Source organism: Brassica napus, chromosome C3 (genome assembly GCF_020379485.1).
Source record: "Brassica napus cultivar Da-Ae chromosome C3, Da-Ae, whole genome shotgun sequence".
NCBI classification, from domain to species: Eukaryota; Viridiplantae; Streptophyta; class Magnoliopsida; order Brassicales; family Brassicaceae; genus Brassica; species Brassica napus.
The window spans coordinates 53,116,058-53,188,146 of record NC_063446.1 but is presented as its reverse complement, the minus strand read 5'-3'; the positions used below and the strand labels follow the sequence as shown (position 1 = coordinate 53,188,146).

At 43.1% G+C, this 72,089-nt stretch overlaps 1 protein-coding gene across 1 annotated transcript; it reads right to left on the bottom strand.

Moving 5' to 3' along the window:
- Positions 1–31,116: 31,116 nt before the first annotated feature.
- Positions 31,117–37,893, bottom strand: LOC125583582. Its single transcript, XM_048750764.1, has 2 exons — positions 34,688–37,893; positions 31,117–33,321 (listed from the first exon to the last, which is right to left on the bottom strand). The coding sequence occupies exon 2, from the start codon at positions 32,703–32,705 to the stop codon at positions 31,485–31,487; it is 1,221 nt and encodes a 406-aa protein (XP_048606721.1). The 5' UTR covers positions 32,706–33,321; positions 34,688–37,893; the 3' UTR covers positions 31,117–31,484.
- Positions 37,894–72,089: the final 34,196 nt, after the last annotated feature.

Genomic DNA, 72,089 nt, shown 5'->3' with positions numbered 1-72,089 from the left:
ATAGGACACTGTTTAAGAGACATAACCTTCCCAACTTCCCGAATACTTTCGACGATGTTTTTTAGACGGAACATTAGTGTCGTATCCACGGACCCAAAGACTGAGTTACGGAAACTTTGGACGAAGATGCATGGTTATGGGATGGGACCGGGTTCAGAATGGTCCACGAAGAATTGGCCGCGCTCGCCGGGCGAGCCGATCCGTGGCACAATCGAGCTCGCCGGCGAGCCGACCGGCAACACGGTCATTATTTTTGGGCGAGCTGGCCCGTGTCACGGCCGAGCTCGCCGGCGAGTCGACCGCAACACGGCCGAGCTCGCCGGCGAGTCGACCGCAACACGGCCGAGCTCGCCGGCGAGTCGACCGGTGACACTGCCGTGCTCGCTGGGCGAGCTGGCTCGTGTCGCGGCCGAGCTCGCCGGCGAGTCGACCGACAACACGGCCGTGCTCGCCGGGCGAGCTGGCCCGTGTCCCGGCCGAGCTCGCCGGCTACTTGACCGGCAACACGGCCATGCTCACCGGGCGAGCTGGCTTGTGTCGCGGCCGAGCTCGCCGGGCGATCCATTTCGGCCGTTCGTTTTCTCGGCTTTTCTAAGGACTTTCGGACATCGATTCCGTCGTGACCTATTTTGACCCCAACAGTTAGCCCCCCAGCTAGCTAGGATCCGTGGACCTGGGTGTTAGGTCCTAGCTTGCGGTATGGTCTGTTCTAGGTGGAATTTAGACGTAATCGTTTCTCGAAAGATCGAAGGTGAATAGTAAAAAAGAAAAAAAGTTGTATAAGTAAGGGAAGTAAGTTTTTCAAATTCTTTACTCACTTCTTCCCTAAAGAAAAGATTTCTCCAAGATAGAATTTTTTTCTCCAAGATCTCTCTTTGCTCAAAGAAAATGTCTTCAAGAAAAGGATCTTCAAAGAGGAATTCTTCCTCTCACTCATCTTCGGGTGACTCTTCTACCAATGAGGTGATCGCCCCGAAAGAAGAGTTCGAAGTTGAGGAAGAAGCAAATGATGCGTACTACAAAGCTCTTTGCGGCTCGCCTCCGCCTTCGCAAGACATTCTGATTCCTAAGAGGCACGTGTGGACGCCAAACGCACCCCTTACACCGAGCATGGTTTCTCCCGACTACCTCACGACTCTCAGGGACTTTTACCAGATCCCAAGTGGAGTCGTATTTCGGATCCCGAGTGGCAACGAGAGTGCGAAGAACCCTCCGGAAGGTTTCTTTACTTGCTACGAGGCCTTCCTGGTGTATTGCCGTTTGTGGTTTCCGATCCCTGGTACCATCGTCCGCGCGCTTTGGGCTTTCGATCAGCCAGCTAAGCGTTCCGGCCTTGCAGCATTGGCTCGGCGTGTTGATCTTGAGTTACGAGCTAGGAATGGACCTTAACCCTGGCGACTTCGAGGGATTTTGGTTTACGAGAGGAACGGGGATCAATGGCTCATACCGCATGGTGCCAAAGAAGGGTATGGCTATAATTCAGGGGCACACTTCACATCCTAAGGCATGGTTCGAGTGCTTTTTCTTTGTCCGGATAGATGGAGAGTCTGTCGAGGAGAGCTACCTCCACCTATTCCGTCGGGAGTGGAATTTCACCCATGGTAATACGAAAAGCTATATTTTTCGTTTTGATACCTTGAAAACATGCGAAGATGATTTTTTTATTATCTTGCAGTGAACAAGATCCTTCCGCCAACTCCTGCCGATCTTTTTGCCAAGCGAGATCTTCTCCGCAGCAGGCCGTTCTTCTGGAATTCCTTTACCGTCGAGCGGATTCAAAGCGCGGTGGAGCTCCATCGATCTCGAGCCGTCTCTCAGCCTCTGGACGTTCCGTATGGCATAGAACCAGTCATTGCTGTCTTGCCTGCCTAGAGGCAGAGAATCAGGTCTCAGAAAGGCAAGGGAGTTGCCTCCGAGAACGTCTTGGGAAACCTTCCGCTGCCAGAATGGAACCCTGGTTTCTCCCCAGGGGAAAGGAGTGGAACCAGCGAGGTTCCCCTTCCCAGCGACTTTTTTGTCGACCTGCCTCCCGGTTTTACTACTCATAAGTCGCTGGACGAAGAGTCGAGGAGGAAAATAGTCGCCGAAGGCTCCAGCTTAATCAACGAGGTTTATCCTTTGAACTTTGATCTAAATTATATATATATGTATATATATATATTTTGTTTCTCTTTCCGATCTTAAGTTCGTGCAGGGGATGAGGGTGTTCAAAGCGGCGCTCGACGGAAGTTTCCGGGAGTCACGTATCTCTCACTTCAAAGCCGAGGAGGCTGAAAGAGAACCCTTTCAGTTTCGGAAGGAGGTCGAAGAACAGAGCCGGAGACAGGCTGAGCTCCATTCTCGGGCCCTTGTCCATGCGGAGAGGAGAGGAAAGAGAGCGATTGTTGCCGAAATGAAGCGGAGGGCTGCTTTTTTTGCCACCGAATTCGAGAGGTTTAAGGATGCTCAAAAATTCGTGGGCGATTTTCGCGAGTGCCGTGGCTCGGTTGCTACCCTCTACGAGTCGCAGAATGAGGACTTCTCTTTTTCTGCTGAGGTCGCCGAGATGTCGGGGCTTATGAACGGGTATGCCCATGCCGAATCCTTGGTTCCTCCGATCGAAGGAAGGGTCCGACAGCTTGGGGACTCCATCGAGGTCTCGGAGGACACGGCGGAAGCAGGAATCGGTGTCGGTGATGAAGGTGCCGAAGTCGCGAATGGAGAGGTGGATCAGCCCGTGAGCTCGTTCGGGATCTCCATGTCCGGGTTCCTCGACTTCGAGGTTTAAGGATTGTTGGGATTATTTCCCTTAGTTTTATTTCGAGGTTTGATGTATCTAGGCCGAGTGTGGCCGTATTTGATTTATGTGTGTTATGGTCTTGCGAGGCTATGTGAACTATGTGTTTTAGACCGGCCGTTTGGTGGCTTTGGGTTCTAGCCGTTTTTTGCGGCTTCTATATATATGATGAATGATTGACATTCTGTGCGTTTTAGTTTATTCTTCTGCCAAGTGTGAGGGAAAGATACGAGTAGTCACTTCATATCTTAACTCCTAGTTTATCATCTTGTTCGTTTGCTCTTACTGAACGAGGGCGTTCGGAAACGTTTAGGAGTTTCGAGAAGTTTCGTGAGCGTATTGGATATAGACGATGGGACATGTTTTTAAGATCTCGTATCATGTCTTGAGATGATAGTGGACCAGTCGGACTGGGTTTAGGGCAAGACCTAGTTTTACTTTCGGCTCTAAGGCTGTGCGACGACTGATCGGCTCTCGTTTTGCCTGTGGGCGATTTCCACCTTGTTCTTTTCGATTTAAAGTCCGCGACTTGGCGCCGGCTTATATGACTTGTATGGAACGAACCGAGCACTCTCCAGAGACCGTCTGGAGTGCTGACCAAAATTTCGGATTTCTTGTATAGCGCGCTATGGTATCCTCGTCGGATGTAAGAGAACCTTTACTTTTACGAAAGGTTAGTCTACGAGTTCTTTTTTGAGAACGTTTTGGGTTTGTCCGTCGGGGCCAATCGACGGGCAATTTTTAGAGTCGCGGACGGACCGTGTGTTTGGATAATATCTCTCAAAAATATTTACGACGTCTCGCTTTTTCCGAAAGGTATATCCTTTGTAGTGAGAAAGTTACGATCTTCGTTTTTAGAGAAGATGTATATGGTCTTGCTTGACCATTGATACACAGTGATTGTTGTTTAAGTTAGTTCCCATCCAAGGACTGCTTGAAAGGTATGCGTGTTTGGAGACCCTTGTCTTGGGTGTTTCTCAGGTTAATCTCCGATTGTTGTGGCTTATTGCAAGTGAATCGGGAGACCGTAATAAAATGAGTTTTATTGGAAAAGTTTCGAAAATATCGAGTACATGTGTGGATATTCCAAACTTTGTGGGAGTATACGAGTATACGTACCCACTTCCCCCCCCCCTTTTGGAGAGGGGGATAGCTGAACTTGTCAATAGGACAAAGCTTTCCAACAGCTAAAACGTTACCTGGCCACTCCTCCCGTCCTCGCAAAACCAGTAGATGGAGAACCCTTGTTCCTGTACATCGCAGTCTCCACAACAGCGGTAAGCGGCGTTTTGATTAGAGAGGAACGCGGTGAGCAAAAACCAATCTTCTACATAAGCAAAACGTTACTGGGTGCTGAGACCCGGTATCCCCTGATGGAGAAACTAGAATTCGCAGTTGTGACATCAGCAAGGAAACTCTGGCCGTACTTTCAGTCGCATACCATAACAATCCTCACCGCCTTCCCCCTGCGAACGATCTTGCACAGTCCGAGTCAGTCAGGACGACACGCAAAATGGGCAATCGAACTAAGCGAGTACGATGTGGAGTACCGCCCAAGAACCTGCGCAAAATCTCAAGTACTAGCGGACTTCTTGGTAGAATTTCCCACGGGGGATATGACAAACACGGAACCGGACTCAACCTGGATCCCTCACATCGACGGATCATCGTCCAAACAAGGATTCGCGATCGGAATCCGGCTCACGTCTCCGACCGGCGAAATTTTGGAACAGTCGTTCCGATTGGAATTCCATGTGTCAAAAAACGAGGCCGAATATGAAGCACTCGTCGCAGGATTACGATTAGCCCATGGGTTTACGATCCGCAACATTCACGGTTACTGTGACTCTCAGTTAGTCGCAAATCAGTACAGCGGAGAATACGAAGCAAGGGATGAAAGAATGGATGCATATCTAAAACTCATTCAAGACCTCTCCCGAGACTTCAACTACTTCGCCCTCACTAGGATTCCTCGCTCGGAAAACACTCAGGCGGATGCCTTGGCCGCACTCGTATCAAGTTCGGATTCTGGATTAAGACAAGTAATCCCCGTCGAGTTCATCGAACACCCAAGCATCGGGCCACCAATGGTCGCCAATCTGAATTGAGCACAAATCGAAAATGCGGAGGAAGTGGAAGACCCACCAGAAGAAAAATTGGATCAGTCGGAATACGGCTGCAACAGCCCATGGCTAGAGCCAATCCGAGCATACATAATCAACGGAACGCTTCCCACTGAGAAATGGGCGGCCCGCAAAATCAAGACCCAGGCCGCGCGATATGTAACGGTAGAAGGAGAAATCTACAAATGGAGATTCTCCGGCCCGCTCATGACCTGCGCCGAAGGCGAAAAAGCAAGAAGAGTAATGGAGGAGGTTCATTCCGGATCATGTGGGAACCACTTCGGCGGAAGATCTCTCGCCGTAAAAATAAAACGCCATGGTTATTACTGGCCAACTATGATCAAAAACTGCGAGAAGTTCGCACGGAAGTGCAAAAAATGCCAAAGGCACGCGCCGACAATCCATCAACCCGCGGAAGTCCTCTCGTCCATCTCGTCTCCGTATCCCTTCATGCGATGGTCCATGGATATCGTCGGGCCATTCCATAACTCGAGGCAGAAACGCTTCCTCCTGGTCCTCACGGATTTCTTCTCAAAGTGGGTAGATGCAGATTCCTATGCAAGTATCAAAGACGTACAAGTCGAGAACTTCGTATGGAAGAACATCATCACCAGACACGGGGTCCCTTACGAATTCGTGACAGACAACGGATCTCAGTTCATCTCTACCCGATTCGAAGCATTCTGCGAGAAGTGGAAGATACGACTGACCAAGTCGACTCCCAGATATCCGCAGTGCAATGGCCAGACAGAGACCATCAACAAAACCGTCCTCGACGGGTTAAAAAAGCGCTTAGAAGCCAAAAAGGGGCGATGGGCAGAAGAGCTCAAAGGAGTTCTTTGGTCGCATCGTACGACCCCGAGACGGGCTACGGGTGAAACCCCATTCGCCCTCGTTTACGGAACGGAATGTATGATCCCCGCGGAAGTAGAATTTCCCAGAGTACGGAGAAGATTCCTCCCCGAACGAGAAGATCTTAACAGCGCAATGCTGCTGGACAAACTCGATCTTATTAACGAGCGGCGAGATCAAGCTCTCATACGAATCCAAAATTACCAGCACGCCGCCGCAAAATACTACAACTCAAACGTTCACCATCGCAGGTTCAAAGTAGGCGACCTGGTCCTTCGCAAAGTCTTCCAAAACACTGCCGAACATAACGCAGGAAAACTAGGAAGGTCCATACAAGGTAGTCCGACCAGGATCATACCAAATCGCAAACATGCAGAACGTCAAGATCCAAAGAAACTGGAACGCGATGCATCTTAAGAAATACTACCACTAGATGGCTTGATCCCCAAAAATAGGGTACGTAGGCAGCTCGTCCAGCGAGTTCCCCCCATCTTAAAAACGGGGGGGGGGGGGGGGGGGGGGATGGGTACGTATACTCGTATACTCCCACAACTTTCAAAAAGTTGATCATTTCAAAACTTTTTACACAAAAAAAAACGCGACGCTACAATCGCTAAGCCCACTATCCGACAAACGGCTAGAACGGCGGTCCAGAACGCCTAAATCAGCTATCACGCTAAAACCAACAAACCCACGAATGCTCACAAAAAAAAAAGCATCATTGGTAAAAGGCCCGCAAGAAAAACGCGGCTCAAAACAAAAAAGATTAACTTCTGGCGCTGTGAGAAGTCGCAACACGGTTGAAGTTACAGTCTTTCCAAACACTTATGGAAACAACACTCTTGTTTCCAAAATCAACATATCTCTAACGGTGAAATGCCTTTAAAATGGCATCGCTTCTTTGTTGCTGATCACAACAAACGAACCCTAACGTCCTAAACAGACACTAGCCGCCCTCGAAAGGATAGGCTCTCTTACATCCGACAAGGATACCATAGCGCGCTATACAAGAAAATCCAAAATTTTGGCCAGCACCTCCAAACGGCCTTTGGAAGTAGCTCGATTCATACTAAGACAAGTCATATAAGCCGATAGCACTTCGCGGACTTTATATCGGTACGAATCAGGTAGAAATAGCAAACATGCAAAACGAAAGCCGACTTGTCATCGCATAGCCTTAGTCCGAAAGTGAACCTAGGTCTTGCCCTAAACCCAGTCTTGCTGGATCCTGACATCTCAAAGGCATAATATTGACGTCCCGATATGAGATCCCAAAACTTGTCTCTTCACTTAAGTCTATACGTTTTCACGAGTCCTCGCACAAAGCAAAAGCTGCGCGCTCAACAGACTATGGATACGGTGATCGTCCGGGGGCAAGGAACGAGACGACAACTGACTCCTTCGCCCTCTAACTTCGATAAACCCGGAGTTCTCTCGATTTATAATAAGCCGAAAAGGTTTTATACATTGAGCCAAGCATTATACAAAAAGCCCTAACAAGGGCAGGGATTCAAAGCCACCAACGGCCAGTCCCAAAACATGCAAACTGTGGCCTCACAAACAGGCCAAAACAAAAAATAAAAAAAATTCCCGAAAGGATCATTACCCTAAGCACTCCTCGGAGCACTACCTTCATCCTCAACCTCACAGCCATCACCTCCCTCGGCCGCTTCGTCGTTTCCTCTCCCGCTCGCAACATCTCCACCTTCTTCAGCCGCGGGGCCTTGCCCCTCGGTCTCTCCCGAACACGGCGTGAGGGTGCACTCGAACTGCAGCTGAGAGAGGATCGAGTCGAAGTCCCCGTCGGAAGCCTTCAACTCCTCCTTGCGAGACAACAGCCTGGCTTCTTCGGAGTCCAGAGTCGGAACCATGTCGCCTTTAAGCAGGTGGATCTCGTTCAGGCTTCCCTCGACGCTCGCCAGAGCCAGGTCCTTCTCATGGACTGCCATGAGGGAATCAAACAGAACAGCCATCCTCGTCAGGCGAGCATGAAAATCATCCCTCGAAATAACAGTCCTCGACTCTTCTCAGTTCTGAATTTCACGCTGGAGACGACGGACTTTGGAAGCCTTGCTCTTCTTCTCTTTCTTCAGCATGAACAATGCGCTCGCCGACTTTCCGAGTTCCCGCTCGAGATCGCTGACCCGAACCTCCAGCTGAGAGAGCTCAGCAGCACGAGCAGCTTCGGTAGATTTCAACGCGGCCTAGGCTTGTTTCAATGCCTCTCGCGTTTCAGCCAGGCCCCTTGTCGAACGCTCTATCTCTGATCCGCAGTCGCTGAGCATCCCGTCAATCAGGGTTACAAACTATACATGAAATAAGGGTCAGGATAATTGTAGAAAAGGTTGCTTATGCTGAAAATAGTCAAAACAAAACTTGGCACGATGTTGCGACAAAGGTCCCGAGGGCTCCCCTTCCGCGCCAGCGGTGCATCTCCTCTTCTTGACGGTCTCGGTCGCAGCGCGAGTCCTCTTGCGACTTTTGGTCAAAGGAGCATAACTGGACGCGGGAAGCCCTAGGACGATCTCCTTCCTATCCAAAGGTGGAGGCATCAACTCCGTTGCCTTCTCCTCCTTAGAAGCTGGGACTGGTGTGGTCGAAGAGCCCGAGGGTTGAGCCGAGCCCTCCGGAACTTGAACAGGAACCATGGCCGATTCTGCGAGGGGCATGGTATCACCAGGGGACTTGTTTCCTCCAGCCGAGGTCGACATCGCAGGCGAAGAAAGGATAGCTGGCACCTCAGGCTGAATCTGACCCCCTTCCTTCTCGGCACTGCGTCTGGACAGTCTCTCTTTGAAAGAAAGAAACCCGGCGATGAAGGTTTGGGTAGCTTCATGCATGGCCGGAGTCGGAAGTGCCGAGTTGGCCTCACCCATCTCGACGTCGGAGCTTTTCTTTTCACTTGGGGAGGAAGACATTCTTGATAGGTAATTTGAAGAAAAGAGAATGTGAGAGAAAGAGATGTGTGAAGAATGAGGAGTGGTGAGTTACTACTTATAAGGATATGAGGGTGACGAGGATTTCCGCAATAAATATTCTTAACCAAAGATTTCGATTTCTAATTCACATCATTCGCCCGGAAAATCGTCTCCGAGTCTTACGGGCTGCGGGGCTAACTGTTGGGGTCAAAAACAGTTATTTCGAAATCAATGGCTATGATTATTTCTTATTCACGGATTTCTCGCAAAACATTCACTGGAAGAAAGATTGGAAGTGAACGAACGAGCGAATCCTGCACAAAAGCCACTCGCCGGAGAGCTGAACCATCACGCGGGTCAGCTCGCCGACGAGCTCAACCATCACGTCGGACAGCTCACCGGCGAGCTGAACCAACATGTGGTTATACTCGCCCGGCGAGCACAACCATCACGCCGGTCAGCTCGCCGGCGAGTTCAGCCGTCACGTGAGTCGGCTCGCCCGGCGAGCTAGACCTGATCCCGGCCTGTCCGACTTACTTCGACTCCCGTATCATCTGTATAGCTGTGATATCCGACCTTCGGGACCATATACTTCTCGTTTCGTTTTGATTAAAGTTATTCTCGAAGTTTTATGACTAAAACCGAGAAATCGTATAAACGCCAAAAGGCCTAAGAACGGTCCGCAAGGATCCAAACTGGTCTAGAGACCCATCTACGCTCTCAGAAGGGATTCGAACCCATAAAAGTTATGACGGTTTGTCCTAACTCGCAGAAATACGATAAATGCTAAGTTTCCAAAAAGATAGATGTAAAGATTCGAGGATAACTGTCAAGATCGACAAAAAATGGAATATTCCAAAAGAGATAGACTTGGGCCCAGAGGCGAAGGATGGGCCACCGACCTAGAGCGACTATATAAGGAGAGCAGGAGCAGAAGAAAAGGGGATCTGAGAATTTAGACTTAGAGAACTCTTGCTACCTTAGAGAACTTAGGCCTTAGGTGGTTAGACTAGCACGACAAGGCTTAGGATGTCTTGGCCGCCTCTTGTCCTGTTGTTCCGATAGTTAGCATATCTCTACTCCTCTCGGAGAAATCTTGTATTCATACTATTCAATAAAACGCCTCTGAGCGATTATCTATCTTTTTATCGTTCCAAAGTGATTACGCAGAGAATTCAGACCTTCAAGGAAAAACGGGTTCACTCTGTTTTCCTCCATTATTATTTATTATAATTGACAGTGCAAATTTTGGTTCCCACCCGGCCCTTGCTGATAGTCCCGCCCATGTGCTGATCCTTTCCGCCTTGGACACAGCCAGCTCGGATGCATCTGGACAGGAGCCGAACGGTCACTTTTACTAGTCTTCTTTATTTTCCGTGCCTTGACCAGATCTAGTCAAGTTTATATTTTCTATGTCTTGTTTTCCTACATTTCTATTTAATGTCTTTGACTACAGAACTCTATAAGTATGTAATCCCTTCTATTGAATAAGATAATCGATTTTGTCTAAAGCTTTTGAGTTAAACTCTTTGTTCTTTGTTTAGAACTTGTCTTGTTTCTTGGTGAGTCATATCCAAGCAAACATCTCTCAAACTCGTTGGTCTTGTAAGTCATATCAAGCAACGGTTCGAGATTCTTCTTTGGGTGGACTTGTGAGTCATATCAAGCACCAGCTGAAGTCGGGAATATCAGAGGCTTTTCCGCAACCTTCGTGCGACCCTTCAATCCATTCAGTTCTCCATCCGGAGTTCATATCCAAATCTGACCCAGTCGAGTGAGCCGATCTTAGGGTCCTTTAGTTACTGTAGCACTCACTGTTCATTGAAACTTTTTTTTAGATAATTGGTTTTATTATCTATGTATTACTGACTTTTTGTGTTTTATTTATATTAGGTAAAAGAAAATAGATACGAGGAAGATGAGTTTGCACGATGATCGACGATGGCTGCATATCATCGATTGACAGAGCATCACTAGCATCGATCGATCGCCACTTAACTTTGTCAATTGACAGAGCTTCAAGAGTATTGATTGCCACTTAATTGTGTTGGTCGACACTCCCATCAAAATCAGGTATACCGTTTTTCCTTGTTAGATACTGTCCTTATGATTTATGACTGTATGACACTGGAGATAGTGTTGTTTAAGTCTGGGGGAGGTTCTACTAATATTGTGTTTTTGTTAGCTATTTATAAAAAAAGAAAAAAAGAAAGAGATCCGAGTAGACGATTCCTCAGCACATCGACCAATGAGACCAGCTAGATATCGATCTACGGCACTTCAGATCCAACGATCGATTGTCTCTTCATTGTGTGTATTGATTGCTCTAGCCATCGACCGATGAGACCATGTCGACATGAATCGACAACACTTCATCAACAACGATCGATTTTCACTTCATTGTGTCGATTGACACTGACATCATCGAGAAGGTTATCGTTCTTACTTGTTAAATTGTGTACTTATGTTTATGTTATCACCATAACTCCGACTGAATTTACACTGGGGACTGTGTAGTTTAAGTCTGGGGGGAAGTTTACCGATATTATTTTATTTCATAAGTCTTATTAAAATGTTTTCAAGAAAAAAAGAAGTTTTTATTGAGTCAAGAAGGGGATAATGAACTTATTGATTTTGCTTATTATCTAACCACACCATTCTAGACTTACTAGTTGCATATAGCACTAAAGATACCAAAGATGATCAAAATGTCGACTATGTTACACTTGCTGAGAATGTTTGAAGGAACCAAAGCTGACCTCCAACCAAATTGAGCTCAACTCTGCTTGTCTTGGGGCTAGGTATACATGGGATCGGATTCTTCAAACAAGTCTGGAAGGTAAAACCTTGTATAGATTTATCACCCTCTCTCTCCCTATTTCAAAATTTAGATTAAAAAAAAAGAAAGAAAAAAACAAAAAAATAAAAATAAAATAATAATAATAATAATAATAATAATAATAATAATAATAATAATAATAATAACTTGGTGGCTACAACCATTAAGGCTTGATTCATAAGAATTCTATAGGTAAAGGATTAGAACATGACTTGGTGGATATAACCATTAAGGCTTGATTCACAAATAATCATAGGATATAGGTCAAAAAGAAGTGAACATGATTTGGTGGCCAAAACCATTATAGCTTGATTCATGGAAGCCTGTCCAATCTTGGTCAATGATCTTGCAATATAAACAGACTCTGACTAAGAGAGAAATTAGTAGAGAGAGAGGAAAACAACTCGTATTAACTGCAGGTCCAGATACTTGTTTGAGCATCCTTGCATCCTGTGATCGATACTCCCAAGGTAAAGCCTACACTTTTATTTATGCAAGAATTGAGGTTGGTAGAAGGGATTGTTAGACATGATTTGCTAAGTTGTTGACTAGGTGAATTTGGTTGCTAGACTAGGATATGGTATAATGTGCTTCTGAGATTATGATTTCTTAAGGTGATGATTCTGAGTTTTAAAATCTTTGAGTCCCTGCTGTTTTCAAACCTCTTTCAGAGAAACTGCTTGTATGTTTTGCTTGAGGACAAGCAAAAGGGTAAGTCTGAGGGAGTTGATAGGCCATGGATTTTACCCATTTTAAGCCATGGTTTATAATTGTTTTAATATATATTTACTACTATATAGAGTCTATTTAGAGTGTTTACAGGTTCAAGGACGATTTGGAGGAAAGTGGTGATTTTGGTGTCTTTTGGAACCTTTTTGAGTGCAGAGTGCACAGATGTGTCAGATGTTTAGCTATTGATGGAGACCTTCCCACCGTTAGATTGAGTCCATCCTTTGACACAAGATATATATTTGAGTTAAATTTCCAATGCCACCGGTTGGAGGTCAATCAGCATCCTATAGCAGAAGTAATGCCCGTTTTACTGAAGAATGATAGTCTTCCTCGCGAGAGGAAGCTGTCGAGGAGATGAAAGACTGTCTATCGACGGTGGACCCTTGCCATCGATCGACGGTGATGCCAGAACATGGGCCAAGCATATTTCAAGACCGACTGAAGCCCAGAAGCCACACAAAGTTACCAAAATATCCATGGACGACCACAAACCCTATTTATGTATTTCTAAGCCATTGTTGACGGCTACAAGTTTTATATTCATTGTTTTCTCTTAGTTAGGAGAGAAGCGAGGAAATCCTCCAGAGTCCTCCTAGAACTCCATTGGCTTTGGTTTTTATATATAATGCAATTTTATATCTATTCATCTTTGATTTATGTGACAAACTTCATGCTTGAATAGATCCACATGTTAGGTTTATGGTTCAAATAGGTTATGAGGGATTAGCCCCAACTATAGATTGCTAAGTTGTGATATTCATCATTAGGATTTTCATTAATGCATGTCTCTAGATTTGCTACCTAGAACTTTCCCTAGGAGTTGTAGACATAGGAGATAGCTTGCATCTCACCCTGAATCCATCCTAATTGAGCTAAGATTTCTAGAGTAAGGCGAGAGCTGATCTAGGAAACTTAGTGAGCATATTCAACCCGCACGTTAAAGCTTGACCAAACGCGTCGATCGATATTCCAATCGAATCATCGGTCGACGTTTCAACAAGTGTATCGATCGATATTCCTATAGAATCATCGATCGACACTGGTCAATAGACAGACCGAGAAAACGAGATCCTAATGGTTTGTTTATAAGTGTTAAGCTCTATAATATCATGCATACAACTTGCTAGGCATCTCTTGGATTATAATCATGATTGCCTGAATAGTAACCCTAAGTCAAGCAAACCATCCTTCCACCAAACAACTCTCGGTTCCATAAGAACAACTACCTTGTTCACCCCTGAAATTTACTGCATTAATAAACTATTAGCCTATCTTAATTGTATAACTATTAGATATTTTGGCTGCCCTATCTCCCTGTGAATTCGATCCCTAAGTACTACAACTCGACTTCTTATTTGAGAGAGTATAAATTACTCCTTAAAGTAATTTGAGTGATATCAATATACTACCGAAAAGAAATGAAGCAACAATAGGTAATGCACAAAATCTACCTAGAAAAGAATACTTAATTAAAAATTATGGTGAGCTAAGTATTTCTCAGCACTTGATGCAAAGTCAGGATATTAGCAAATCCGGCTCCATGAGAATACTAAACCATTAACGGCGTTTACATGCCCACCTCAAAAACACTTTGAGTGGAATGTATTACCGTTTGGGTTAAAACAAGCCCCATGAATATTTCAACAATATATGGATAAAAATTTAACCGGATAGGAAGAACTCTACTCAACATATATAGATGATATAATAATATTTACAAAATATAATGAAAGAGACCATCTCAGAAAAGTATATAAAATACTAGAAAGATGTAAAGACAAAAGGTTTAGTATTAAGCCAAAAGAAATCTCAAATACTTAAACAAAAATTGAATTCTTAGGGTTAGAAATAAATAGCAACGAAACAATTGTCGCACAACAACACATACTTGAAAAAATAAATCAATTTCCTAACCATCTACAGGATAGAAAGCAAATACAACGCTTTCTTGGAAATCTAAACTATTTGGCTGATCAAGGATTTTTTAAAAATCTTGCAAAACAAAGAAAATCTTTACAACAAAAAATATCTGAAAAAAATCCTTGGAAATGGACCGAAGAAGATAGCGAGGTTGTTGTAAAACTAAAAGAAATGTGTAATAAATTACCTGAATTATATAATCCAAGTGATGATGATATACTCATCGTCTCTACTGACGCATGCGTAACACATTGGGGAGCCACTTTAACAGTGTTATGTGGTAAAAAGTCAGAAACAATTGAAAGAATAAAAGAATTAATAACTCAAAAAACTTCCTTGAAACAAGAGAAACTAATAAAATATAGTAGCGGTACTTTCACTAATACTCAACAAAAATACCCGATACATGAATTAGAAACATTAGCAGCTATAAAAACATTTAAAAATGGCAGATTGATTTAAGACCAATCACGTTTTATCTAAGAACTGATTCAAAATACTTGATCGGATTTCAAAACTATAACATAAAGGCAAACTATAATCAAGGAAGCCTAATAAGATGGTAGATACAAATATCACAATACTCATATGTACCAGTATATATAAAAGGATAATTAAATTCAATTGCTGATTCACTAACAAGGGAATCCATAGATGGAAACCCAAAATAAACAATTATATTTATCAATAGGAGAATTGATAAACTATCATTAATAATTATCTATCAATGATAAATTTATCAATTACTATTTGATAAATACTCTCGATATAGAGATTATATCATATAAAATAATCAGCCATAAGACGCACAAATCATTCCAATTTTAGGAAACCATGGAGGCAGCAATAAAAACTTTGGAGAATCAACTCAAGCAGAAGAAAGAAAACCTAAAGAAGCTCCAAGACGAAGTAAATTCACTCGAATCAGTCATCAAAAACCTAAAATTAAAAAACCAAAAAACCAAACCCAAAACACTGAAACTATAATCCTACCAGAAAGTCCACCAAAAAGCCCAGTCACTAAAAAACCCCACAAATTCTATGTCATCTTCAATGGACCAATGAAGGGAATCTATGACGAATGGCATAAAGTAGCCCAATTTATAACAGGCAAAAACGTTATTCACCAGAGCTACTCAACAATCGACGAAGCCAAGCGAGCCCTAGAAGAATCAAGCAAAAAAAAAAAAAAATCAATTGAAAATTCATTCAAAGATCGCTTACTTCTTGGCGGGGGAAGAAATATGCAACCAACGATTAAAATGACACCCATTGGAAAAATCCCAACCATCACAACAATTACTGGAACAAAAGAGGTACAAAATCAAATAAAACCTACACTTGAAAAATTTCTCAAAAATTTCGATGAAATAAATACCTACCCAGAGAATACCAAATACAAACACATTTAACCAAAAAACCATCAAGGCTTAGGAAAAAAAGCTATTGTCCTACCTGAAGCGAGCCCAATAACCACCATAAATCTACATAGTTTTGGACTTATCGAAACACTCTATATCCAAAACCTTGAGCAACAACTCAAATATTTTCCCCAAGGCCTAAAAACAGTCGTTGCCCGGTGTTTCACCAGATATGCAAAAAATAAAAGAAGTATTCATGCAATACTACAGCAATTACCCGGAGTTCCAAATAACAGAAACATGAGAATCAAGAGTCAGCTGTTCAACATCGAAGGTAATTATTATGGGAATAAGCAATGGACAATATCCAACAAAGGAAGACCCAACAAACATTGAATACACCAGCGAAGATAGGATTCGAGTAGATGCCGAGTTAACAATCAGAATGCCCAGAAAAATTCTCTACCTAAGTAACAACCACCGCCTTAATTATAAAAGTGATTCGACGCTACTACTCACCAGTGCAACTGAAGAAACGACAATTAAAGAAGAAACAAGCCCTTTTGTTTTCAGAATATGGGACAATACCTTCATCAAATGCCCAAGATATCATTATCTAATGTGTGAGCTACTTAGGAAAACACAGTTCAAAGTTAAGCTTGGAGAACCACAGGCAAGCGCAATCTGCGGAACCAGAGACGAAGGACCAGAAGATGAAGTGATTGAAGAGACTGAGGAACCAATAATTGAAGAATCAATCAACAAAATGTAGACATCTGACAAGAATCACGTGAAAAAATGTAAACCTAATATAGCTACCTACATAAATAAAGTGTAAAATAAGATTCCACACACTCTCTTTGTAAGAGTGGACAATAATGAGCCACGGGTCTATCTTTATTCTATAAAATAGTCCTGTCCTTATCTCATATGTAGTATAAATAGGTGTGTAAACCTCGCTTGTAAAGGGCAGAGTTAAATAAAAATCGAACAAGTTTCTTTATAAGAGTTGAGAAAACTTTTCTCTGAAAAGCTCTAACTGTTGAAGGCTTAAACCTTCTGAATAACAGTTTCACTTTACAAAACTCATAAACACAAATTAAAAACACCCGAGAATCAAAGAAGTTCAGTCAAATTCGGGCAACCATTACAACCAACAAAAATTCAACTATATCTCATTCCAGGTATGCCCGATAATGAAGAAAATCAGAACATAGTACAAAATAACTTATTAGATTACATTAGTAGTATCGATACAAAATATTTCTTTGAAAAAGATATATTAATCTAGGGATCAAAAATCAAAAACCTTGAAAAGGAGGCAAAAATAACATTAAAAAAATGATCAAGATGTACATAGAAATAGATTATCAGAAATACTAAAAAGAAAAAAATGTATTATACTTCAGAAAATTCATACGAGAATTTTCCTTACCAATTGAATCAACTCGCGGTGAATTCACATTACCAATATTTTCGTCTGAAGCCATAAACGGAAAGATAAGTAAAATGAAACCAAGTCATCAAGAAAAAATATCGTATATACACATAGGAAAAATCCAAATAATAGTAAGGTCAAGATTTAAAAAGAACATCGATTCCCCAATTAGACTAGTAGTAACTGACATAAGAATTCAAGACAAAAATGATAAAATAATCAGAATAGAAGATAGCAATTTAAAACACTCAGTTGTTAAATTTAACGTGGTCTGTCAATACGGTATCCCATTAACAACAAAAAACCTTAACAATTCAATCGGATTTATCTACGTTTTTCAAAGACATGATAATATGGAAGACAGAGATCATCCGCTATCAATTACATATGCTGTTGGATACACCTTATCCTCATCCGCACATAGTATTGAATTTGTAAACAAGAATGATATCTATCTTGAAAAACAACTACTGTTAAGTTTATACCAAATAAAAATATGAGCGATCAAATAAATAGGACATATACTCCACAGTTAAAAATTTTAGAACCTAGCTCTAATGCATCAAGAATAGCTAGAAACAGAACCATCAACGAAAGAAGAAAATCAATTAGTAGTTCATATGAGTTACAACAAATTAATCATAAACTAAATAAATTAGATCGATCTATAGCAACACTAGATAATAAACTATGAAAAAGCAAAGTCAGAATTATAAGAAAAAAGTAGGGAAAAAATTGGTATCATAGCCACCAAAACCCAAAAAAGAAAATAATAAAATTGAAAAAATTAATGAACAGAAATGAGGACATATAAAATGATTATGTGGAGTTGTAAATAAAAATAAAGGACGAGCATTAGAATACTCAGATGAGGAAGGAAAGTTAATAAACAAAAAAAATTGAAGAAATCAAAATAATAGAAAGTCTGATAAATTTATAAAAATGGACGAATTTATAGATCAAACTATCGAATATCACCCATAATTATACTCTATACCAGGAATACCTTATAAAGAAAAACAAATGTACCCTTAGAAATAAATACGATGGAAAGCATTGAATATACGATGGGAGCAAACATAAGAGAAGATCATAAAATGAGTCATTCGTTGAGGATAATATGTGGAATACTAAATAATCAAACCAAAATAATCGGTAACATATCAATAAACCAAGTTAAAATAAATAGAAAAGTGCAAGAAAAATTAGATAAAATTACAGATTCAATTGAACATATTGAAAAAATACAAAAAAATATTTCTGAAATAAAAAATAATATAAAGATACTAGATGAACTTGACAAATTACAAGGACTGGATGACGTATTAATAACAGTAAAAAACCTAACAGAAACCATTAATAAATTAACTGAAAAATAATGGCAGAAAAACTTGGAGATCAAATAAAATAATACTAGAAAAAATACAAAAAATAGAAGAAAAATAGGATAACGATTTAGAACAACTAAAACAACAGAATAAAGAACTTGAAGAAAAAATAAAAAAAATACAAATAATTAAACAATAAGCAATTAGAAGAAATAAGAGAATTAAACGAGAAAATAAAAGACTTAGAAAATAATTTCGGAAAAAGAATAAAAGAATTTAACGATGGACAAACGACAAATATAATAAGAATTAGACGATAAAAAAACCCAGAATAGTTTATTGCTTCTTAGCAGGTTTCCAGCAGGGCAGAGCATAGATGACTCTTCCTTTCCAGCACTCAAACATCCAGTGGTTGTCATTGTCGATTACAAAATCTTTGTGGTAACGTTCTCTGATTAACTCCTTTCCTTCCTTCACAATCTGTTTGTTTAGTTTCGCTGTTTTAAACCCGGCTCTTAATATCCTAACCTGCCATTGTTTATAGGTCTCAGGCCTCGCAAACCGCTCGGGCCCTTCACTGGCGATAACACTCATGGCATCCCTTATGTTATGATTAACTCCCTCTCCACCAGGGTCCTGTTGGATCAATAAAGCCCAGTGGCTTTGTTCATAAGTGAAAAGAAATGAACATGGGTTTCATTTAATGAAAAGCCCAAATTTAGTAATAAAGAAGAATGAGTTTGTCCCACATCGGGGAATATTAACATTAGAGGGATGTATATATATGTCCTTATGTTATGAGCGTTGATACGGCTCAGTAGGAGTGTTAAAACGTACCCTTGCGCGCACTGCCTCGGCCGGAAGACGGCATGGGTCTTGGGTCAGGGCCGGAGGCCCAATAAAATGATTTTTGGACCAAGTTAAGTTTAACGTTTTGCCATTTCATTTTTTAAAAAAAAACAGCATGACATTTGTTTGTAAACGACGTGTAGTTCGTCTAAAATATGACACGAATTTTATCTGTTCGAAATGGATCAGAACGAGTCAATAAGAGAGGTACTTGCGGAGAAAGCTGCTCAACGTTCCACTCCGAGATCTCTGAGAGATTTTTGGAAAACCTTTGCAACAGTTTTGGAAAACCGCTCCTCGTCTCCTCTTTAAATATCGACTCTCCTCCTCCATTTCTTACTACTTTTCGTATCGAAACCAACAACAAAAAATCCTATAGCGTAAGTCCTAAAATCTGAGAGTGTTTCGTAGAGTTTATATTTTGATAGGGCGTTCACGAGTGAAGCGTGATCGTCTGCAATGGTTGTACCCTGGGACTCAATATTCGTACAGTCCCGTCTCACTAACGGAGAGAATATTTAGAGTTAATGAAATATATTATATCTTGACTCCATGTCCCTTTGCGAATACGATTTCTTATCGTTCTTGTATTCGTTTTTACAATCGTCAATTTCCTTAACATCGTTTTATTATATCGCTTATGTCAGTCCAGTTTTCCGGCGTCTACAATCTTAACTCTAAATCGCTCTAATCGGTTGAAAAACGATTAATAAAAACAGATTCTATAAACGGGTTTGCGATTTGCTTATAGCATGCGAAACGTTTTAGATACATTATTATTCAAAACGTTCTATACATGAATCGTTTCATAACCGCTTTTTAAGCGAGTTTGTGAAACATTCTAAGTCTACACAACACGATTTCTGCGAACGCTTTTAAGCGAGTTTGCAAAACATTTTTTCAGACTTATATCGATATAATTTAGTTCAAACACCAAAAGTGAAAATCGATTTTAGACTATTATTTTTTGCTTAAAAATAATATGTTATTTGTTGATTGGAGTACTAATCCGTTTTCATGTTTTCTATACAGGGAAACAATGACAAATGATAACAACACCCCCATTGACACCACAAATATCATTCAGACTCCACTAAACGTTGCAGCAACTGATGCAACTGGCGTGACAACCGCTGGAACCATCACAGCGTCAACCGCTGGAACCATCACAGCGTCAACCGCTGCAGCAACAACAACAACGACCCTTCAAGTGGGTAATGCTGCTGATGAAACGGCGCGTCGTAGCCTATTCGGTGCTGGTCTTTATCAGACAGACTCATTTTCAGGAACTACAAGTGGTCCAGTGGCAGTTCAAACTCCTCTGTCTGTACCTAGCGTGTTCACTCAAGACTGATGCCAAACAAGTTTGATAGGAAAGGCTTCAAAACATGGCAGAAGAAGATGATGTCCTTCCTGACAACCATGAAACTGGACAAGTTCATCCAGGAGGACAATCCCCTTGTTCCTTACGGGATTGATGATGTCCACACTCTCGCAAGTGTTGACAAATGGGTGCATTCCGACTTCATCTGTAAAAGTTACATTTTTGGTCGCCTCATTGACACATTGTACTGGGTCTACTGTGAGATTTCCACGGATGAAGAGCTTTGGAGATCCCTGCACAAGAAGTAAATAAGTGAGGACGCTTGCTGCCAGAAGTATGTGATTGCAAAGTTCCATGACTTCAAAATGGTGGATTCAAAACCCATCATGGATCATTTGGAAGCGTTTCAGGTCATTTGCCATGAAATCACTGCTGAAGGAATGTCCATCTGCGAGACATTCACAACTCTCAGCTTCATTGAAAAGCTTCCTCCAAGTTATGCGGATTTCAAGAACTACTTGAAGCACAAGAAGAAGAAGATGGGGCTCGAGGAGCTCATCATGAGGCTTCAGATGGAATCTAGAAACCAAACTGCTAACAAGGTCGCTGCTAAGGAGCATAGTGTCAACATGGCTGAACACAAAGGCAAAGGAAAGGCACACACCCATTCTCCTGCCAAGCCTTCCAAAACTGATGCAGCCCTGAAGGCTTTTGGAAAAAAATTCAAGAACAAAGGCATTGAAATCAATGCGAATGTGGAAAAATTCAAGGGGAAGTGTCACTGTAAAAACCCTTAAAAAAAGAGAATGGTCGAGTATCTTTGTGATGGTCGAGTCGCGGGCGATAAGGATCGATCGAGAAGTTTTGAAGTACGAGGTGGGCGAAGAAGTGATCGTGAGTGAACTATGAGTCGAATAAGTTTCTCGACCATAGTTAGAAGATGTCTTAGATTGATCAGAAGAACATTTTGGAAGCATCACGTTTTTGGAAGCACGCGTTTTAGAAGCTCGACGTTTTAGAAGAATGACGTTTCTTCAGCACAAAGTTTTCTATAAAACTTCGTATCCGTAATATATTATGTTGGAAACATAATATGTTTGGAGCAGGATGGGAAGTAAGCATGATGCGATTGAAGCACGACGGGAAAACCCGAAGTAGGGGGAAAACCCTAATTTCGGTATTATAAATTTTTCGAGGAAGCCGGAGGATCGGGAAATATTTTCCGTAAAGGCCAGAATCCATTTGGAGTTTATTAAAATATTCTGTTCATCAGAACGGGACCAAAAAAATATTCGGGATTGATCGCGGGTCGAAAATTTGACTGAAGGACCGAAATCAGACGAATGGACCGAGAAGCTCTAGGTGTCTCGTTGCATGGGATCAGAACGTGGTGTCAACGGTCCAGCAAGCTGAGTGTCTACATAAGCTCGAGGTGTCACCGTGCATGGAAGCAGTACATGCTGCCTGACATGTAGAAGCACGAGGTGGATCGACCAAGCACGAGGTGTTGCTGCGCATGCAACCGAAGCATGCTGATCGACATGTGTGAGATGGTGTGTTGCCTTGCATGAGTTCTAGTCATGCAGATGGCCATCTGGACGTGGGTGTGTCATCCTGCATGTGACTGAGACATGCAGCCAGCCATGTGGAGCAGGAGGTGCCGCCAGCAAGTTGAGTGTCTACATAAGCTCGAGGTGTCACCGTGCATGGAAGCAGTACATGCAGCCTGACATGTAGAAGCACGAGGTGGATCGACCAAGCACGAGGTGTTGCTGCGCATGCAACCGAAGCATGCTCATCGACATGTGTGAGATGGTGTGTCGCCTTGCATGAGTTCTAGTCATGCAGAAGGCCATCTAGACGTGGGTGTGTTGTCCTGCATGTGACTGAGACATGCAGCCAGCCATGTGGAGCACGAGGTGCCGCCGCGCATGCGTCCGGAGCCATGCGAAGCAACACACGGGCTGCCACCAACCTGATGCTGATTGGTTGCTGTCTCCTATAAATTCCCCACGATGCCAGATCATTTCTTGACATCTAGACCTGCCCAAACCAAGTTAAAAACGTGAGAGAAAAGTAGAAAAAGAAAGCAAGAGTTTCCGATCTTTTTCGAGAGTTATAGAGAGATTTTGAGGTCAGTTCTCTATTGATTTCGAGTCAGCGCCTAGGGAAGGTTTTGTCCAACTGAAGGTCAATCAAGTGAAGATCAGCTCAGATGGAAAGCATGTCAACGTGGGTAGAGAGAGAGAGAGAGAGAGAGAGAGAGAGAGAGAGAGAGAGAGAGAGAGTGGTCGACTTAGAGTGTAGTCGATTCTGAAGACCGATATTCCACCGAGACGGCTAGTTCTATCCAATCGATGATTCTCTACGATTGTAATGCGGAAGCTCTGTCCAAATGAATTCGTCCAGGGCAGTCAGTTCCTTTGATGATAAAGTGGAGGTGCTGTCCAGAGTTAGTTCAGTTCCACGGGTTCAGATCAGTCGAAGTTTTGCTTGATACTCCACCGGGAAGTCCGAAGAACTGTCCAGGGGGTAAAGGAGGGTCTGTTTGGGTCTAGATCAGTCCGTCCGGACCTGTTAGTGTCTACATGATCAAGCTGAGGTTCTGTTCAAGTCGAGATCAGTCCAGTCCAGTCAAGTCGTCCCTTGGGTTTTGGCCAAGTCCTCTCCGATCAACCAGCTGCTTCTCGCCTAGAACACTGTGTGTTGGCTTGTTTGAATTCCACTTGGAATTTATGGTAGTTTTGTGAGTTCACTTGTGTGAATTCCACTTGGAATTTAGGGTAGTTTTGTGAGTTGGTTTGTTTGAGTTCCGCTTGGAACTTAGGTTAGATCAAATATTCATATAGAGTAGAATGATCATGCTGTTGCATGATAGTGTCCTTAGGGTTATTTATTAAATCGGACTCAGTTTAGCATGGGCTAAGCTGAGAAAAAATGGAATTAAGATTGAGATAATAACTTGACTAGGACTAGGATGCATCATGATTTATATTCTTGCGTGTTGATATGGTTGAGTGCAGGTTCTCGTTATCTTTAAAGATAGTGTCGTAGCAGGAGGCCGAACTATCTGGGTAATGGTTTGATTGAGTAGACTGATTTAGTAGATGTAATTAAATGCTTGCTCGTTTAATTAATCTTGTTGATTGAGGTTAGTCATCTCTTGGTAAGGGAGTGACTAACTGGTTGAGTTGTTTAGTGATGATATTGTTGTTAGTGTTGTAGAGTTAGAGTGTGATGCCATATAGTTTGTGTGTAACCCACCATGCTAGGCATGTTTAGGGGTTGACTAGTGTTTCCACAACCTCGTACCCAGCGGGTTTAAGGAAACCCCTTATTCGCTAAATCGGGAACACTCAGAGAGACGGGGTCATGGCCTATGGCTGAGTGGTTACACGGACGGGGTAGTGACCGACAGTGACCCGACCGTACTGTGGGCCGCGATCGTCGTGTAACAACCGGCAGTGGCCCGACTGTACTGGGGCTGTCGCGCGGTGACCCGACTGTACTGTGGGCCGCGTTCGGTCGAAAGTTCCTTCTCCTAGTCTTTGTGATAAGGAGATAGGATATTGCCGAGGATGATGAGGAGGAACACTAAGTCACCATTTCCCGCTGTAGTGTGTTGGGTTGTGTTAGAGTGTCGTAGAGGGTTATGGAACCCTAGAGTAAGGGTAGCACTGATATACGGTGTTACGAGCTAGATCGAATCATAGTTACTCATAGTCTTATTATTGTGATTGTGTTTGGTTGTTGATTGATTTGCTTGCAGGTTCTGACATTAAGTCCTAAGTCTGGCTTAGGTACCAGATTAGGCTTGGTGTTTATTTGGTTAGTGTAGGTCTGAAGTTGGCAAGTATGTTTTTGAGGGATTGCTTGTGAAGGGTGGTGGATATTATAAGCTATGCGGTATCATTGGTTGGCCGATCATGTTCTTGTCTGATTGTTGGTCGACCGGTTAATGATACTTGTATAGTCTAAGTATCTAACACTACATGAGTACAAAACTCAGGCGTATATATGGTTAACTAGGGATTGGTTGTTGACTTGTTTTAAATGCAGGTTCCCATTACTTGACACTAGATCATGGCAGGAGGCCAAGTCTAACTTCATAACGGTTTGCTTAGCCTTAGCTTTTACTGCATGCTAGGGCTAGACTGGTTGTTATTTTGAGTTGTCTGGGTTAGAGTCTAGGTTGCAGGTAGAGGCCGCTAGCTCACTGAGAAACATTAGGTTACTCATCCAACTACGTTGTCCTTTTTCCAGGTCGCTATAGGTAAAGATGATCGGATAGCTGGGTGCTGGACATTAGGACCGCCGGTGTAGATTTTCATGCCTTTTGTAAACGGTATTGTGAATTGTGTTAAGTTGACTCGATTTGGCATTAGGCCGGGCCCAGTCTTGAATTATTCAATGTATGAATATTTCCTAAATAAATAAAAGTAATTGTTTTATATGCACTTCATGAGTACTCTGATATTTGACTAGTCCGGTCTAACAAAACGCTAGGTCGTGGTACGGGTTGAAAAGCCTTAGGCCTCGATCTAACAGAAACCGCTAACTCTAGGTACGGGTTGCAAAGCCTTGTGCCTTGATGCAGCAGGACGAGTTAGTGGGTGAACTGGTCTAGGTCGTGGAGTAAATTTTGTGACTCTGACTAGATCGCCCCTAACCCATCACGTAGCGCTTGCAGACAATGGTGTTGGGTTGGACGGTCAGTCATGTTCTTGTTTGATTGTTGGCTGGCCGGTTGGCTCATTCATCTCCAACCCTGGGTGTTGGATGATCGATCGGTCATGTTCTTGTTTGATTGTTGGACGGTTGATCGACCATATGTCTAGGACGGTTCGGGGGTGTTACAGTCACTACGGCCACAAAGTGAGACACAAGACTGTTGATTGTCCCAGCAAGATCAGAGATGAGAAGCATCAAGTGAATCTCACTAAGGAAGATCTCGTTGCAATGGTGACTGAGGCCAACATGGTTGAAGACAACAACCCCAAGGAATGGTGGTATGACACAAAAGCGACCACCCACATTTTCACTGATAGGGCGATGTTCAGCACTTATCAGAAAAGTAAGACTCAGGAAAATCTGTTCAGGCGAAACACTGTAGTCTCGAAGATTGAAGACCGTGGTGATATCACTCAAATTACAAATAAGAGTGATTTATACTATCTCAAATAAGAGGTCGAGTTGTAGTACTTAGGGATCGAATTCACAGGGAGTTAGGGAACCTAATGGATCTAATATGATTTGTTAAGTAGGAAGGTTTTAAGATTTAAGATGTAAATTTGCAGTTTAGGTTGAGCAAGTAATTGCTCGATTCATTTGTTGAGGTTTTGGTACTTAAAAGGAAATAACTAGACTTAGGGTTTCAATTCAGGAAACTTGGAATTATAATCCTACAGATGCCTAATGAGTTGCATGCATGATAATGTAAAGCTCAACTTTCAATTCAACAAGTTCATCAGCTATCGCATGTTTGAACTCTTCTATTAACTAGATCTAATGATCCAAACAGATGTGTTCGATCAATAGCAGTGTCGATCGATAATCCTATAGGGATATCGGTCGATACACCTTTCGCTCCGTCGATCAATTATCCAATATGAATAACGATCGACGCGCTTCTATTTAAGCTTTATGCGCAGGTTGAATGATTGCTTACTAAGCTCACTAGATCAGCTCTCGCCTTACTCTTAGCAAGAAACTTAGTTCAGTTAGAATGCTTTCAGGATGAGAATGAAGCTCTATCAATCCTAGGGAAAGTTCTAGGTAGCTAATCTAGAAACATTAATGAACAATCCTAATGACAATTACCACACCTCAGCAATCTATAGTTGGGGCTAATCCCTCGTAACCTATTTAAACCCTAAATCTAATAGTGGAACTACTCAGACATGGCCAAACAATTCATGAAAGCAATTAGGTTAGAAAACTTCATAGAATTGTAAAATAGATATTAATGGAGTTCCAATCACAAATTATAACTTTGGATCTTCTCTCCAATCTATCACAATCCTAAAACCTTTTGCTGAAAGTAATAAAACTAAAAACACAGAAAATCACACTTTGCCTCTAACATGGTGGCAAAGTTTATATAGTTAGGTTAAAACTCGTCAGGGGTAATCTTGTAAATTGGTGAAGACTTGGGCTTCAAGTCGGCTATGACCAAACGGGCTTTCTGCGCGCTTTGCTGTTGATTGATGTTCTAGTGTGAACATCAATCAATATTTCTACTCCAATATCGACCGATGGTCGAGCTCGATGGTCATCTCGGGTGCTTGCTCTAATATCTCCAAAATGCTCCAAAATCATCACTTATCTCTAAATCACTCCTGATCTTATAAATATAGTAAATAGACTCTATAATATAATAATAGATAGTAAAAACACCTATAAACCATAGACGAAAATGAGTCAAATCCATGGTCTATCAACTCCCCTAGACTTACAATTTTGTTTGTCCTCAAACAAAACAAACAGACAGTCTCTCTGAAAGAGGTTTGAAAACAGCAGGAACTCACATGATTTAAAACTTAGAATCATCACCTCTATAATGTTGCAATCCACATCTAAAAAGTCCTAATCACAAAAGCACATTATATCATATCCTAGCTTAGCAACCAAATTCATCTAGCCAACAACTTAGCAAATCTTGTCTGACATTCTCCTATACCTACCTCATTTCTTAGCATAGATAAAAGTGTAAGCTTTACCTTGGGGGTATCGATCCCAGGATGCAAGGAATTTCAAACAAGTATATGGACCTGCAGATAAACAGTAGTTCATATCCTCTCTCTCTACTAATTTCTCTCCTAGTCAAAGTCTGCTTATATTTGCAAGATCATTGACCAAGATTGGACAGACTTCCATGAAACAAGCCTTAATGGTGGTTGCCACCAAGTCATGTTTACTTCTTTTTGACCTATATCCTAGGATTATTTGTGAAGCAAGCCTTAATGGTTGTAGCCACCAAGTCCTATTCTAATCCTTTACCTATAGAATTAATATGAAACAAGTCTTAATGGTTGTAGCCACCAAGTCCTGTTCGAATTCCTTCCTAAATAAATCTCTAATATATAAATATATATATTTTTTTTTTTCGAAAATAGAGAGAGAGGGTGATAAATCTATCTACACAAGGCTTTAACTTCCAGACTTGTTTGAAGAATCCGATTCCATGTATACCAAGCCCCAAGACAAGCAGTTGTGTCAAGTTTAGTATTGGAGGCCAGTTTTGGTTCTTCCAAACAATCTCAGCAAGTGTAACATAGTTGACAGGTTGATCCACTTTAGTATCTTTAGTACTATCTGCAATCGGTAAATCTAGAATGGTGCTAAAGAGTGGTTAGATAACAAGCAAAAATCTAATAAGTTCATTATCCCCTTCTTCACTCAATAAAAACTTTATGTTTGAAAATAAATTTTTATAATTCATAAGTAAACTAATATCAGTAAAACTCCCCCAGACTTAAACTACATTGTCCCCAGTGTAAATTCAGTCGGAGTTATGGTGATAATAAATCATAAGTACTCAATGTAACAAGTTAGAACGATATACTAGACCAGAATGAATGTCGATCGATGTAAGGATGTTGATATCGGTCGATGCAGGTGCTGTCCTGTCGATCGATGTCGACAGTGTCTCATCGGTCGATACTAAGGGCAATCGTCTACTCGGATCTGTTTTTTTTTTGGATAGACCTGCAATAAATAAAAAACCAACATAAATAATATATTAATAAAAACTAAATAAATATTACCTAATAATGAGTTGCCTCCCAATCAACGCTTTGTTATAGTCATATAGCTTGAATTTGGAGGTGATTGGGATAGTGATGTTGAAAGTTGGCACTTGTTGGAAAACAAGTCTCCATTTCTTCCTTGCGCTTGTTGAACCGTGTACTAGTGAAGTCTCTCATTGCTTCATCTCCTCTGCGCCATTTGTCCTCCATTATTGTAGTTGCATCTTCTATGTTCTGCAATCTATCTCCAAGACTCTCCAGATTGAACTGATGTCTAATAAGTCTGGCGTATGTGTCAGCTGAGATATCCTCTTCATGGTTGTGTGTATCAGACATGTTTGATGTTATCTTTTGTGCTAGCCTTCCTTGGTTTGAAGCTTTGTCGACCGATATCTGTTGATGAATGTCGGTCGATTTGTTGTTGTGTCTGTCGATCGATGGTGATGCTTCTCGTCGATGGGCAATGTAACTCTGAATCTCCACCAATTCCCGTTGAATAGCTTCTATTTTTGAGGTCAAAGCACTAATGCTAAGATCCATTGGGAAATAGATGTCATCACATCTCCCATCAAGCCTCTCTTCTGTAGATTCCAGAGCTCTATAGATCCCTTCGACTATCTGATCTATCTCTGTCCTGGTGTGAAAATCTGGTTGAGACTTTATCGAATGTGAGTGTGGTGGGTTGGCGTCGACCGATGCTGATATGCGGTTGTCGATCGATGTGCGTAAGACATTGTCGATCGATGTGTGTATGTGGTTGTCGATCGATGTAGGTCGAGCAACGTCGGACGCGCTCTGAATTCTGGCTATGTCTTGCTTCATCTCCTCCATGCAAGTCGTCAGCCAACTGATACTATCATTCAGTGGATAGTAGACACCATCAAGTTTCATTTGGAAGGCTTCTTTGTTCTTCTCGTGTTCTCCACAGACTCCATAGAACATCTCATTGATCTCGTCCTTGGTGTAGATCTCTGGTACCAGCTTGGTCTGTGTGAATGAGCTAGCATGTTCAGGAAGACATATGTAGCTTGGCTCATCTCTTGAAGCTCTTTCCAGTATTCTTCTGATATCTCTGTTGTGAACATGAATGGTGTGTCCATCTAGATATCTAGTGTATCCCTGATCATCTCTGTATATTCCATACTCATCCTTCTCTTCCCAATAGAATCTCCTGGTACCCAAAAGATTGAAAGCTCATTCTGGCCTTCTGTCGACCGATGTTTGGACGTCAACGTCGATCGATGGTTGAGTTGGATGGCGAGTCCTCTGTTTGAAGCTTTTGTCCATGCCACCAACTCTGTCATAGAACTCTTTTGTAGCCTTCTGTTGCTTTTCTGGAATGCTTCGTTGATGTATGAATAGATTGTCTGCTCCATTAGCTGTCTGAAGGATAATTGCGATCTCCTCTCGAGATATGTGCAGTGTACGTCCGTCTATTGCTCTTGCGTAGCCATCTGGGTCTCTGAAAATACCAAATTCGGCTAGAGTTAGATACTGGTTATCAAATTTATCGTTTTCGCTTATAGTGGTTTTTGGTATTGGACGGATGTCGATCAATGTTGTATTGTTGATGTCGATCGATTGTGAATGACTGGTGTCGATCAATGGACGGCTCTCCTTGTCGATCGGATGACTGAAGCGTGTTCTTTCCCAAGCCGCTGCTGCTCGATTCTGATATGTTTCATCGCGTTTTTTCATGTTGAGAAGCTCTTCGTATGTAAAACCCTCATTAAGTTCATCATCTCCTTGATCACAGTATGCTGTCTCTACTGCGTAGCTCTCGTGATAGCGATTATCTGCCCAACTGCCAATTGAGTAATCTCCGTCTCTGGTAGCGTCAACGTTAGTGTCAATCGATGGGAAGTAGGCTTTGTCGGTTGATACTCGAAAGTGGTTTGGTTGGTGAGGTTGAGTGTCGATGGATGTTGAACTATAGTTATCAATCGATGGCGACTTCCTTTTATAAGAAGAATGATGGAGAAGTCTAGCTTCGTCGTCAAGGGTCGCTCTTTGCTCTGTATCTCGTTCTTCCTCAAAATCTTCATCATACTCCTTTGTATGCATGGTGTGTGTTGCCATGGTGGGAATACTGTCGACCGATTCTTCCTTTGGCGTGTTGGTCGATATCTGATGGGCATTGTCGATCGATGTTGCAGTGTGAGTTTTGATCGATGCTGAGTATTTTGTCTCGTACTCGGCTCCACAGTGGCAAGCTCCAATGATTTCTGGATCATTGATTCTTCTGGAGGTCATCTGTTACTTCTTGACTGGGATAGGGTCGTAGTGGGCATTAGGATCGATGAGTGTTAAACACAACTGGTTGGTTTGCAAGTTGCACACTGATCCCCCTGTTGACAAGAAGGCTCTCCCAAGTAATAGAGAAGAGTTCCAGTTCAGCTTGATGTCCAAGACATGGAAATCTACTGGAACTAGGGCATTACCAATCTGCACCTCTAGGTCTCTCACAATTCTTCCCGAGTTCCTCTGGGAACAATCCACAAAAGTGAATAATTCCTGTGAAGGCTCCACTTGCAGACCCAGATGGTCTGCCATAACCCTAGGTAGGATGCTGACTGACGCTCCTGTGTCGCACAAGGCATGTGGGAGTTCAATACCCTTCACCGTTCAGGGTATTGCAAATTGCCCAGGATCACTCTTTTTCTTCAATGTAATCCTCATCCTCATCTTTTCTCTAGCTTCACAGAAAATTCTCCTAATGTCTTCTTCTGTCTCTCTAGTTTCTCTGAAGAACATCCACAATCTGTGGGTATAATAAGCTTCATTGAATGGCTTATCTAGAGGAATCCTAAAGACTCTTTTCCGGAAACTTTCCTTTTCCTTTTAATTAGCCCCCCTCTTCAGATGTTTCGCAACTTTTTCATTTCTTTTCCTTAGGGTTCTCCCCTTAGGAACCCTATCAACTTCCATAGGATCCACTCCATCATCTGAAGGTGTCCTTACGGTTTTCGGTGGGTTTTCTGAAGGTTTGGGTTTGGGCCTGAGTGCATTAAGAAGTGCAATATCTATCTTTGACATCTCCAATCAGTACGTAATAGGTGCTCGTCGATCGATAGGTGCTTGAGGTTGTCGATCGATAACGGTCTCCTGATGTCGATCGATGGTGGGGTCAGAAAGTCGATCGATATTTACGTAGACAGGGCTGGGAAGATGTGGGTGTTTTGCTGCGAACTCCTCATGAGTCATGATCCTCACGGCTTTGCAAGATCTGGTTGATTCCGTAGGTGTTGTCGAGCGATGTCCAGGAGAGGACTTCGATCAATTTTGAATGACCTCTGTCGAGCGATGTTCGTGGCTTGGCTTCGGTCGACACCAATGTGATCCGCCGAAACTCATCAGACTTTCTACTTCGAAATCTCCTTCTTGTAGCTTCTCTTCCTTCACCACTTGCCAGAAATCATCCTCAATGATTGCATTCACGTGGTGTCTCATCACATCATCTTCTACCCCTTTTGTTAAGGCTCTATGCCTCTTAACAGATTCTCCTGTCTGAACAACCTGCATCTCTAGCATCTTCACATGAGTGCTCAAAGTTTCAAACTTTGTGTACAGGTTGGTGTAGACAGAATCAATCTTCCCATTGAAGTCCACCGTCATGGGCTGCTGTCCCTCCAGGACTCTATCAAGCATCTCCTCAATCTTGCTCTCTTGAGTTGGCGGCAGTGGCTTCTGGTAGTAGGAGCTTCCATAACCCCTGTTGTTGCTGTAGTTGTTGATGTAGGTGTTGCTGTAGGGTTTCTGGTGCTCTGAACTCTGGTTGAAGTTACCCCTATTTCCATAAGAGTTTCTGTTTCCTCCCTGGTTCCCCGAACCTTGGAATCGAGTTCCACTGATGAAGTTCACATATGCTTTCTCTGCTCTACCCTCTGTACCTACAGCCTCTGCTTCTTCAACCAAGCAGACCTGTTTCCTGAGAAGCTTGTGAACACTGTCTAGCTTTGCCTTCACCTCATCCATCTGATCATTCACAAGGATGCTGGCAGATTTCTTCCTCTCAAAGTCAGTGTTCTTGGTGCTGCTGCTAGATGCTAGGTTCTCAATAACCCTTACTGCCTCCTCTGGATTCCTGGTGTTGAAGTTCCCATTGCTGGAAGCATCAAGAGCCATCTGGTACTGCACCGCGATACCTTTGTAGAAAAAACTGAGCAGCTGTACTTCATTGAATCCACAGTGTGGAAAGTCTCTCTGATAAGAGTTGAATCTAATCCAGGAGCTTTTGAACGACTCTGCAGGCTCCTGAGTGAATGTAGCAGTCTTGCTCTTCAAGTCTTCAGCACGCGCTTCATCGAAGAAGTTGCATAAGAATGCATTCTTGATGGCGCCCCAGGATGTTAGAGATCCTGGTGGTAACTGCTTAAGCCAATGCGAAGCATCTCCAGCAAGTGAGTACTTGAAGAGTTTGCATAGGAGGTAGTCTTCAGAGACTCCCTCGACTTTAATAGCATATATAAGATCCTCGAACCTCTCCAGACGGTCCATAAGATGCTCGTGAGATAACCCATATTAGGGTGTCTGTCCCACGAGTGTGTAGTACTGTGGCTTCAACTCGAAATCTTTCTGAATAGTGGGAGGACGAATGGCTGATCGGTTGGTGTAGAACTGATCTGGACGGTTGTAGTCAGCCAACGTTTTGGTTTGAGCAGCCTCATCTACAGGTAGAGTGGCTCCTGTAGCATCAGTATCGGACGCAGGGATTGCAGCCCCCTGAGCATCTATCCTCTGACCTGCTGCATTACGCAGATGACCTTCCTGGTCATGCAGGTTTCCTTTGTCATCTCATACAAGTATCAAAGTAGCAACCATGTATCGTGGCTCTGTATCGATCAATGTTAGGACTGTAGTATCGATCGATGTCGGATGGAAGATGTCGGTCGACGGAAGATGAGTGTCTTCGGTCGATAATGGTGAGCGACTATCGGTCGACGGGACTAGTGTCTAGGTCGACGGTGGTTGACAGAAATCGATCGATGAACAAGTGGTGTTATCGATCGATGTGGAGCGTGCCTCTTTGCCGATTGAACGCTCCAAGCTTGCAGGATCTGGTGAGAACAGTAGTTGAGTTTGCTTGTTGCTTCTAGTACTGCTGGGCATGTACCTGAAAATCCAAGAAAAAAATTTATGTCAGAAACTTAACAAAAGTTAAATCAATAGGCGATCAAAGCTCCCCGGCAACGGCGCCAAATTTGATATTACTCAAATTACCCTAAGGAGTGCTTTACAGTCTCTCAAATAAGAGGTCGAGTTGTAGTACTTAGAGATCGAATTCACAGGGAGCTAGGGAACCTAATGGATCTAATATGATTTGTTAAGTAGGAAGTTTTTAAGATTTAAGATGTAAATTTGCAGTTTAGGTTGAGCAAGTAATTGCTCGATTGATTTGTTGAGGTTTTGATGCTTAAAAGGAAATAGCTACACTTAGGGTTTCTATTCAGGAAACTTGGAATTATAATCCTACAGATGCCTAATGAGTTGCATGCATGATAATGTAAAGCTCAACTGTCAATTCAACAAGTTCATCAGCTATTGCATGTTTGAACTCGTCTATTAACTAGATCTAATGATCCAAACAGATGTGTTCGATCAATAGCAGTGTCGATCGATAATCCTATAGGGATATCAGTCGATACACCTTTCGCTCCGTCGATCGATTATCCAATATGAATTTCGATCGACGCGCTTCTAGTTAAGCTTTATGCGCGGGTTTAATGAATGCTTACTAAGCTCACTAGAACAGTTCTCGCCTTACTCTTAGCAATAAACTTAGCTCAGTTAGAATGTTTTCAGGATGAGAATGAAGCTCTCGCTTTTATCTATCAATCATAGGGTAAGTTCTAGGTAATTAATCTTGAAACATGCATTAATGAACAATCCTAATGACAATTACCACAACTCAGCAATCTATAGTTGGGGCTAATCCCTCATAACCTATTTAAACCCTAAATCTAACAGTGGAACTACTCAGACATGACAAAGCAATTCATGAAAGCAATTCGGTTAGAAAACTTCATAGAATAGTAAAATAGATATTAATGGAGTTCCAATCACAAATTATAACTTTGGATCTTCTCTCCAATCTATCACAATCCTAAAACCTTTTGCTGAAAGTAATAAAACTAAAAACACAGAAAAACACTCTTTGCCTCTAACATGGTGGCAAAATTTATAAAGTTAGTTTAAAACTCGTCAGGGGTAATCTTGTAAATTTGTGAAGACTTAGGCTTCAAGTCGGCTATGACCAAACATGCTTTCTGCGCGTATCGATGTCGATCGATGTTCAAGTGTGAACATCGATCAATATTTATCCTCCAATATCGACCGATAGTCGAGCTCGATGGTCATCTCGGGTGCTTGCTCTTAATATCTCCAAAATGTTCCAAAATCATCATTTATCTCCAAATCACTCCTGATCTTATAAATATAATAAATAGACTCTATAATATAATAATAGATAGTAAAAACACCTATAAACGATAGACGAAAATATGTCAAATCCATGGTGTATCGAGAAACAGGTGAAACGACTGGTGCCCGAGTTAGGATTGTTCCTTGGTTTGCAGCAAGATCCAGAAGCATTCTCGAACTTGAACCCATCATCGGGTACTTGAAGAATAGCATCCATGAAAGGATCAAAGATATCACTCAAGATCAAGATTCAAAAAGAGGGAGGAGAGGGAGAGATCAACCAACAGAAGTACAAGAGAAAGTAAAAGGAAGTTTCATGTGAACACAAGGTGAGACATGTGTATATATTTATATAAAGGATTGTTCATTTTGTTTTGCCATGACAAAGAAGAAGAATGAAGTTTCGAGGAAACACAGAATGTGTGGGGTTGAGATAAACACTGAGCCGCCACAAAAGGTTAGTAATAAATAAAATACCAATAATATGTGCAAGAGACCAAGACTCTGTCTGCTGTGTGTGTGGGTCCAGTGACTACAAGGCAATATTGTTTTCTTGTTGATGTCTTCTCTTTGCTTACCAAGATTAACAGTAATGCATAATAGAACCGGTTTAGTTTATGTAGCAATTTTGGTTTATTGTTTTCTAGAGATATAGAAACTAAAAGCTCTGTATTCTGTCAGTTACTTGCCTGGTCAACAAATAAACTCACTACTGTACCTCGAATGGTGAATACATGATATACTGTTGGTGCACAACAGAAGCGTAGAGATAAACTTGAGGGTCTGTGTCTACTAAAGGAAAATGTGAGATTTCTGACACAATGTGAGTGCATATCTTCGGTGCCGTCTAAAACAATATAATAGTCTTGGGCTAGAATATGAACTCTTTTATAAATATTTTCTATATGTTTTTTTTTTCATTACATTTTATTTCATTTGAACTAAAAGATCCACTAAGACTTGAAACATATAAAAAAAAAATTAATTCTTTAAAAGACGAAAAGCCATATGAAACATTTTTTCCTGGCTTTAGTTAAGGTAAATATTCTGTTCACAATTTAGTCGGTAAGGTTTAATTTGTTCTTTCAAGATGTGGAAACTTCACTGCAAGACCAATTACTTCTGAATGTAGAGAACAACAAGGTAGACACTTTACCAAATTCACGAGGCTCGGAGTTCCCACCTTTACTCTCCGGATAACTCTCCGTAACCTATGCAGTGGCGGACCCAGGACAAAATTTTACCTGGGTCAAACCGTGTAAAAAAAAATCAAAGGTGTCAACTGTAGGATTCGAAACTGGGTTTAGACTTTTAGGGGTGTCACAACGGGAATTTGACCAACAGAGCTATTGGTATTTTAATGTTAATCCATACAAAACATATATTTATCCAAATTTAACCTGTGTCATGTGCAACCCTATCCTCTCAAGTGGGTCCGCCACTGAGCCCATGTTGTTTTGTCTTTTAATAAGTAAACTATATTTTGATCCGAGCTTTCAAAGCACGAGATTATATTTTGTTGAATTTTTTTTTTCAATCCGTTTGTTTGGTCACTAATTTGTTTAGGCGCAGACGTTCGATTTTTGGTTGGTTTCATTTTGTTTTTTTTTTTTGGTATTTTGTTTGGTTCCAGTTTAGTTTTAGTTTTAGTTTTAGTTTTTTCGGTACCTTTCAATTATTTATGAATTTGATTTTGGTTCGGATTAAGTTTGTTTCTTTTTTCTTTTTGTTTTGGCTCCAGTTCAGTTGTAGTTTTCGATTTTTTCGGTTCAAAAGATATAAGTACCGTTCAATTATTTATGAATTTGAGTTTGGTTTTTTAAGTTTTCGGTTTGGATATTCATAAGAATCCAATAAAATCTCAAGTTTTATTCTGTTTTGGTTTGGTTCCTGTTTTCTTTTTAATTTTGAATAATTCAAGGAAAATCACATTTTAGGATAAAATATCGGATAACTCCGAATGAAGAGGGGAGAGACATGCCCGTACATTCCTTGCCCCTAATAATCCATCAAAACCCGGTAGAGTGCTAAACCAGCCTTGCCCTGAAAACATATCTTTATCCTTCCATGAGCCGTCTGCGAAACACCATCTTCCTAAATTCGCTTGGATGGGTCTGGTCTGTACTTCCTGTACCAATCTCTGATTCCTTAATACCTGCGCCTCAGCCCAAAGTGTTGATTCCAATTCTGATAATTTGAGAGTATCCCTCGGATCAATATCAATATTGCTAAACACTTTGTTATTCCGACCTTTCCAGATGTACCATATTATCCATGCAAACTGATGGTCATCCATTTTTGGGTTTACTCTCCAAAAGATATGATCCATATTTGTGAAGAAAGAACTTTTGGGTTAACTCTCCAAAAGATATGATCCATATTTGTGAAGAAAGAACCTGTAGGAAAAAAAATTGGATTCGATGGTATCTTAGATAGCGCCCACACTTGTCGTGCTGGAGGACATTCAAAGAACACATGGTTAATTGATTCCTCCTAGTCCCCACAGCGTGCACAACATGTGTCTCCTTGTATTCCGCTTGCCTCTAAATTTTTCATTACCGCTATACAACTTGAAAGTAACTGCCACAAGAAGTGCTTTATCTTAGGCGGACACCTTACTTTCCAGCAGTAGGCTTTAAGTATATCCACTGTTGGTCCATAAAATTCTGGTGGTTTTTCCTTGTCTGGATAGACTCGTTCCACTTGATACCCAGATTGTACCGTATATTTCCCATTGTTAGTGAAATGCCATCCGTTCCTATCTTCCATCTGATTCCTACTTAAAGGAATACTTTCAATGATTTTGACATCATCAGGGACCACCAAAGTCCTAATTGCCGATAAATTCCATGTTCGGGATTCTGAATTAATGAGAGAATCCACTATGAATTCCGGGTAACTATGATGAAGGTTTTTGTTTGCTGGTCTCGGAATTTACTCCCATTTATTTTTCAACGAAATTGGATATGTTTAAATTTTTTTTTTTTTTTTTTGACAGCAATATGTTTAAATTAAAAGTTTGAAAATCTTTCTTGTTTGTTAGTTTAGATCTTTATATATGAAAAAAATTTGAAATTTTCATAAAATTGAAATACAAAAGATAGTTTAAAAACAATATTTACTTCAAATCCACGTAGACTACAGCTCAGTACTGGGATAAGATATTCGCCTTGCGCAGGATGAGTTTATTTGTATATATTATCGATAATTTTTTTTTATATATTTGATCATTTTATTTATACATATAAAATGTTTTTGTTGTTATTATATAATTTATTTCTGATGGACTCGATCAATTTTTAGTAAAAATTGTAGAACTAAACTATAATTAATATATCATGGGTTGATCGGATTGGACATTAAACAAATTATGACACAAAAACCTTATTTTTCCACCGAACACATTCTTGAAAAAAGTGAACAGTACTGTTTTCACAGTTAAATTATTTTGACTTTTATATTCCATATGGTTTTGAAAGGTTTCATATCAACCATTGAATTGATACATGTTTATTTAGTGCTTTTAGTCGTATGCTTAAGTAAAACTTACATTTTTGTAATTTAGAGTCATTTTAAAAAATTCAAAATATAACATATGAAAAATATAATATATAAGAAAAATATAACATATAAAGTTTCCTCATTTTTGTAATTTAAAGTCGCTTTTAAATCCTTTAAATATAACATATAACGTTTCCTTATTTTTGTATTTTAAAGTCGTTTTAATTTTTTTTTAAATATAACATATAAGGTTTTCTCATTTTTGTAATTTAAAGTCATTTTAAAAAATTCAAAATATAACATATAAAAAAAATCTAATTTGTTTATTATATGGTTAATGTTATTGTTTAATTGTTTTAATAATATAAAATTAAACAAAAAATGAAGAAGGATGCAAATATTGTTATCAAATCTTTATTATTCATAGTCATTAATTGCCATATATATGTTAATTATATTCGGTAATTCCGTAGCTTTTATTTAAGGAAAGAATACATGCTTCTTATATTTTGTGTTAATATAATGTTCCCTAGTAATTGAATTTGGACCAACATTTTTTCAATTGATTCTTAAGCTGCTGTTGGGGTCAAAAACGGTTACGACGAAGTTAATATCCAAATCTCCGTAAAGTACGAGTATGTCTTTCCGCAACAAATCATGCTCGGTCAAGAGAACGTCGCAACGTATGTTCCCGAGATAAAGCTTCGTTTGAATTCTATTTAGATCAAACATAAGCCATCGGAAACATACCCAGACCAGTTACGGATAGGTCCGAGTATGACGATCGGAACACGGACGAACCAAGCTCGGTCATTACGCAACTACCACACATGCCCGCTGTCCGGTCGCTACGTAGCGACCGAGCTCGAGTCAAAGCTCGGTCGCTACGTAGCGACCGAGCGTCTGTTCCGCTCGGTCGCTACGTAGCGACCTAGCTCTTCCGAAACATCGATACGACATTAGTCCATGCATTCTCGTCTACCCTTCGATGCTATCTCCCGAAGACCGTAGCGAACCCATTTCATGTTTCCCGCCATTCTAAGTCATCGATCAAATTTTACCGTAAAAACCGCGGAGAGTTCGTTCTTTATCGAAAGAAGCCGTAATAAACGCTTCGAGTCAGAAGACGGCCCAAAGGGACCTAAGACATGACTCGAGGCCCAACTTACGATTTCTTAACCAACAGCCCGTAAGCCGCATGACGGTTTACGCTTGGTTCGCAAGGAAAGATAAATGTCAAGTTTCCGCGGATAAATAAGAAATTTTGAAGATAATTACGAAGATCAGAAAAAATGGAGTATCTCCATTTTTACGCTATGACGGTTAAGGGCAGAAGAGGAAAAGCGCAAACTGACCGAGGAGCCAGTATATAAGGAGTCCTAGGCGATAAGCATGGGAGGGACTTTCTCAGAGCAAACTTAGCACTTAGGGCAATTAGGCAACTTTCCGTTTTTGTTATTCGAGCTGTGACTCAATTAGGTTTAGCCGTCTTAGGGTTGTTAGAACTAGGAATCTCACCGACAGCTCTCGAGCCCAGGCTTATACCTTGTTGTAAACGCTCATACACAAATTCGGGATAAGACTTCTCTTTGATCTCTTTTATGATTTCATATAATTTATCGTTGTTATCTCGTGTTCTGATTACTTAGCGTGTGGTATTAGCAGATATCTGGGACCTCTAGGAAACTAGGGTTCTCCTACTTTCCTAATTTAAACGGAAATCGACAGTACGAATTTCGGTTCCCACAGTTTGGCGCTAGAAGGAGGGGGGGGGGTACGAATAAATCTAACTCTCAACCACATCACACTCAACCAGACATGTCAACTGACGACGCGGATAACGTACAGACTCCTCTTAACGGAAGCAGTGGCACTGATCTCCACACTCCCGCAGCGGACGTATCCGCGGCCAACGCACCAGCCAACGCCGCGGCGCTCGAGGAGTTTAAAAAGATGTTCGCCACCTACGAAAAAAGGTCAGAAGAACAGGATAAGCTCGTGAGCACCTTGACCAAAGAAGTTGAAACTTTAATGACAAGGACTCGAGCAATCCGCCCCCGCGGAACCACTAAAGTCCGCAGGAAAAGACTCGACTTCGCAACCCCACTCGACAGGCCTGGAGCCGCGCAGGAACGACCTTCGGGTCAAAACCCTAGCGAGAAATATCCATTCGAAAAGGGAAACCCTGAAAGTCCTCCGCCTCCTGCGAAGGATTCGGAGGATAACGGAGTCGAGCACGTCGACCTGCATCCTAGCGATGTCTCCAACGATACTGATGAGGACGTCGACTGACATCCAAGGAGGACCAGAAGCCGATTCGCTCAGGAAAGCTCTCCGTTCGACAAACCAATGACAGAAGAGGAGGAAATCCTCTGTTGGATCGAACAATAAGAGCTGGCGGAAAGCAAACCGAGCTCACTCGCAGTAAACGCCGACAGGCTTGGAAATCTACTGGCGAGACGTCAGATATCTGCGATCTTCGTGACTATATCACCAAGACTACGGCAGAAGTAAGAGCCGTGAAATACTAAATCCATCACGCTACCAGGGCGGCTCCCGAGATCGACAGGCTGCTGGAAGGGGCGCAGAAGACCCCCTTCACCACTCGCATCTCAGATATGAGGGTATCCGATCCAGGAAAAATCAAAGTACCGAAGTATGATGGTACGACCGATCCGAAGGCGCACATTCAGGCTTTCCATATCACGATGGGACGAGCGAGACTGAAGGACGGCGAAAAAGACGCCAGCTACTGCCGCCTCTTCGTCGAGAATCTGGAAGGGGCAGCCCTCGAATGGTTCGCACGCCTTAAGCGAAACTCTATCGGAAGTTTCCGACAGCTCGGATCGGAATTTCTCAAGCAATACTCTATGTTCATAGATAAAGAAACTTCCGATGTCGATCTCTGGAGTCTGTCCCATAGGGAAGACGAACCCCTCCGCGAGTTCATCTGCCGATTCAAGTTGGTAATGTCCAGGGTCAGCGGGATAAGCGACAAGGTGGCCATTGATGCGCTCAGAAAGACGCTCTAGTACAAGTCGAAATTCAGAAAATGGATAACCCTCGACAAACTGCGGACGATCCAGGACACACTCCACAAGGCGACAGACTACATCATAATCGAGGAAAAAACGAAAGTCTTATCGGAAAAACATAAGTCGGCAAGACCATCCTCGAAAGATGTAGATCCAAAAACGAAGAAGAAGAACCCTCGTAACGACAAGTATGTCCATCACGAGGGGGAAGATCTCCAAGGAGCGCAAAATTACGCGATCAGCTCGGACCAGGGCCGAACCACGGGTAATACGTGGACTCGCAATCAAGGATATGATGAAAACACCTTCTGCGAGTTCCACCAGTCCCGAGGACACTCCACTACTAACTGCAAAGTCTTGGGAGTAATGCTGGCCGCGAAGCTACTAGCTGGAGACTCTCAGAAGTGACCAGCGTGAAAGATCTCATCCTCGAGACCGATTGCCCCCCGAAGGCGGACAGAAATCCTCCCGCGGAGAAATCTCCTCAAACAAACCAATCTGGGGATAAACGCGGCAGAAGGCCGGACGACAAGGGGAACGATAACAATCGTCGCAGAGTCAACATGATCATTGGAGGATCGCAATTCTGCAACGATACGGTTTCGGCCATCAAGGCTTACCAGCGGAAGGCGGAGTAGAGCGCAAACTAGCCTACATGGTCTCCTACCCGCGATGATCAAAATTGCTCAATCACCTTCACGAAGGAGAAAGCCGGCGGGATCGATCAACCTCACTGCGATCCGCTCGTCATAGATCTCGTCATACGAGATCTGGAAGTCGGAAGAGTACTCAGTGACACGGGAAGCATGGTCAATGTAATCTTCCGCGACACTCTCAATCGGATGAGCATCAAACTCGGAGAAGTAACTCCAACGCCGAAACCGCTCATAGGTATTTCAGGCGAAGTATCGATGACCCTCGGGTCGATTCAGCTACCAGTCATGGCCAAGGAGATCACAAAAATCTTCGAATTAACGGTAGTCGATCATCCTGCCATCTACAACGTGATCATGGGGACCCCATGGCTCAACGCCATGCAAGCCGTTCCATCGATGTACCAACTGGGTGTCAAATTCCCGACCCCAAACGGAGTCGCAACTATCTGGGGATGTCAGAAACAGTCGCGACTATGCTTCCTCGCGGAGCATAAGTTAAGGCAAATGATGACTTCTGCAACGGCAAATCGCAAGCGCACGAAGATAGGTCAATCTTCAGCCAAAACTGTTTCAAGAAAAGACGATTTAACATCGTCTGCGTCATCGTCTGCTGACGCAAACGCTTCGGGCGTCGAAACTCAACACGATTCCGAAGCCGACACTACAACTCAACCGGAACATCCGGAAGAGAACGCTGACCCGGCCACGGTTATCACGATCAAGGCGGTCAGCACGGAGACAACCGCCGAGTAAAAACGCTCGCGGCGTAAAATAGAACTACTAGATGGCTTGATCCTCGAAAGAGGTACGTAGGCAGCTCGTCGAAAGACGAGTTCAGCTATCCCCCTCTTTAAAAAGGGGGGGGGGAGTGGGTGCGTATACTCGTATACTCCCACATAGGAAAATATTTGTTATTGTAATCGAGTTTTTTAGAGATTTCAAAAATTTTTACTACAATATGCGTCGCTCCTTTTTATTAAAACACTTGCGCTTCAATTAATGCAAAAGTCTCAGAACATGCTTACAAAATCTACAAACATTAAGACTCTTGTCAGCAGCTTCATACGGCCCAAAATCGCAAAACAATTTTTCTTCAGCACCAAAAATATACGTATAGTCTTCGAAATAACTGCGAGACGTCGCCAAGTTAAAAGTCGAGACGATGCGAACAAATTGTCCGAACGCGACCACAAAAACCTTACACCCCGTTCGTCGATTGGCCCCGACGAACACATCAGCCGTCTTAAACAAACGCAACTTGATCACTGTTTTGATCTTCGAACGTCCAACACAAGGACGAAAGCGCGCTACAAAAAAATCCAAAATTTTGGTCTACAACTTCCAGTTGGCTTAAAAATTGTCTCTGGAAAGATGCTTGATTCATACCATATAAGTCATAAAACCGAGAACCTATCGCGGACTTTAAATCGGTACGAATCAGGTAGAAATCGCAACAGGAAAATCGATAGCCGGCTAGTCACCGCACAAACCTTAAAACCTAGAGTAAACCTAGGTCTTGCCCTAAACCCATCGCATTGGTCTCAGACATCTCAAGACATGATATCTAAACGATACGAGATCCTAAAACATGTCTCTCCGTTCATATCTTAACGTTCCCGAAAGTTCGTACGAATAAATATTTTTTACGAAAACTCACGTCTCGAACAAACAAACAGATTGAACGCCTCAACAGAATTAAATATGAGAAGACAGCTCATGTTTACTTCAAGCCCACTCGAAACAAAGTAACTCAAACAAACATCCATTATATATATATAAACCACATAGCGGTAGGGATTCAAAGCCACCAGCGGCCAGTCCCAATAAAGATAAAAGTTCAAAGGCCACACTCGGCCGGACATATATGAACGAAAGCCACACTCGGCTGCAAAAGACTAGATAAGGGAAAAACTTCTTCCCGTCAAACACTCACCTCTCACAGATCAAAGTTAAAATTCCCGGACAAGGAAGATCTGAATGCATCCGCGGGATAGTTCACTTCCTCATCGTCACCGGCAAACTCGGTCGTGGTCTCTACAGTATCAGGAGAAACCGGGATGGGATCCCAAAATCCCAGGATCCTCCCGTCGATCGGCGGAATGAGCGCCTCAGCGCAAGCATGATCCTTCATGCCACCCTTCTTTAACTCCATCTCCTTCTCGAAAACGTAATCGTCCGCCCGCGTCTTCCAAAGGCTCCCGACTGAACCGCGACACTCACGGAAATTGCCTAGCGAGTTGAAAGCATCCTTGAGGTTCTCGTACTCGACCTGGAATTGAGAGGCGCGAGTCTTTATCACCTCGAAAATCTCCCTCTTGCCCATCCGTTCCTCCTTGCGAACAGCCCTCGCATGATCACGAGCAAGTTGCGCATCTCTCTCCAACATCTCGCCTTGCATGCGAGCAAGATCCCTTTCCGGTTTCTCCGCTTTAAAGCGATAGATCATGGCTTCTCTATGGCTCGCCTCAATTGCCGATCCAAGCAAGTTCAAGCCCGGCAAAACCGATTAACACGTTATAAATATATACTTGAAACGATCGTCAAAATTATTAAAGCCTATACCCCGTTGATGATACGAGATCCTTCCGCGATGACTTTCGGCCTCCCCGACTCGTTCGTAGCGGAGGAGCATCGAAGCCCGAGGGAAGACCAGCAAAGAAATCATCGAAGTCCGGAATAGGGACCTCGCTCGTACCACTTCCATCGCCGAAAGCAAGGTATGGATCCCATCCCGGAAGCATAGAATCGCCCACCGAAAACTCTATGTCACCAAGGTCAATATCTTTCCCCTTCGAAGAGTTCAGCCCCGTCGCAACCGTGGGAGCAGCGTCGGGACCTTGGTCATCGGTCTCGGAATCACTCCCTGTTTCCCCGCCCAAAGCAGGACTAGGCTGCACGAACCTCAACGCCTTTCGAACTCTCTTCGGCATAAAGGAAGTCCAGAAAAAAGGACCGTTCCTGAGAAGATTCCTCACCGCGATAATGTCCTCAGGAAACGGAGCAAGAGGATTGATGAAGGGACGATCGTTCGGAAACCTCCGGAACAATGGGATACAACTCTTTTCAACAGACGCAGCGTCTACACGAGCGAAGAAGAAAAATTTCTTGCACGAGTTGAAGTTAGAAGTAAACCCCTTAACCACTGACATAAAGTTCCGAGGGACCAGCCTATACTTGTCCGTATCCTTGATAATCTGTAACCTAGGAAGCGCTTCAAAGTGATCGACGGTAAGGGAGAGACCATGCTCGTAGCTCAGGATCAGGACTCCAATGAGGTGCTGGATACCAAGGGGATTCAGTTGGCTTATCGCCACATCGAAACGATCCAATACACGGACGATAATTTCGGGAATCGGGAACCACAAGCGACAGCGCACTACGAATGCTTCGTAGCAAGTAAAGTAACCCTCCAGGGGACTACTAGCGCGCTCTCCTTGACAAGGAACCCGGAACTCCACCCCATCCGAAATATGATAGAACGACCGCATGATCTCGAGGAATTCGTTAGTACTCCTACTTGGTGCACCTTCCTCGACCGGGCGATGGTTCATGACAGGGAACAACTTCTCTTTGGGAGGCGTGATCGAACCATAACACGCCACCCACCATTCCTCGTTCTCGGTCGGGTCTACCGAATGAGGAACGGATTCTATCTTTGGCACAAGGAGCTCTTCGGAAACGTTCGCGGGCAAGGACCCTTTCTTCGAACTCCTTTTCTTACTCGACATTTCGTGTTTTCTTTTTAAGAATCAAGAAAGAAATGATAGAGAGAAAGAAAAAAGAAGAAGAAATTTTTCAAGAAACCTCTCTATGAAAATGAGTAAGTGTAAAGGTTGTGAAGAAGTTACCTCCCTTCTTATAGGCATGAGAAATTACTTTTTACTTGCGGATTTTCGGACACAAACTTCGCCCAAATACACCAATCTCGTCCGACCACGCCATACCGCACGTTGGAATCTCACTAGAAATCCACGATCCTAACGAGCTTGGGGGCTAACTGTTGGGGTCAAAAACGGTTACGACAAAGTTAATATCCAAATCTCCGCAAAATACGAGTATGTCTTTCCGCAACAAATCATGCTCGGTCAAGAGAACGTCGCAACGTATGTTCCCGAGATAAAGCTTTGTTCGAATTCTATTTAGATCAAACGTAAGCCATCGGAAACATACCCACACCGGTTACGGATAGGTCCGAGTATGACGATCGGAACACAGACGAACCAAGCTCGGTCATTACGCAACTACCGCACATGCACGCTGTCCGGTCGCTACGTAGCGACCGGGCGTCCGTTCCGCTCAGTTGCTACGTAGCGACCAAGCTCGTGTTAGCGTGCTTTGGGTGTTGCGACGCGCATCCTTCGGGCTGTGTAGTTGGTGGGTGACTGAACTCGTGTCGTGAGTTGCGTACGTACCCTTGGCGAGGGATCAAGTCATAACGTAGTTCGATTATTTTCCCAGAGATAGGTCTTTTGTTCAGTGGTTCGTGTACGTGTGTACGTCTGTTGTTTGGTCTTGGTCGCCTATGTAAGAGTGCTGCTCGATATCTTTGAAGCTTGCAAGGTAGCATGTTCTGGAGCTCTTCTGGCTTCCTCTGATGGTTTCGATTCCTTTTGGAGTCGGGAATTTCAGGCACTGGTGGTAGGTTGAGGTAGCTGCCTTCATGCTGTATAGCCAGGGCCTTCCAAGGATTGCATTGAATGGGGCTGGACAGTCTATCACAATGAATTCTACGATTTCCTGACTTCTCCGGCAGTTACTGTGGAAACCAAAATTCGCACTGTCGATTTTCGTTTAAACTAGGAAAGTTAGAAAAACCCTAATTTCCCAGAGGTCCCGGATATCTGCTAAACCACACGCCAACATTCCTAGTTACAACAATGTATAAGCCTCGGCTATGAGAGTTGTCGGCAAGATTCCTAGTTCTAACAATCTTAGACTGCAAAACCTAGTTGAGTCGCAGCTCGAAATAACAAAAACAGAAAGTTGCCTAAATGCTCTAAGCGCTAAGTTTGCTCTGAAAAAGTTCTCTGATCCCCATTGCCTCTCACCTAAGACTCCTTATATAATTACTCCTAGGTCGGTTTGTGCCTTTCCCCTTCTGCCCTTATGCCGTCATAACTCAAAAAATAGAGATATTCCCATTTTCCCGATCTTCGTGATTATCTTCCGAAACTTCATATATATCCGCGGAAACTTAACATTTATCTTGCCTTACAAACCAAGCATAAACCGTCATAAGGCTTATGGGTTTTCAGTTAAGAAATCGTAAGTGGGCTTCGAGTTGCGTTTTAGGTTCTTTGGGCCGTCTTTGACTCGAAACGTTTATTACGGTTTCTTCGATAAAAACAAACTTCCCGCGGTTTTTATCATATAGTTTGACTGATGACTTTGAGTGATGAGAAACAAAGAATGGTTTAGCCGTGGCGTACGGGAGATAGCATTATAGAGCAGACGAGAATACATGGATTTGTGTCGTATCGACGTTTTGGGAAAGTTTGGTCGCTACGTAGCAACCGAGCTTGGCTGGAGCTCGGCTGGAGCTCGGTCGCTACGTAGCAAATGGCTGGAGCTTGGCTGGAGCTCGGTCGCTACATAGCAACCGAGCACGCACAGCATGGTCGCTACATAGTGACTGAGCACGCACACGGCTCCGTCGCTACGTAGCGACCGAGTTCAAGCCAAGCTCAGTCTCTAGGTAGCGATCGAGCTCCAGCCAAGCCTGGTCACTATGTAGCAACCGAGCTTGGCTGGAGCTTGGCTGGAGCTTGGCTGGAGCTCGGTCGCTACGTAGCAACCGAGATTGGCTGGAGCTCGATCGCTACCTAGCGACCAAGCTTGGCTTCATCTCGGTCGCTACGTAGCGACCGAGCCGTGTGCGTGCTCGGTCACTACGTAGCGACCGAGCTGTGCGTGATCGGTTGCTACGAAGCGACCGAGCTTGGCTTGTGCGTGGTCCGATGGCCATACTTGAGCTTGTCCGTGGCCGATTTGGATACGTGTCCATTGCCTTCGGACAATCGGTATTTAGTGGTTCGATTGAGATTAAAACACGATTTTACCGCAAGGCTCTTCGTAAAGATTTCTTTACGAAGATTACTTTTCGTAAAAATGTTCATGCTGATTTTTACTAACTTTCAGACATTGATTCCGTCATGACCGATTTTGACCCCAACAGTTAGCCCCACAGCTCGTTAGAACCATGAGCTTCTAGCAGGAGGTTCTAGCGAGTGGCTTGGCAAGTTAGGCAAGTTAGGTGAGTTAGGCGGAATTAATGGTTGAAAAGGCCCGTGGTAAGTGGTCTTCTCGCACTTCTAAAAGTGGAATGCGATAAGATTGGGGATGCGCCTTATGACGGCTGCCTACGTACCCTTGTTGAAGGGATCAAGTCTTTCGTAGTTCGTCTTGGAGTTAAGGTTCTTATGACTAGTTTTCCATTGAGACCTTTACGGTCTAGTTTATATGTAGAGGTTATCAGGCGTGTTGCTGCCGATGACATTTTATATGGGTGTAGAGGGAAGACTTTGAGTTGTCATTTCGTAATCTAACTCTGTGTGAACTGCTATATCCGTGAACTGTTTTGAGAGTTTTCCACGGTGTGTAAACTTGCGGGATTTCTGAAGACGCTCGAATATTGGCCAAGAGACAAATTTTGGGATCTCGTATAAGGGTGTTTGATACTATGCCTAGAGATGTTAGAGACCAGTGTCCTGGGTTTAGGGCAAGACCTAGGTCTAATCACGGCTTTAGGGGGTGCGATGACTACTTCGACTTACGTTTCCCGTATCGTTTTCGACCTGTTACCATCGCGCTTTAAAGTCCGCAATATGTTCTCGGCTTACGTGACTGGTATGTTAGGAATCGAGCATCTCTTCGAGGACAATTTTTAAGTCTCCCGAAAGTGCTGACCAAAATTTAGGATTTTTATATAGCGCTATCACCCTTGTGTCGGGTGTACGAGAGCTATCTCTACGAGATGGCTAAGTCTGTTTAGGACGTTAAGAGTTTGTTGTGATCAGCAACAAACTTATCGGCAGATATTACCGTTTTTGAGTCTTCGCGAAGAATAAGTATTTGAGAAGATGTTAGGATGTATGACTGTTTGGTCTTCCAAGAAGGTGCATTTATCAAGGAAGCTAATTTTGTCGAAAAATGGTTCTTCAGGCGTCTGCGACGTCTCGCAATGCTGAAGATTGATTTTTTCTTTCGTATGCCGTGTTTCGTGTTTGAAATGTTTGTGGGCTTGACGATGTTTCGCGATATTGCATGGGTTTAGTCTTAGCCCTGCGTTTGAGAAACATTCTGGTCTGTCTACGGATGTTCGCAGCCAAGATTGTTGTTCCTACTTGGATGCTAATAGTTTGATTTGCGATCGAGGAATTAGGACTGAGGGGTCGCGTAAATTTGTCCATGGGAAGAAGCGTTTTCCTTCATAGTGCTTTGTGCAGTGTTGGCCTTTCGAGATCTATTTCGTGCATTTTTGAGGATGTTTCGTATAGCTCTAGAAGCTTTGTTACGAATTTTTCCTTACATGCCGCGTATTATGGTAAAACATAGCGGGCTTAATGTGAATTGTGAAATGTATCGAACTTGGTCGTTTGTCGACAAGTTTTGGTTTTCCGTTAACCGTTTGGTTGTTAGGACTGAATTTCGTTACGAAGAATTTATCATATGATTTTTGACCGTGGGTTATACGATAATTATTCTCTAAATAGTCTCACGACGTTTTTATACAAATCATAGATTGTCGTTTAGCCGTTAAGTGATGGAGCGATGGTTTCTCAAATATTTTGGCTTGGCGTGAAGGATGTGTTCACTCATAAAGCCAAGGATGTTGTAGGTCGAGGATTAAACCATGGAACTTTGACATTTAAGGTCATGTTAGTTTACGATCGTCCTTAAACGGGATGGCAAATTCTGGTTTGGACCTTTACTGGAAGGCGTAATTGACCGAGGGCCAAAGAGCGCTTGTCGAGATTGATAGGCCAAGTTTGCCAGAGTTATCCGTCTTAAGATGGCTGATAGTCATAGAAAACGATTCTATGCTTTAGGTTTCAGTTATACGATGAATGTTTCGTATAATGTTACCTATAGTCTTATGAAAATTGATTCGTTTTTGTCTGAGGAAGACATAGCCTAAGAGGTTTGATACAGAACCAGTGCGGAGTCAGTTGCGGGACGATTGCTTGCTCGGATGTGACCGAGGGGAACGAAACGCAGAAGCCACTGAGCCGCATGGCTAAAATACGAGATCTATTAAATCGTAATGCGAAGAGATCTCTCTTTAGATTGGTCATCCAAAGTCAGATTTTACAGCTTTGTGTTTGCTATACAAAATATACTTCTTCGTAAAACCAATTATGTTTACTTTCAAAAATTTATTCGTAAGACTTGGTCTGATTGTACGAAGGATTTTTCGTGTAAGTAATGGGGACCGGTTTTACGAAGATTGTAAATCGGTGATATGTATACACATGTTGAAGTAGTGTTGTTTCTGTGGGTTTTACGAGAAACGTTTCTACTGTGATTTCGATCTTAGGTGAAAGTTGCTTGGAGTTACTCATGGAGTGTTACCGAAGTTTATTTCACTACGATCTAGTCGCATAACGTTTTTCATTGGTTTTTTGAGAGGATTCTCATGACACATTCGTTTCTGGAACGAATTGGTCAACCATAGGTAGATCTAGCCAACAATCGGGAAGAAAGTGTTCCCTTTAATGTGCTCGATGCTACATTTATTCTCGAGTTTTCTTCGTCACAAATGTTCTCGATGCTTTTCCGTGACTCACTTGGTTTCAACGGAAACTGAAAAAAAGCTTTGATGCTTGAAGATTCCTCGTAGAAATTTTTATACGAAAATGACTTTAATTAAAGCCGGAAAGGGCTTCAAGACTTTGGCTAATCGTCGAGTTTCAGCTTGATATTGGTACAGGTTTTCTATACGAATGATTGCGACAAGAAATGCTGTGTAGTCTTTAAGATTATGTTCATGATCGTCTGGATATGTTGCTAGCGTTTAGACGAATTTTAGATTGTCGTTTGCCTACTTGGGACGATTTGCTTTGACGAAAGCGTTTTTTTGACGATTTGCAAAAGTTTTTGAAGTTTGAGAGTATACGAGTATAGTATATGTACCTACTCCCCCTTTTTTTTTACGAAAGAAAACAGTTGAACCGATACTTTGAAGAGTTGTGTACGTTTCTTCTTCCGAGGTTTGGAATGATCGATAATCCGGGATGATTTACAGACGACGATGGGACTGTGATTTGGTTGTTTCCAGGTTGACGACTTGGAATATGTCGGTTTTAAGAAAATCGCTAGAAACGAATCGGTTTTAAGACGATATTCGTGTCTCTAGTTTTTCTCTCTCTTTAGGAAGCGAGCTGGATATGCGTGGCGATCTTTTCTCGATATTCAGAGAGTTTAGATCAGTTTGCAAGATCTGGCTGAACAGTAATGGAACAATATACCGCTACACTATCCACCTAGGATTTAAGTTCCCTAAAGTTCTACGGCTGTCTCAAACGCCTTTCTATTTCTTTGTAATTTCCTACGAAAGTTCCAAGCCTGATTTCAAGTCGGAAATACCTTAGTTCTCTCGAAGATTCGCGTTAGCCTCTTCTCCGTTTTGCTTGTTCGTTTGCCCTTACTCTTTTCGTGTCTGTCTGCCCATTTCGAATAGCAAGAATATGGATTCTTCCTGGACTTCTCTGCTTTCCTGGCCGTGTTTAGGCTGCTGTCAATATTTGCGGTTTTCGTGATCCATGTTTCAATCTGAGTATCATTGGATTTACGAAAGTGAATGAGCAACTCGTCGAAAACCTTTTTAGAGTTTAGGAATAGCCAGGGATGATCAAGACGTGCCAAGGATGATCAGGAGGTGCCAAGGATGATCAGGAAGATTTGGTAGGTGATGAGATTTTGGCGACAGATCGAGGCACGAGAGGAAGGATGGTGAGACCGTGGAGAGAGGCGGATGGGCGAATTTTGATTCTCGTATTTTACTCCATCTCTTTCCTTATCCGAGATTATTTTTCTACGATTGTTGTTAGACTTTCGAAGGTTGTCAAATGTTGCCAACTTTAGTTTTACGAAAGTTTTTTCGAAAAATAATATCGAGTTTAATTTTACGAAAGTTATTCAGCACAATGTTATCGAATTTAATTTGACGAATGTTGTATCGTAAAAGGTTGTCGAGCTTAATTTTTGCAAAGGTTATTTCGCAAGATGTTGTCGAGCATAATTTTACGAGATTTGTTCCGTAAAGAAGTTTTCAAGTTTTGGTTGTACGAGAACCGTGACGAGGTTAATTATTGCAACTAAACTTAATTAGAAGTTTTTCTCATATCCGTGGGATTGATCCGTGGAAGTTTCGAGTAGTTTTTTTTTCCGAAGTAAGATTTAGGTGACAAACATCGACAACTCGCGGAATTTGTTACTATGGAAGTGATACTTGAATTCTTACGAGACCTTAGGCTTCCGAAAACATTTTAGCGATGGGGATACAATCTCCCGTTTTGCTTAATTTAGTCTTCGTCAGCCGTTTTAGGTTTCGGGTGATTCTATAGAAATTAACTTTGTTTCTCTGAAAGTTATTTGGAAGAAGTACAGCAGTGGGGGTTTCATAACTGATTTGCTGTGCTTCCTTTTTATACGATAAATCTTGGAATTTTCCGAAAGATATTCGGAAGAAGTACAGCGGCGAGTTATGTACCAAATTTGCTGTGCTTCCTTTTTTCCGCGACCGACCTAGGGTTTTTCCGCAAGATAGTCGGAAGAAGTACAGCGGCGAGTTATGTACCCGATTTGCTGTGCTTCATTTTTCCGCGATTAACCTAGGGTTTTTCTGCGGTTTTGGGGAGAGGAAGTTTTACTTTTCCGAAAAGTTTTCGGAAAACGTGTTTTGGTAAAACCCTTACATGTTGAGATTTCTTTAGTTCGGTAATGAGCCAGCTCGTTTCATTGCATTTCCTGTGGCGAAAAGTCGCGGCAAGGTTTTCGATTTTTTCAAGAACTGTGGCGTTTGCGTAAGCGTTGGCCATAGGCGCAGTGGCGGCTGGAGTTGTCTTACCAGCGTTGTTACGAACTGCGATTTTGTCTTTCGGATTTGCAGACATTGTTTTGATCAAGCGTTTTGCGGCTATGAGTTACAGTAATCCGTACCCCCCCCCTCCTTCTAGCGCCAAACTGTGGGAACCGAAATTCACACTGTCGATTTCCGTTTAAATTAGGAAAGTTAGGAAAACCCTAATTTCCCAGAGGTCCCGGATATCTGCTAAACTACACGCCAAGAAATCAGAACACGAAAGTAAAGACGAGAAGAAATAAGAAATCGTAAAAAAGAGAAAAAGGTGTCTTATTTCGAATTCGTGTATGAGCGTTACAACAAGGTAGAAGCCTCGGCAATGAGAGCTGTCGGCGACATTCCTAGTTGTAACAACCTAAGACTGCAATACCTAGTTGAGTCGCAGCTCGAAATAACAAAAACGGAAAGTTGCCTAAATGCTCTAAGTGCTAAGTTTGCTCTGAAAAAGTTCTCCAATCCCCATTGCTTCTCACCTAGGACGCCTTATATACTTACTCCTAGGTCTGTTTGCGCCTTTCCCCTTCTGCCCTTAAACCATCATAACTCAAAAATGGAGATATTCCCATTTTCACGATCTTCGTCATTATCTTCCGAAACTTCATATTTATCCGCGGAAACTTGACATTTATCTTGCCTTAAGAACCAAGCATAAACCGTCATAAGGCTTATGGGTTTTCATTTAAGAAATCGTAAGTGGGCTTCGAGTTGCGTTTTAGGTCTCTTTCGGCCGTTTTTCACTCGAAACGTTTATTACGGTTTCTTCGATAAAAACAAACTTCCGGCGGTTTTTATCATAAAGTTTGACTGATGACTTCGAGTGATGAGGAACAAATAATGGTTTACCCATGTCCTACGGGAGATAGCATTAAAGAGTAGACGAAAATGCTTGGATTCGTGTCGTATCGACGTTTTGGGAAAGTTCGGTCGCTACATAGCGACCGAGCCGTGTTTGTGCTCGGTCGCTACGTAGCGACCGAGATTGGCTTGAGCTTGGTCGCTACGTAGCGACCGAGCTTGGCTTGAGCTTGGTCGCTACGTAGCGGCCGAGCCGTGTGTGTAGCGACCGAGCTTGGCTGGAGTTCGGTCGCTACGTAGCAACCTAGCTTGGCTTGAGCTCGGTCGCTACGAAGCGACCGAGCTTGGCTTGTGCGTGGTCCGATGGTCATACTTGAGCTTGTCCGTGGTCGATTTGGATACGTGTCTGTTGCCTTCAGACAATCGATATTTAGTGGTTCGATTGAGATTAGAACAAGATTATACCGCAAGGCTCTTCGTAAAGATTTCTTTACGAAGATTACTTTTCGTAAAAATGTTCATGCTGATTTTTACGGATTTTCAGACATTGATTCCATCGTGACCGATTTTGACCCCAACAGTTACGGCGAGCTCGATTGACCCGAGGGAGTAGGTGGTTTCCCCTGCGAATCCATTCAGGGGGGTTCGTTCTTGCTTAAGGAGTGCTTTGGTGAATACCATTCTTTTGAATGCGTCGTAGAAGAGGACATTAGCCAAGCTATCGGTGTCGATCATTACTCGAGATAGTTCACAGCCGCCGACTTCAAGTCGTATTACGAGAGCGTCGTCGTGTGGTTTGTCAAGATATGCGGTATTGTTTTCGTCAAAGGTGATTTCGTGGTCATGGCCTGATAGGGGCTCTCTGACTCCTATGCTGTTTTTGGCTTTTCGTTGGTATGCTTTGATGGAGTTAACCGAGTTGCAAAATTTAGAGCCTCCGTAGATAAAGTCGATTCGTTGTTTGCCTTTGTCGTTTTCTGTAAAATTTCATCTTTTGGTGGGTGTTGGTCGGTATTGTCTCTGTCCCCCATACAGGTTGCGATTAAGGGTTCGCATGCTGTCTTTCTTCTGAATTTGTGGGGCAATTGGTCTTTCTAGTAGTTCACGGATGCTGGCCATCGTCTGCTTTCGCTTGAAGTTGGGGGTTTTCCTAATGGGAGATCCCGCATTTGGGTTGTATCGAGTAATGCTTGGGGGAGGAGTTGCTTCATTGAGGTTCTCTAGTGTTCGGGCTGCTATCGTAATGTCGATGCATACTCTTCCTTCGGTCTGTCTCTCGATCTTGTCAGGTGTATGGTTTTCTGACCCCCACGAGATCATGTCGACTCTTTACTTCGGCGCTGGGGGTGGAGAGCTAGGCGACTCTGGCTCAGTTTCCCTGTTTCTTCTGTTCGAAGAGCCTGTAGCTTTTCGACTAGAGTTTGGGGTTGCTGGCTCTTCCTCTTCTTCTTCGGTATCCTCGCTGGTCTTTTCATTTGCGCTTTGACTGCGGAGTACCGTTCGACATTCCTCGGCCGAATGACCCTTTTGGTCATGGAAGGCACAGTGTTTGCTGGGGTCGTAAGTTGACGATTTTTTTTGCGGCGAATTATTTATAGCATAGGAGTGTTGCCCTTTAGTTGCTGGTTCTTTAGGAGCATTATTGTTTTTGCCAACGTTATTTTTGTTTGCGCTGTACTGTTCCTTCAAGGCTGCGACCTCCCCTTCGTGGGTTGTGAAGTACAAAGCTCGGTGTAGGGCATCGTCCAACGAGATAGGTGCCTGTACTGCCATTTCTTCCCTGAACTTGGATGAGAACCAGACGCCGTTCTTTAACGCCGCCAGGGCCACGACTTTGTTTGGGTGCGAAATCTTGGATTTGATTTCTCTGAACTTGTTTATGTACGCTCTTAACGGCTCGAATGGCGCTTGCTTGAGATTCCAGAGGTCTGCCTCGGTAACCCTCGTTTCTATGAAAACCAAGTATTGTTTGAGGGACGTAGACACTAACTAGGTGAAGTTGTCGATTGAGTTTTCTTTGAGGCCTTAGAACCATTTGGCTTTGGTGAGATTTTCGGCAAAGAAGCGGCAGTAGCCGGCCTCTTTTTCATCATCGTTGAGGTGTGCTCTTGACATCGCTAGTCGAAAGGCTCGTACGTGGGCTTTCGGATCTGTGTTCCCAGCGTACTCAGGAAATTTGTGTTTTCCGACATGGTGTAGCCTTACGCTGGCGATTCGGTTCGTGAATAGGGTTCTCCTTGTTTCCTCAATGACCATATCTATGTTTGGAGCGGAGCTCGTCGCCATGTGTACGATGGCGTGTCTTCTTTTGAGCTCGGCATCGTTTCTTTCGATATAATTCTGGAACGTTCCGGTCTTGCCCGGAATCCCCAGATCCTCTCTTTGAGGATCCGCGTTGATAGGTCTGCGGGGGTCGTAACCGCGAGCTTTCCCTGTTAGCTCATTAAACCCTGTTTGCGGGGCGGTTCTCGTAGCAGATGGGGTTCGATTCTCGGAGGTTAGATTTCCCAGTGGTGGCATACGGTTTCTAGGTTCCCCAGTTCTTTCCATATATCTATTTTGCGACTGGATCTGAGTACTTCTTTGGTGTTGTAGTCCGGTGTCTATTTCGTCCAACCCGCTGTAACTCAGGCTTCGCTGCGGCATGCTCTGCTGCGGAGATTGTTGCGAGTTCTCTCCTGTTTAGCGTCCGGATCGAGCGCTCCGGATTTCTGGAGTACCGAAGGCTCCAGCGTTTTGAGGATTTAGTGTTTCTCTTAACGAATCAGGCGGTGGTTGATTTCTCTCTCGGGCGTTAGCTCGGTGCTCCGCGAGTTCCCGTTCGGCTTGATCCAGCCGGCTAGCAGTGGCACGATTGGCGGACTTTTGGTTGCGAGCTTTGTCGATTATTGACGAGACCATTCCTCGAAGCTCAGTCACTTCTTCTCGAGTCTGTGCTAGCGGGGTCGGAGATATCGGCCTAGACGATTGAGGTCGGATTAGGTGGTCAGTGGCCTGTCTTTCTCCAGAGCGATTCCAGACTCGAGTTCCGGCTCGATCGGGGATCGAGGTCCTTTCCAGAACCGAAGTGTGATCTGGTGGTGAGGACCGATCATGGACCGATGATCGCACCTGGCTCGAGGTTCCGATTGGAGTATGGGCGTTCCGGTTGTCCCGTCGGTGCCCGTTGGTCCAAGAGGTAAGGTTTCGGTTCTCAAGTTGGATCCGGTAGGATCGGCGTTGTCGATTCCTGATGGTACGGTTCTGAAAGTTTGATTGGGATCCATAGTCGCGCTTAGGAAACTTAGAACGGTTTCTTAACAAAGATATTTTTCGTTTATCTTCCCCACAGTCGGCGCCAAAATGTAGATCCTAAAATCTACACTGGAAATTTGATAGTGATCGGGAGTTTAATCAAGGGAAGATAAATGATGTAGGAAAATATATCTTTAGAACACAACGATATAATCAGTTTCTGGTAGGGAAAAATTGACTTTTACTGATGAATAATATCGAATACAATGAGTAAAGCAAGATCGAACGTTACAACGAGATCCTCAAGAGAAAAGATGGATGAAAACAAGGTCAAAGTATGGGTTTAGCTCTCTCTAGGGTTTTCAACGTTTGTCTTCCTTATGCGTCAATCTCTTTTTATAACGGGCTGCTCCCATGATGCTCGCAACCGTTCCGCGATCACTATAACCGTTCTGCGATCTCTGGATCTTCGAAGTCTCTGTCTCGAGCTCGAGTGTTCGCTTCGGGCTTTAACTCTCCGTGGCCCATTTACTTGATCGTGGCCCATTAATGTATTGACCGAAATTGGGTCCAACACCGGGGACTTCTAAAGTTACGGACTACAGGCCTATATCTTGCTTAAACACAATTTACAAGGTCATTTCCAGACTGCTAGTGAGACACCTAAAGCCTATTCTACCTGATCTCATCTTACCGTGTCAAACAGCATTCGTAAAGGTGAGACTAATTATTGAGAACACTAAGCTGGCCACCAGTGAACTAATAAATGAATACCACTAGAATAAGGGAACAAAGAAGAACACCATCAAAGTCGACATCGCCAAGGCGTTCGATACGCTCTCATGGGACACATATTTATAGAGAAGACAAGGAACAGGCTCCTTGGTCTCTAAATGGGCCTTAAAAATAAACCTTATAAAACCTTATAAGGGTTTTCAAGTCTAGCGGCCTAATTCTCAAGTCTAGCAGCCTAATTCTGCTTCGTGTTAACAAAGATAAATAATTAAAATAAAGTCTTGAACTGAGATCATCAAATGAGTGATAGGAAAGCAACATATGGCCTCATTAAAAACCTATCTTTGGAAAACCCAGTGGGACAAAACCAAAGATAGGGAAAAAGAGCACACATATGTTACTTGCTCATTTGATATCTATCTTGGAGCTGAGATGGCTTGAATTATGGCAAGTGTGTCTTGGTTGATCAAGCTTCTTCCAAGACTCTCTTCTTGCTTCAGTGATGTCTTAAGTAATCCTCCAATGGCTTCTTTGAGTTGCTTGCTTCTGGCTCGAGTCATAGGACCTTCAGATATGGCTAGAGCTCCTCCATCAGCTGGATCATCCATGCTCTCATTATCTTCTATGTTTGGCTGGTCCATGATCATATCATCCCCTCCCTCTTGAAAAGGATTTGTCCTCAAATCTAGCTCATCTGCAACAAAAGGAGCCAAGTCAGTAACATTAAAGCTATTACTTATATCATACTTACCTTGAAGATCAAGCTTGTAGGCATTGTCATTGATTTTCTGGATGACTACAAAAGGGCCATCAATCCGCGGCATGAGCTTAGATTTTCTTTCATTTGGAAACCTCTCCTTGCGCAAGTGAACCCACACTTTATCACCTACATCAAAGATCATCTCACGCCTGCCTTTGTTTGCTCTTTTAGTGTACTGCTTGGTTTTCTCCACAATGTTTCTTCTTGCCTGCTCATGAATCTGCTGCACCATTTCTGCTTTCTTTTTCCCATCCATGCTCACCCTTTCACACTCAGGTAAAGGCATTAGATCCAAAGGTGAGATAGGATTGAACCCATAAACAATTTCAAAAGGAGAATACTTAGAAGCAGAATGCTGAGCATGATTATAAGCAAATTCACAGTGAGGCAAGTACTCTTCCCATGATTTCAGATTCTTTTTAGTGAATGCACGCAAGAGAGTTTCAAGAGTTCTATTAACTACCTCAGTTTGCCCATCAGTTTGTGGATGACATGTAGTAGAGAATAACAACTTAGTACCTAGCTTAGACCAAAGAGTCTTCCAAAAATAACTAAGAAACTTAGTATCTCTATCAAAAACTATAGTCTTAGGCATGCCATGAATGCGCACAATATCTTTAAAGAACATGTTAGCAACATGCAATGCATCATCAGTTTTATGGCAAGCAATGAAATGTGCCATTTTTGAAAACCTATCCACAACTACAAAGATAGAATCCTTACCTGTCTTGGTCCTTGGCAAACCAACAATAAAATCCATGGATATATCATTCCAGGGGTGAGTAGGAATAGGTAAAGGAGTGTACAAACCATGTGGTTGAACCTTAGATTTGGCAAGCTTGCAAGTGGTGCATCTACCACAGATTCTCTCAACATCTCGTTTCATGTGTGGCCAGTAAAAGTGATCCTGCAAGACTTTAAGAGCTTTTGCTATACCAAAATGACCCATCAAGCTTCCTCCATGGGATTCCCTGACAAATAGATCTCTCAAAGAGCAATTAGGCACACATAAACGATTGTCATAGAATAAGAATCCATCCTGCCTAAAGTAATGTCCAGCAGCATACTTAGCACATGAATTATAAGCTTCTTGAAAGTCAGGATCAGATTCATACATTTCTTTAATCTGCTCAAAGCCTAGCAACTTAACATCAAGATTATTCAAGAGGACATACCTTCTGGATAGTGCATCAGCAACTATATTTTCCTTACCTTGTTTGTATTTGATCACATAAGGGAAGGTTTCAATGAATTCTACCTATCTGGCGTGTCTCTTGCTGAGCTTGCTTTGTCCTTTGAGGTACTTGAGAGATTCATGGTCTGTGTGAATGACAAACTCCTTTGGCCAAAGATAATGCTGCCAAGTCTGTAGAGCTCTCACCAAGGCGTAGAGTTCTTTGTCATACGTGGCATAGTTGAGAGTAGCTCCACTGAGTTTCTCACTGAAATAAGCAATAGGTCTTTTATCTTGCATCAACACATCACCAATTCCAATTCCTGAGGCATCACATTCTATTTCAAATGTTTTAGAAAAATCAGGAAGTATGAGAAGAGGAGATTGAGTAAGCTTCTCTTTAAGGAGTTGGAATGCGGCTTCTTGAACTTCTCCCCACTTGAATCCTACATCCTTCTTGATTATCTCAGTCAGGGGAGCTGCTAGAGTGCTGAAATCCTTCACAAAGCGCCTATAGAAACCTGCCAGTCCATGGAAACTCCTTACTTCTCCCCACTCTTGTATTGATTTGATCTTCTCCTGATCCACCTTTACACCATCTGCACTTACAACAAAACCTAGAAAGACCAAGTTATCTGTGCAAAAAGTGCACTTCTTCAGATTGGCATAAAGTTTTTCTTTTCTCAAAACATCCAAAACAACCCTAAGATGTTCTATATGATCTTCTAAGCATTTGCTGTAAACTAATATATCATCAAAGTACACAACAACAAAGATGCCTATGAAAGACCTAAGAATATGATTCATCAGTCTCATGAATGTACTAGGAGCATTGGTTAATCCAAATGGCATGACTAACCATTCATACAAGCCATGTTTAGTTTTAAAAGCAGTTTTCGACTCATCTCCTTCTTTCATCCTAATCTGATGATATCCACTTTTCAAATCTATCTTAGAAAAGATGCAAGAACCATGTAACTCATCAAGCATGTCATCTAATCTAGGAATAGGGTGGCGATACTTCACTGTTATGTTGTTGATTGCTCTACAATCAACACACATGCGCCAGCTCCCATCTTTCTTAGGCACAAGGAGCACTGGAACTGCACAGGGACTCAAGCTCTCTCGGATATGACCCTTCTCCGTAAGCTCCTCTACTTGTCTTTGCAATTCTTTAGTCTCCACTGGATTAGTTCTGTATGGAGGTCTGTTTGGTAGTGTTGAACCAGGTACAAAGTCGATTTGGTGCTCAATCCCACGAACTGGAGGCAATCTAATGGGGCTATCTTCTGGAAATACATCTGCATATTCCTGTAAAAGAGAGACTAGTTCACTCGGTTGATCCGGTGTGTGATCAGTGACTGTTAGTAAAGTCTCCTTAAACAAAAGCAAGATAATAGAATTTTGAGAGTAAAGAATTCTTTTGATATCTCCCTGTTTGGCATAGAGGCTGTGATGCTTGTTCTGATCAGGTTTGAGGTCTATCTCTTTCTCCTTCTTTTTCTGAAGCTGGAGTTGATCTTCATGAACCTCTTTAGGAGATAAAGGCACCAGTACAGTCTTCTTTCCCTTGAATTCAAATGAGTGCTTGTTGGTGAAGCCATCATGATTCACACGTCTATCATACTGCCAAGGTTTTCCAAGGAGTATATGACTGGCTTCCATTGGCAACACATCACACAAGACTTCATCTTCATATCTACCAATGGCTATAGGAACCAGAACTTGAGTAGAAACTCTCATCTCGCCCTCCTCATTAAGCCACTGCAATCTGTATGGTCTTGGGGGTTTCTGAATTTTCAAACCCAATTTCTTCAGCATTGTCTTACTAGCTACATTGACACAATTTCCTCCATCAACAATGAGACTGCACACCTTTCCCTGAACCATACACCTTGTGTAAAACAGATTCTCACGCTGCTCAAGCTCTCCATTCTTAGTATGCAAGTTCAAGAGCCTTCTTGTCACCAACAATCTTCCTTTCACTGGTTCTACTTCACTTTCTTCTCCAGACTCATGATCAGACCCAGACTTCTCTTCCTCTGATTCATACTCTCCATTCTCAAGAAGAATCATAACCTTTTTGTTGGTGCACTCATTAGCCTAATGCCCACGCCCTTGACATTTGAAACACTTAACATCTCTGGTTCTGGAACTAGTAGCTTCAGCTTTGCCTTTGTCTTTTCTGGATGTGCTGCTCGGCTTAGTCTCTTCTTTCTTCTGAGGCTTGCTATCCTTCAGATAGGATGGTTTCTCTTCCTTAGAGTGGTGGAACCTAGAAGATCCATAGCTGCGTGAGTTACCCTTCCTCTTGAGCTCCTGCTCCACTAGAATAGCTTTGTGCAACATCTCTTCTATCTCCACATAGTGTTGCATCTCCACACTGTCTTGTATCTCACAGTTAAGCCTTCCAAGGAACCTGGCCATAGTAGTTTCTCTATCCTCCAAGATATCAGCCCTCAACATCAGCATCTCCATGTCTTGATAGTACTCTTCCACAGTCTTAGATCCTTGGGTAAGTCTTCTAAGCTTCTGATGGAGATCTCGGTGGTAATGGCTTGGCACAAACCTCTTGCGCATAAGAGACTTCATCTCATGCCATGAGTCAACTGGATACTCCTGGTTAAGTCTTCTAGTAGTCACCAACTGATCCCACCAACTCAAAGCATAGTCATAGAACTCAGTGGCAGCAATCTGAATTCTTTGGGCATTGGAGTAGTGTTGCACATTGAAGACAAGCTCTATCTTCTTCTCCCAATCTAAGTAAGCATCCGGATCAACTTTCCAATGAACGGGGAGAATTTTAAGCTTTAAACCAGCAAGCTCATCCCTGTGAAGTCTTCTTCCATCATGATCACGCCTATGCCTCCTCCTACTGTCCCTAGAGGAAGAGCTACTGCGCTCAGATCGGTTGCGGTCATAGTAGTTGTCAGTCTCTTGTGAACCAGCATGCTCCTGTTGTGGTTGAGTCCGTCTGTTCCTCCTGGATTCATTACTGTGACCCTGACCAGTAGCTTGTCTGATCTCTTCCCTGATCTCTTTCAGACTTTCTTTCATCATCTCGGTCATGTTGGTAAGCATAGTCTGATTGATTTGATTAGTCATGGCCTCCATCAACAACTTGTTCTTCCTCATTAGTTCTGCTTCTTCATCAGTTGCATTACCCATTGGTACCTGAAACCAAAGATAACACTCAACCAGTAAGGAGTTCGAAATCAAAATCAAATAAGGAAAACAAACAAGAGACGAAACAGATTCAGCACAGATCTAGAATAAAAATTCTCAGATTTTAGACAACAAGAACAGATCTATCACTTTTACACAAGTTAATCAACAGATCGGATGATAAACTGATAGAAACAATAGATCTAACACAATTGAACTCAGATTGAAAATAACAAGCCCTAAATCAGACCATAATCAGATACTCCACCTGAGATTAGATCTAGAACAGATTGACCAAAAACTCAAACAGATCAAGAGAAACTCAACCTATTCAAGCCCAAATCGAATCAGATTCAAATCTAGACAGAGAATTTCGACCACAAACCCAAACAAAACAGATCTAAACAGATTAGAACAATTTCAATTTTTTTTTTTCAGATCTAGGGTTTGTAAGAAAATTTCGAAATTGAAAATAGAAATAGAGAGTTTAGAAACTTCCTTCCAGAGATTTGCTCTGATACCAAATAAAACACTCCTAGGATGCTTCTCTGGTTGGAATGGGATAGATCCTTGCAAACAGAGAATCAAAGACTCAATCTGCTTCAAGGTTTGTGGAATGAATGGTAACACAAAGAGATGTGAGAGGTCTCCTTGATACTCCTAAGTGAATCCCTTGGATATGACACACCAAGACAATCACTCTTGTGGTTTTGTTAGATATGACACACTAACAAAGACTCAAGAACACTCAGATCTACAAGAAGACTTGCAGCCGTCAGAGAGAGACAAGAGTCTGAAAATAAAAGATTGGATAGTTCTATTAGGGTTTTCGGATACATATTTATAGAGAAGGCAAGGAACAGGCTCTTTGGTCTCTAAATGGGCCTCAAAAATAAACCTTATAAAACCTTATAAGGGTTTTCAAGTCTGGCAGCTTAATTCTCAACTCTAGCAGCCTAATTCTCAAGTCTAGCAGCATAATTCTGCTTCATGTTAACAAAGATAAATAATTAAAATAAAGTCTTGAACTGAGATCATCAAATGCGTGATAGGAAAGCAACATATGGCCTCATTAAAAACCTATCTTTGGAAAACCCAGTGGGACAAAACCAAAGATAGGGAAAAAGAGCACACATATGTTACTTGCTTATTTGATGTCTATCTTGGAGCTGAGATGGTTTGAATTGTGGCAAGTGTGTCTTGGTTGATCAAGCATCTTCCAAGACTCTCTTCTTGCTTCAGTGATGTCTTAAGTAATCCTCCAATGGCTTCTTTGAGTTGCTTGCTTCTGGTTCGAGTCATAGGACCTTCAGATATGGCTAGAGCTCCTCCATCAGCTGGATCATCGATGCTCTCATTATCTTCTTTGTTTGGCTGGTCCATGATCATATCACAAGTGCTCAGAGACTTTTAAAATCGCTCAGGTCTAGCAGTCAGCATGCAAAAGACAAGTTTTTTCGCTTCAGGACTTGAGGAGGATGAAATAAATAGGATCCAAGCCTCTACTGGAATGGCATGTGGGACTTTACCTTTCTGGTATCTAGGGATTCCTCTAATCTCTCGTAAGCTCTCACTAGCCAACTGTGATGTATGTTGGGGTCGAAAACGGTTACGACGAAGTTAACGTCCAAATCTCCGAAGAAGAAAACGAAAAACCTTCTTCGACAAATACTTTTTCAAAATAGATTCTTCCTTACGAAAAGCTTTACGGAGGAAACACGAGACATCGGACAAGAGATCGAAAAGGGTCGCTACGCAGCAACCGAACGTGTGTTCCGCTCGGTCGCTACGTAGCGACCGAGCTTGAGCCAAATCTCGGTCGCTACATAGCGATCGAGCTCGAGCCAAAGCTCGGTCGCTACGTAGGGACCAAGCGTTCGTTCCGCTCGGTCGCTACGTAGCGATCGAGCGTGCTTCCGCTCGGTCGCTACGTAGCGATCGAGCTCTTTCAAAACGTTGATACGACATTAGTCCATGCATTCTCGTCTACCCTTCGATGCTATCTCCCGAAGACCGTAGCGAACCCATTTCACGTTTCCCGCCATTCTAAGTCATCGATCAAAATTTACGGTAAAAACCGCGAGAAGTTCACTCTTTATCGAAAGAAGCCGTAATAAACGCTTCGAGTCAGAAGACCACCCAAAGGAACCTAAGACATGACTCGAGGCCCAACTTACGATTTCTTAACCAACAGCCCGTAAGCCGCATGGCGGTTTACTCTTGGTTCGCGAGGAAAGGTAAATGTCAAGTTTCCGCGGATAAATACGAAATTTTGAAGATAATTACAGAGATCGGAAAAAATGGAATATCTCCATTTTTATGCTATGGCGGCTTAAGGGCATAAGAGGAAAAGCGTAAACCGACCTATGAGCCAGTATATAAGGAGTCTTAGGCGAGAGGCATAGAGGGGCACTTTTTCAGAGCAAACTTAACACTTAGAGCGATTTAGGCATATTTCCATTTTTGTTATTCGAGCTGCGACTCAACTAGGTTATTGCCGTCTTAGGATTTTAGAACTAGGAATCTCGCCGACTGCTCTCGTAGCCCAGGCTCTTACCTTGTTGTAACGCTCAAACGCGAATTCGGAATAAGATCTACTTTGCTCTCTTTTCGATTTCTTATACTTTATCGTTGTCATTATTGTGTTTCTGATTGCTTGGCGTGTGGTATTAGCAGAAATCCGGGACCTCTGGGAAATTAGGGTTTTCCTAGTTTCCTTATTTAAACGGAAATCGACAGTTCGAATTTCGATTCCCACAGTTTGGCTCTAGAAGGAGGGGGGGGGATACGGATCAATCTAACTCTCAACCACATCACGCTTAACCAGACATGTCAACTGACGACGTGGATAACGTGCAGACTCCTCTTAACGGAAACAGTGGCACTGATCTCCACACTCCCGCAGCGGACGTATCTGCGGCCAACACACCAGCCAATGCCGCGGCGCTCGAGGAGTTTAAAAAGATGTTTGCCACCTACGAAAAAAGGTCGGAAGAACAGGATAAGCTCGTGAGCATCTTGACCAAACAAGTTGAAACTTTAACGGCAAGGACTCGAGCAATCCGCCCCCGCAGAACCACTAAAGTCCGCGGGAAAAGACTCGACTTCGCAACCCCACTCGACAGGCCTGGAGCCTCGCAGGAACGACCTTCGGGTCAAAACCCTAATGAGAAATCGCCCATCGAAAAGGGAAACTCTGAAAGCCCTCCACCTCCCGTGAAGGCTTCGGAGGACAACGGAGTCGAGCAAGTCGACCTGGATCCTAACGATGTCTCCAATGATACTGATGAGGACGTCGACAGACATCCAAGGAGGACCAGAAGCCGATTCACTCGGGAAAGCTCTCCGTTCAACAAACCAATGACAGAAGAGGAGGAAATCCTCTATTGGAACGAACAAGAAGAGCTGGCTGAAAAGCAAACCGAGCTCACTCGCAGTAAACGCCGACAAGCACGGAAATCTGCTGGCGAGACGTCGGATATACGCGATCTTCGCGACTATATCACCAAGACTGCGGCAGAAGTAAGAGCCGTAAAATCCCAAATCCATCACGCTACCAGCGCGGCCCCCGAGATCAACAGGCTGCTGGAAGGGGCTCGGAAGACCCCTTTCACCACTCGCATCTCAGATATGAGTGTATCCGATCCAGGAAAAATCAAATTACCGAAGTATGATGGTACGACCGATCTGAGAGCGCACCTTCAGGCTTTCCACATCACGATGGGAAGAGTGAGTCTGAAGGACGGCAAAAGAGACGCCGGCTACTGCCGCCTGTTCGGCGAGAATCTAGAAGGAGCAGCCCTCGAATGGTTCGCATGCCTTAAGCGAAACTCTATCGAAAGTTTTCGACAGCTCGCATCGGAATTTCTCAAGCAATACTCTATGTTCGTAGATAGAGAAACTTCCGATGTCAATCTCTGGAGTCTATCCCAGAAGGAAAACGAATCCCTCCGCGAGTTCATCAGCCGATTCAAGTCGGTAATGTCCAGGGTCAGCGGGATAAGCGATAAGGTGGTCATCGATACGCTCAGAAAGGCGCTCTGGTACAAGTCGAAATTCAGAAAATGGATATCCCTCGACAAACCACGGACGATCCAGGACGCCCTCCACAAGGCGACGGACTACATCATGATCGAGGAAGAAACGAAAGTCTTATCACAAAAACATAAGTCGGCGAGACCATCCTCAAAAGATGTAGATCCAAAAACGAAGAAGAAGAATCCTCGTAACGACAAGTACGTCCATCACGAGGGGAAAGATCTCCAAGGAGCGCACAATTACGCGATCGGCTCGGACCAAGGCCGAACCACGGGTAATACGTTGACTCGCAATCAAGGATATGATGAAAACACCTTCTGCGAGTTCCACCAGTGCCGAGGACACTCCACGACTAACTGCAAAGTTTTGGGAGCAAGGCTGGCCGTGAAGCTACTAGCTGGAGAGCTCTCGGAAGTGACCATCGTGAAAGATCTCATCCTGGAAACCGGTCGCCCCTCGAAGTCGGACAGAAATCCTCCCGCGGAGAGATCTCCTCAAAGAAATCAATCTGGGGATAAACGAGGCAGGAGGCCAGACGACAAGGGGAACAATAACAATCGTCGCCGAGTCAACATGATCATCGGAGGATCGCAATTCTGCAACGATACGGTTTCGGCCAACAAGGCTTACCAGCGGAAGGCGGAGTCGAGCTCAAACTGGCCTACACGGTCGCCTACCCGAGGTGATCAGAATTGCTCAATCACCTTCACAAAGGAGGAAGCCGGCAGGATCTATCAACCTCACTGCGATCCGCTCGTCATAGAACTCGTCATACGAGATCTGGAAGTCGGAAGAGTACTCATTGACACGGGAAGCACGGTCAATGTAATCTTCCGCGACACTCTCAATCGGATGAGCATCAAACTCTGAGAAGTAACTCCAACGCCGAAACCGCTCAGAGGCTTTTCAGGCGAAGTATCGATGACCCTCGGGTCGATTCAACTACCAGTCATGGCCAAGGAGATCACACAAATCGTCGAATTCGCGGTAGTCGATCATCATGCCATCTACAACGTGATCATGGGAACCCCATGGCTCAACGCTATGCAAGCCGTTCCATCGACGTACCACCTGGGTGTCAAATTCCCGACCCCAAACGGAGTCGCAGCTATCTGGGGATGTCAGAAACAGTCTCGACTGTGCTTCCTTGCGGAGCACAAGTTAAGGCAGATGACGACCTTTGCAATGTCAAATCGTAAACGCACGAAGATAGACAAATCTTCGACCAAAAACGTTTCAAGAAAAGACGATTTAACATCGTCTGCTGACGCAAACGCTTCGGGTGTCGATACTCAGCACGAGTCCGAAGCCGCCGCTACTACTCAACAGGATCATTCGTAAGAGAACACTGACCCGGCCACGGTCATCACGATCAAGGCGGTCAGCACGGCGACAATCACCGAGAAAAACACTCGCGGCATAAAATAGAACTACGAGATGGCTTGATCCTCAAAAGAGGTACGTAGGCAGCTCGTCGAAAGACGAGTTCAGCTATCCCCCTCTCTAAAATGGGGGGGGGGGGGAGTGGGTGCGTATACTCGTATACTCCTACATAGGAAAAGATGCGTTATTGTAATTGAGATTTCGAAATTTTTTACTACAATATGCGTCGCTCCTTTTTAAGACACTCGCGCTTCAATTAACGAAAAAGTCTTAGAACACGCTTAGAAAATCTACAAACGTTAATACTCTTGTCAGCAGCCTCGTACGGCTCAAAATCGCAAAACAATCTCTCTTCAGCACTGAAAATATACGTATAGTCTTTGAAATAACTGCGAGACGTCGCCAAGTTAAAAGTCAAGACGATACAAACAAATTGTCCGAACGCGACCACAAAACCTTACACTCCGTTCGTCGATTGGCCCCGACGAACACATCAGCCGTCTTAAACAAACGCAACTTGATCACTCTTTTGATCTTCGAACGTCCAACAAAAGGACAAAAGCGCGCTACGAAAAAAAATCCCAAATTTTGGTCAAGCACTTCCAGTTGGCTTAAAAATTGTCTCTGGAAAGATGCTCGGTTCATGCCATACAAGTCATATAAGCCGAGAACCTATTGCGGACTTTAAAACGGTACGAATCAGGTAGAAATCGCAACACGAAAATCGATAGTCGGCTAGTCACCGCACAAACCTTAAAACCGAGAGTAAACCTAGGTCTTGCCCTAAACCTATCGCATTGGTCTCAGACATCTTAAGACATGATATCTAAATGATAAGAGATCCTAAAACATGTCTCTCCGTTCATATCTTGACGTTTCCGAAAAGTCCCTAAGAATAAATAATTTCTACGAAAAAACTCACGAATAAACTAACATATTGAATGCCTCAACGAAATTAAATATGAGAAGACAACTCATGTTTACTTCAAACCCACTCGAAACAAAGTAACTCAAACAAACATCCATTATATAAACCGCATAGCGGTAGGGGTTCAAAGCCACCAACGGCCAGTCCCGATAAAAATAAAAACGGCCAAAACAGGCCCATACAAAGTTCGAAGGCCACACTCGGCCGGACATATATGAACAAAGGCCACACTTGGCCGCAAAATACTAGATAAGGGAAAAACTTCTTCCCGTCAAACACTCACAGATCAGAGTTGAAATTCCCGGACAAGGAAGCTCCAAATGCATCCGCGGGATAGTTCACTTCCTCATCATCACCGGCAAAATCAGTCGTGGTTTCTACGGTATCAGGAGAAACCGGGATGGGATCCCAGTATCCCCGAATCTTCCCATCAATCGGAGAAATGAGCGTCTCAGCATGAGCATGATCCTTCATGCCACCCTTCATTAACTCCATCTCCCTCTCGAAAACATAGTCATCCGCCCGCGTCTTCCAAAGGCTCCCGACTGAGCCGCGACACTCACGGAAGTCGCCCATCGAGTTGAAAGCGTCCTTGAGATTCCCGTACTCAACCTGGAATTGAGAGGCGCGAGTCTTCATCACCTCGACAATTTCCCTCTTGCCCTTCCATTCCGCCCTACGAACAGCCCTGGCATGATCACGAGCGAGTTGAGCATCTCGTGCCAACATCTCGTCTCGCATGCGAGCAAGATCCTTTTCCGCCTACTCCGCTTTAAAGCGATAGATCATGGCCTCTCTATGGCTCGTCTCAATGACCGATCCAAGAAAGTTCAAGCCCCGTAAAACCGATTGACACTTTATAAGCAAAAAAAAAATATAATAACGATCGTCAAAATTCTTAAAGTTTATACCCCGTTGATGATACGAGATCCTTCCGCGACGACTTTCGGCCTCCCCGACTCGTTTGTGGCCGGAGGAGCATCGAAGCCCGATGGAAAACCAGCAAAGAAATCATCAATGTCCGGAATAGGGACCTCGCTCGTACCGCTTCCATCGCCGAAAGCAAGGTCCGGATCCCATCTTGGAAGCATGCAATCGTCCACCGAAAACTCCAGGTCACCGGAACAATATCTTTCCCCTTCGAAGAGTTCATCCCCGTCGCGATCGTGGGAGCAGCGTCGGGACCTTGGTCATCAGGCTCGGAATCACTCCTTGTTTCTCCGCCCAAAGCAGGACTAGGATGCACAAACCTCAGCGTCTTCCGAACTCTCTTCGGCGTAAAGGAAATCCAGAAAAAAGGACCTTTCCTGAGCAGATCCCTCACCGCAATAATGTCCTCAGGAAACGGAGCGAGAGGATTGATGAAGGGACGATCGTTCGGCAACCTCCGGAACAACGGGATACAACTCTTCTCAACAGACGCGGCGTCTACACGAACGAAGAAGAAAAACTTCTTCCATGAGTTGAAGTTAGAAGTAAACCCCTTTACCACTGATATGAAGTTCCGAGGAACCAGCCTGTACGTGTCCGTATCCTTGATGATCTGTAACTGAAGAAGCGCTTCGAAGTGATCGACGGTGAGGGAGAGACCATGCTCGTAGCTCAGGATTAGGACTCCAATGAGGTGCTGGATGCCAAGAGGATTCAGTTGGATTATCGCCACCCCGAAACGATCCAACACACGGACGATAATTTCGGGGATCGGGAACCAAAAACGGCAGTGCACTACGAATGCTTCGTAACAAGTAAAGTAACCCTCGGGGGGACTACTAGCGCGCTCTCCTTGACGAGGAACCCTAAACTCCACCGCATCCGAAATATGGTAGAACGACCGCATGACTTCGAGGAATTCGCTAGTACTCCTACTTGGTGCACCTTCTTCCACCGGGCGATGGTTCATGACCGGGAACGATTTCTCTTTAGGAGGCGTGATCGAACCATAACACGCCACCCACCATGCCTCGTTCTCGGCCGGGTCTACCGAATGAGGAACGAATTTCATCTTTGGGACACGGAGCTCCTCAGAAACATTCGCGGGCAAGGACCCTTTCTTCGAACTCCTCTTCTTACTCGACATCTCGTGTTTTTTTTATCAAGAAGGAAATGATAGAGAGAAATAGAAAGAAGAAAGAATTTTTCAAGAAACCTCTCTCTGAGAATGAGTAAGTGTAAAGATTGTGAAGAAATTACCTCGCTTCTTATAGGCATGAGAAATTACTATTTACTTACGGATTTTCGGACATGAACTTCGCCCAAATACACCAATCTCGTCCGAACTCGCCATACCGCATGATGGGATCTCACTAGAAATCCACGATCCGAACGAGCTGGGGGGCTAACAGTTGGGGTCGAAAACGGTTACCACGAAGTTAATGTCCAAATCCCCGAAAAAGAAAACGAAAAACCTTCTTCGACAAATATTTTTTCAAAATAGATTCTTCCTTACGAAAAGCTTTGCGGAGGAAACACGAGACATCGGACAAGAGCTCGAAAAGGGTCGCTACACAGCGACCGAACGCGTGTTCCGCTCGGTCGCTACGTAGCGACCGAGCTCGAGCCAAAGCTCGTAGTAGGGATGTAACGCTGAAGATTTCTCTCTCTGATCAGAACAATCTGCGCCTGTTTTTCCTGCCGCGTGAGAGCAGCCTGTTCAGCAGCATCCTACTGAGCTTGGATGGTCTGCTGCATTTGATGCATCTGTTGCAACTGAGCAGTGAGTTGCTCTTGATTGCTGTAGTCGCCCTATATGGCATTGTTCGGCCCTGATTGTTGACGGTTTGTTCTTTCTAACCTTGCTAGTTCCTGGTTTCTAAATGTAACTAACTCTCCTTGTGCGTTTCTCCGAGTATGTCTACTTGTCATGCACCTGAATAATTAGCTGCAACAAATAGGATAGAGCAAGTTAGAGGTCTTAGACTAAATAAATAACCGAAAAATAAAGGTAAAAAGATGGTCCCCGGCAACAGCGCCAAAT

Coding starts and splice junctions, on each gene's coding strand:
- LOC125583582 (XM_048750764.1), bottom strand. CDS start 32,705: ATGGACCGTCTGGAGAGGTTCGAGGATCTTATATATGCTATTAAAGTC.